At 41.0% G+C, this 72,089-nt stretch overlaps 2 protein-coding genes across 5 annotated transcripts in view; one reads left to right on the forward strand and one right to left on the reverse strand.

Annotated features, from left to right (window-relative positions):
- Positions 1-5,895, forward strand: part of BAG6 (BAG cochaperone 6) — a gene marked incomplete in the record, with an annotated part of 23,802 nt that extends 17,907 nt beyond the window's left edge. The window contains 11 exon segments of the mRNA XM_072431672.1: positions 380-665; positions 905-1,074; positions 1,512-1,565; positions 1,656-1,758; positions 3,590-3,714; positions 3,967-4,113; positions 4,302-4,358; positions 4,650-4,799; positions 4,887-4,994; positions 5,073-5,219; positions 5,380-5,895. Of these exon segments, the coding sequence (XP_072287773.1) occupies positions 380-665; positions 905-1,074; positions 1,512-1,565; positions 1,656-1,758; positions 3,590-3,714; positions 3,967-4,113; positions 4,302-4,358; positions 4,650-4,799; positions 4,887-4,994; positions 5,073-5,219; positions 5,380-5,475 (1,443 nt within the window).
- A 2,167-nt stretch (positions 5,896-8,062) lies between these two features.
- Positions 8,063-49,299, reverse strand: PRRC2A (proline rich coiled-coil 2A). Of its 4 annotated transcripts, none has more exons than XM_072431948.1 (32): positions 49,130-49,299; positions 35,605-35,742; positions 30,803-30,980; positions 30,300-30,399; positions 30,006-30,078; positions 28,524-28,667; positions 28,000-28,181; positions 26,909-26,988; positions 26,155-26,294; positions 25,985-26,069; positions 25,674-25,902; positions 25,303-25,585; positions 24,701-24,924; positions 23,810-24,110; positions 22,764-22,965; positions 18,570-20,513; positions 18,271-18,482; positions 17,198-17,292; positions 17,000-17,111; positions 15,681-15,757; positions 15,410-15,571; positions 14,199-14,321; positions 13,990-14,064; positions 13,432-13,558; positions 12,826-12,866; positions 12,644-12,711; positions 11,572-11,800; positions 11,050-11,145; positions 10,471-10,632; positions 10,102-10,190; positions 9,230-9,293; positions 8,063-8,373 (listed from the first exon to the last, which is right to left on the reverse strand). In XM_072431948.1, exons 2-32 carry the CDS (start codon positions 35,714-35,716, stop codon positions 8,266-8,268), a joined length of 6,117 nt encoding a protein of 2,038 aa, XP_072288049.1. In that variant the 5' UTR covers positions 35,717-35,742; positions 49,130-49,299; the 3' UTR covers positions 8,063-8,265. The 4 variants fall into 4 exon arrangements, with proteins under 4 accessions (XP_072288049.1, XP_072288047.1, XP_072288048.1 ...); XM_072431946.1 differs by having other exon boundaries at positions 11,572-11,803; XM_072431947.1 differs by lacking the exon at positions 49,130-49,299 and adding an exon at positions 44,545-44,676 and having other exon boundaries at positions 11,572-11,803.
- Between the last annotated feature and the right edge of the window lie 22,790 nt (positions 49,300-72,089).

Genomic DNA, 72,089 nt, shown 5'->3' on the forward strand with positions numbered 1-72,089 from the left:
AGAATTACGGTTACTTGTCCCCCGCAGACTCACCAGGTCACTGATCCAGTAATGCTTGTCTTCTAGAATAAATGACACTCCGTATCATTCAGCCCATTTCACCCTAGATTTATAGGATGAATGGGGTAAATCTTGAAAAGGAATGGCCACCCTGGTACAGACACTTTCTTTCAAAAACCACCATATATAATAGTTTTTGGGTTTTGTAATATCTATACATCTTATATGCTGATAGACCAGAGAAAAGGTTTCTTTAGACTATTCAATTAGGAAGTGTTATTTGAGGGCTGAGCCTTCATCTGCCAAAAGTTTTGTTATATTTCTTTAATGGCTTTTTTTCCCCCACATAGTTTTATGTTTTTTCTATTTTTCTTTACAGTCACCACAAAATATTAATGTGTCTGTCACTGCACCTCAGACATCTTCACAGCCTTCTGCATCTGCGCCTTCACCTTCCCCACCAACTGCCTCGGCACAACCACAGGCAGCTGCCGGGGAATCCCTTCCACCGGAGTTCTTCACCAGTGTGGTGCAGGGTGTTTTGTCCTCTATGCTGGGCTCACTCAGTGCAGCAGATCAGAGCGGGACGGAGAGCATTGCAGCCTTTATTGAGCGCCTCAGTGGTTCCCCCAACGTATTCCAACCAGACACAGAGGGGCCTGGAGGTCAGTATTTTAAGGATCATGGAGCAAAATATACTCTAGGGAAAAGTATTTTTAAGCATTTCATCAGTCCCAGATTCGCCTACATGAATAGAACAATGAATGTCTCTACTTAAAGATTGAGTTGTCATTGGATACAGACCCACCCAGATGATTTGAAAAAAAAAAAAAAAAACTCAGTTGCAATGTTTTCTGAATAATGGCGTACTTCTAGCATTAATCCTGCTTTTCTGTTCTTCGAGGGTTCTTTGGAGATCTCCTATCCCTCATCTGTCATCACTTCTCACTGGTTGATATGGTGATGCTTTTACATGGTCAGTCCCAGCCGCTGCAAAACCTGCAACCTCAGCTGCGATCCTTCTTCTTGCAGGAATACCTACATCAGGCTGACCCCACGCCACAGAATATCCAGGTATAATATCCAGGTCTGCGCTCACTCTAGGCAATAATGCATGAAATACACATGTTATGGAAGTATATTCCAAGCAGAATGAGCCTCTCACCAGGGCTGCAGGTTGTTCTAGCCTTATTAGGGAACATATTACAGCTGATGCAGAAATGTTTGCAGCTCTGCTTCTCTTTTATATATTTGTTGGTTACCAAAATTTTGCACCTTGTTTATTCATCAATTTCTTTTTACATGAACTGTAGATTAGGCTTTAAACTTTACAGTTTCCAGTTGCATCAGATAAGTTTTGCAACCCCATACATGTTAATAGAAATGTCAAATGCGCCTTTCGGTGGATGATCTCCGACGCATTTCTGATGTTGCCAAAAGCCCATCAAAACAGACCCTTTAAGCTTTTAAAGATGAAAAAGACAAGTGACATTTAAACCACTTTCTTTCAGATGGCGTCTCGGAATCTTACGAACGGATTGGAAGAATATATCCGTGAGAGCTTTGTAAGTGATGGGTACCCCATGCTTGTTGTTTTCTTGCTCCTCTTGTTAATCTCTTGTTGATTCCTCATCATTTTATCCCTTTCAATCTAGGCCACCGCCCCTGTTCGTGAAGATGTCGACATCACAAGAACAAATCTTGAATTTCTTCAGGAGCAGTTTAATAGGATCACAACACACATCCTCCATTGTGCAGGTAAGTGGCACACAAAATTAGAAATGCAATCCGGAGTATTGCGGGGAAAGGCAGGGCAGATTATGGTTGTACACTGACACTTTAGTGTATTTAAACCTAATCCTTGGATGTAGTTTATCAATTTCCCCCAGGCTCGAACATTTTAGCATGTACAGAAAATCCTTGTTCAAAAAGGAGTTCTGTGTCCTTGTCCCTTACTATGCATTGTACAGCGAACTACACATAGTCTTGTTTCCTCCTTTGGCTTACAGTACCATCTGTATGCTGATGACACTCAAATCTTCTGTCCACCCCTGACCTGTCTCCCTCAGTCCTGGATTTCATGCTGCCTGTCAGCCATTTCATCATGGATGTCGCACAGATTTCTGAAACTCAACCTGGATAAAATAGAACTCATCTCTTCCCTCTCCCTGACTTATTTCTAATGGTTAATAACAGTTATTTGGCCCTCCCCTCATGCACGTTGTCTTGGCGTCACCTTTGATTCTGCGCACTCATTTACCCCCCATATTAAAAACATTTCCAGGTCCTGCGCAACATCCCCAAAATCTGCCCCTACCTGTCCCACAATCTATTATGAATGCTGCAGCCAGACTCATCCATCCTTCCCACCATTCCTCTTCCGCTGCAACTCTTTGTAGTTCTCTATACTGGCTTCTATTTCACCTGAGAATCAAATTCAAGCTCCTGTGCTTTGCCTTCGAATCCCTCCACAGTTCTTGTCCCACTTAACCATTCTGACCTGATAGAAAAAAAAAAACCCTTTGCTCCTCCAATGACCTACTAATGACTTTCCCACTCATAACCCATAAATCACATGCACAGCTCCAAGACTTCTAGAGCTGCCCCGACTCTCTGGAATGGTCTTCCTCAACCTTTTCGGCTTCCTCCTACTTTCTGCTCCTTTAGAAGAGCCCTTCATATCCATCCTTTCAAACTCGCCTACCCATTTTCTGTCTTTAAAACTCACTGCTTCACACCACTCTATATCACCCCCCTATTGTGTAGACTTCCCACCTCCTAGAGTGTAAGTTCTTTGGGGCAGGGTTCTCTCCTCCTCCTGTGTCACTGTCTGTATTTGTCATTTGCAACCCCTATTTATTAAGCATCGCTGTGTAATATGTTTGTGCTATATATATATCCCATTGAATTATACCCTTTAGCCACCTGATTTCTGAAGCACATTAGGATACCTGATGGTGACAACCATATTTGATCTTTTTCCTCTCGATTATGGAAGATAAATCCTCCATCAGTTTGGACAATCTGTCTGTGCATCAAGCAGATTCGCTTACTGATGGAACTTGTTATGGCCACCATGTTAGAAACTGCTAGATAATTGTGAGTGATGTTTGAGCCCCTGCAAATTGTGTACTTTTTATGCATGTTATATTTTGCTACAGTAGCTAAGAATCATTATACTTTGCTACTAGTCCACACACAAGCTGTTTAATATTTACTTTTAAATTTTAAAATTATTATAGGTATAATTTTAAAACATCTTAACCCAAGAATCACAATGTAATATGATGTAGTTTACCAGTCCTTAATATGTGGTGTGTGTGGTGCACACAGCCATTGTACTTATAAAGAAGTGGACTTACCCTGGCTGCTCTTCTGAGAAAAATGCATCTTGTACATGCAGAAAATCTGATGCAGCCACCACATCTCAGGGCTGGTAAGATGCAATACATATTAGGCTTTCAGATAATCTTTAGCGCCCCCTATCTACATTCCTGAAAAGCTCATTGTGGTTAAAGCGGAGTACCAATGATCAGCTCTGAAAGCGGATGTCTATCAAACCAGTAACGTGTGTTGTATTGTCTTGTAGATGCCACGTTTGGGCAGCGTCTTTTGGAGATGTGTAACCAATCTCTGTTTGAGTGGCTTGCCCTTAATTTGTATTGTCTGCGAGGAGACCAGCGTGCTCTCACATCTGTCATCAACGAGAGAATTGTAAGTGGCCTCCTACACATATACGTGTTGGTTTATCGCAATGTTTTTTTTATTCACACTTTTTCATCATTTAGTGGAAAAGACAAAAAAAAATCTGATCAGGGTTTATTGCAGAAAGGAATAGGTCATGTGATGTCCCTTCTCCAATAAGCATGCTTACTTGTCTGATTGCTCGCTTAAGCTGTCTAATTAGCACATCTCTGCTATGGATACTCCTCCTATGATTGCCATTAATTATCTCTTGTCTTTCAGAGGAGACTCTCCACTGATGTTTCCCCTACATTAGTTTCCTGGGTGACGTCCGTCTTGTCCCTGCGATTGCAAGCTCTTCTTGGTCAAATGCCAGTGACTGAAGGAGAAGTGCAGAGACACGTCCGCAGAGTGGGAGACCTTCCTCGAGTGAGTTTGGAGCACTGCTGCTAACATACCACATGTCCGAGGTTAAAGAGAACCTACCTAACCTGCATAGACACAGCCCAGGATTTAAGGGTTATGGCTACAAGAACAGTTCTGGGTAGTTTGCATTTATAGGAACATCTTGTTGATGGTATTCTTGTATGACTTTCATTCTGTTTGGGTTTCTCTAGGTTACAGAGGTGCCCCCACAAGATCAGCCAATGGAGACCTCTCCAGCCGAGGCCCAGGTAAAACCAAAGTCCTCTCAATGTGCCTGAGGCTCACACATAATTCAATCCCGTTTTTGTATTCTGCCATAGAATGATAATAGAAAACCAATATATCAATGGTCTATAATATATAAGTTCAAATAATTTCTGAGATTTAAATTTTTTTCGGATCACATTTTTCTCAACGGAGCGAGAACTGTTGGGGTGTGCAGAGATAACCCTACATTGTTTTTTTTTTTTTTTTCTCCTGCTAATCACTGATGCCATTATATTACACATTGACCCCTTTCCTGTAATTCTGTCTCACAGCCCGGTGCTTCTTCTCCAGTCCCTGCCACCACCGTGGAAGAGGCTCTCTTCCTGCCCACTCAGGCTACAGCACCAGCTCTATGCCCGGATTCAGAGTTCCCCCAACAAGAAGAGGCTGGGTCAGAGCCATGGACAGCAACTGTGCCACCAGTCAGTGCCATGCCTTCCCTATCCAAATATCCACCCATCCTGTGTTTGAACATGACCATCTGTGACCATTTTCCCTCGTTTCTCTAGGAGTGGGTCCCCGTTATTAGACAAGACCTTCAGAGCCAAAGGAAGTTAAAGCAGCAGCCACCGCTGAGTGATGCCTACTTGAGTGGAATGCCTGCGAAGAGACGTAAGGTAGGTATGCTTTGCTTGGTGCAATATACGTGCTTTTTGCTGTATTGTGATTCATCATTGCTTGTCTCTTGCTTACAGACAATGCAAGGAGAAGGACCTCACCTCTCCCTCTCTGAAGCTGTGAATCGGGCAGTGAAGTGCACAGGAGCTAAACCAGAAACCAGTATGGAGGGTCTGAGAAGAGAACTGGACAACAGTGAGGTACAAGGCAGATACAGAGAACAGGTAAGGGGAGGAGTCTCTGGAACAGGAAGGAAACACTCAACGGGGTCATAGCATTAAAATTCTTTGTCAACTACTCCCCCCACCAGCAATAGAGAAGTCTTGCTAATATACAAACATTGTATTGGTTTGATGTAATTAGATTTTTCTTTTTACTCCTTAGCTCTCTCAGGATATCCAGAAGATTATTCAAGACAATGAGTCCTATAATCCTCAAAGATTCCCAAACACACAGAGAGCTTTCAAGGGAGATCCTTAGACCTGGAGGCTGGGAAGACCCCTGCCCTGTGCATTGTAGAAATGTCCGACGTGTACCTCATGTTGTATATGACTTACATGACTTTTACCGGGTATAGAGACTCCTATGTGTTCACCGTGTCCCCCCCCCACCCTACCCCCACCTGTGTATGAAATCCATTGTGCTACAAGACTCTGAGCTTTTATATATGGAACTCCCTATTTGCATTAAGAAACCTCAGAAGGTCCATCAGATGTTGGGGAAATAATGTCAACACGCTGAGAATGGCCTGGAATCAGAATGAACTTTTCTTACTGCTATGGGATGACTTTTACAGTGTGTAATGGCTGCTCTACTATTCTTTTTAAAGCAACGCACAGTCCCTCTGTAACTCACCTCACAAATTCCATACCCTTTAAATAAAGTCTTTTTAAGACAACACTTGATTGTGTGGATACTTGTACCCTGCATACATATGGCTAGTGCTCTGCCCACATCCTGCCAATGTGACAATTAAATCTCTGCACTGCTTTGGCTGAAATCCACCATTCCTGTGACTATAAATTGCTAGAGGGGTGCATTATACTGTCCCGGGATAAACACTAGTATGCAAATTTTGCGTGCCTTCATGCCTGCATATTTATGGTTTATAGTAAACTATGAAAAAGATAGAGGGCAACGCTTGCAAAACAAGTCACAATATAAACTGTAATGCACCATACAGTTGTGTATAGTTATCTAGAGTTATTATAGCGGATGTCGTCCATGATTTTGCAGAGCTCCTGGTGGAAATGCATCATTACTGCTTAATATACTGTAGTTATATAGCGCCGACATATTGCACCGCCCATAGTCATGTCATTACCAGTCTATTAAAGGGGCTCGCAATCTAATGTCCCTACCATAGTCATATGTCCAGTCTAAGGACAATTTGGGGGAGGGGGGGGGTTAGCCAAATAACCAACTGCATGTTTTTTGATTGTGGGGGGGAAGCCTGAGTACCCAGAGTAAACCCACGCAAACATTGGGAGAACCTGCAAACTCCATGCAGATAGTGTTCTGGCTGGGATTCCAACCTGGGACCTAGCCCTGCAAAGGTCAGAGTGCTAACCACTGAACCACCATGCTGCCCAAGCTCTTACTACTAGCTTATTGATTCTGTAGTCTTGAACAAAAAAAAAAACAACGTTATTTATGGTTATAAATACTCCTGTTGGATGAATGAGGGCAGCACATTTTATGAATACTATACTCCTGGTGGTGCCATAAATAAACTACCATGAATTTCCCACCAAAGTGTCGTCATCTGATCTTTATACTCGGTCTGAACGAAGCCCCCTTTATACTATGTGTCTTATTTTAATTATTTTTTTAAAAATCGGGGGTGGCTTACTTAATGGGGATGTCCTAAAATCGGGGAAACACGGTAGGACTGTGAAAGATATATAGCATGCCCAACATTTACCAAATTATGCACACCAAGGAATGTGGTGCCAAGATTCCACCATGGCAAGAGCCCTAGCTCTAATTTTCCCATAGGATTATGTGTATTTAATGTGTTTTTGCCATTTTATTTAATGGTGTAAGATGAACATTTCTATAATTAATATAGCCACAGCTCACAGTACATTGTTCAGTGGTAAGAAAGCCTCTAACATTGCTGGCCATTGGGATGAATATCACTCCTACAGATGGCCTAAAAATTAATTACTCTCAGAGACAAATTGCTCAAGGAACATCTGGAAACCTGATCTGGGGTAACATGCACGGTCTCCATATAGGGTGGGGATCAGGACTAGGAATAACAACTTTGTGAATGCCAATGCATGCTTTGCTAAGGTATCACCTTAACATGGGGTTTAGAATCCCCCCTACACTGGTGCTCATTGCAACATACAGTACACCCTTGGTACCTGAGGTTTAAATAAGATCGTCTGCCAGCATGCCCCCAAAGTTCTTAGCATTCTTCTCATTCGGAACACACCGGTAACACTGGGCACACACTTAGCCAGTGTTCCAAACCTATTTTAAAAGAGCCATTGGGGCTGTAGCCAATTACCCTAACTGCATGTTTGGATGTGGGAAAAATCTCACACTACCTGCAGCCATCATCCCACCCTATAACCTATATGTAGCAGAAACCTGGGACCCAGCACTGCAAAGGCCAGAGTGCTAACCTCTTGAGCCACTGTGCTCCTCCTACTTTAATGCTACGTTATAGTTCTGTACATTGCTAGCATTTCACAAGTTTTTTTCCTGGAGTTCCATTTAAGAAAGACCTCCGACCTCTCCTGGATCTGCTGAGCAATGCTGGCGGCTCCTATATTTTGCTTATGTCATATGATAATGATATGATAATATGTCTCATATGATAATTTGTACAACTAACAAATTATTCTAATCACAGTGTCTGAAACAAACTTGTGCATTGGTAGCCACGTACCACAGACAATATTTATTTCAGATACCTGGATCCCACTGTCCATGAATCTGACCCGGAGCAGAGGGGGTCCAACCACACTAAATGTCTTCTGACCTCTCCATCCTTCCCTATACAGATTTTATGGATTAGGATGCACAGAGATTATTTTAAAGAAAGTAACAGAGCGGGAGAAAATACTCTTTATTTATCAGAAAAAAAGGGACAAAAAAAAAAAATCAAAATATAAATTTGTTGAGGAGGTTCTGGATATGGGAAAAACTGGACAGGGACTTCTACTGTCAGTTGTAAGAGCCTCTCAACAAATCGCTCCCCTTTTTTTGCGGACAAGGGGACAAATAGCGTGATAAGGATAAGTGGTGACAGGAGAATCAAGGTGCGGCCTTTCCCTCTGCGTGGGAATTTTGGGTATCATTATCCCGAGTAGGTGGTCTATCCCAGGATCTGGGGGTCCAACGGGAAGCATCTGGAGGAAAGGCCTGGGGAACAAAGTAATAAATCATCAATTTTCAAGGCGCCATCACATTCTGCACTGCTGGGTGAGGGAAGTAAAATCACCGGGCCATTCAACCCAACAACAATCTTCACATAAGATTAGATGTGCATTCAACATATTTGTCACTTGTAAAAGCCTCCTTTGTGCGGACATCCAAAAGGTCCAATGCAAGGTGCCACTATCTTGTATATATCAGCAGCCTTGCTCCTTTCCTGGCAGGGACATGAGGGGAGGGGTGAAGGAGCTGGGCCAGTGCAGACAGTAAACCGCTGCTCCCTCGTACAGGAAAGAAGGGAGCAGTGCTGGAGCATTACATTTCCCTTCTGAAATAGTCAAATTTGCTAGCAAATTTAAAGAGCCCCTGATGATTTGGCACTGGGCTGGGCAGATATAGGCAAGGTACGGCAGACACCGTGACACACACAACAGGTCTTGCTTCCAAGAGGTGTGATGGCTTGCAAAAACCTTTCCTATTCCGTGTTACCTTCTAAAATCTAGCCTTTGGTGTCAGTTGTGCGGAAAGCTCTGTCACCCCAAACTGGACTATAATTTATCATTTCCTGTTACATATATATGTTGTACTATAAATGGCAATCACACAATATATATATTACCTTGGAAAGACTACCAGAAAAACTGAGCACCTCCATGTCTACGGGTATGGCAGGTCTGACTTCACTCCTGTGTATCCCTGGGACTTCCTGCTGGGGATTTGCACATAATGGAGTGCAAGCTGAAGGCAGGTAACATATCTTAACTAATTATTACTATTTAGGATGAGATATTCACCCCAGGGGGACACATTAGACATTCACAGCACATAGACAACATGAACTGACCTGCTGATAAAAATCCAGGCGCTGATTTCTGCCACCTCCGTAGCTCGAGTGGGATGACTTTGTCCTATGCACAATAAGGAAATGTCAGATAAATGTTTTGGTAGCTGCATGCAAGTTAAAGCTTAAATAACTCCAAACTGAAAACCTTAATAGTAATTACTCTAATACTAACAAACAACCCAGATTAAATAGTCCGGGTTACCTCTGGATCATGTGACTTATGAATAGATTTTCCCATTATTCAGCAGCCAATCATAACACTGTGTGAACACTCCGCAACTTAAAGATTAGTTTCTGCATTGTGAAGGGGACCTGAAAGTATGTCTGTACATTTTACCAAATTTTAATCCCAAACATAACTCTACTCTTTCAGAAAATGTCTCAACTTTATTTTTTCTCCAGTAGGAAGAACCAGCAGCTAAAAGGCTCTGGTAATAAGACGAGGCTTGTAATGTTTTGTGGAGGAGAGTTGCTAGTGATGTAGGATCCCCCCCAGCACCACATCTCCCAGTAGCTCATTCCCTAGATAAAGAATGTGGGAAGGTGATTGGGAGTCAAAGCAGCAGCATTGTTTTAGTGGGGAAAAAAAAGAAGTCAATGTATGCAGAAAGTGACAGAAGGGGAGAGGAGAGATGGGGTTTTGTAGTCCAGCTGGCAAGACTAACGCCTGTTGGGACTGCAGACCAATTTTGATGTGCACTACATTTCTGACCAATCCACAGGTATTATTCCGTATTTGCAGTGTTAGGTTTTAATAAATGAGAAAATGCACATTAAAAGCCTTGCACAGAAAAAGTCCTACATGTTCTACTTCAGGGCGACTCATGCCCCCATCCCAAAGAACTAAGCAGGATCATCAATAATATCCCCACCTTCCTCCTGCTGCGTGGATACCAGCTCCGACTCCTGGAACACTCTGCAGATTATCCGGCTGCTTCACATCCAGCGAATGGCTCTGATACTACAGAGACAAATGGAGAAATGAATACACAGAAGTATTTCTTACATTCATTGTGTGTAACTCCTACAAATGTCCAATGCTAAATTATACATATTGTACTGAACATTCTATTCCTTACCACCTCCTCTCTACTCACTAAGAAAAGGGAGTTATTTCATCACTGCCCTTTCCAGACCCAGAATATGTACAATTCTGCTACTAAGTGTAATGAAAAGTCACTGTCCGCTTCCCATGAAAACCAATAAGATCTATGAGCAAGGGAAGTCAGATATCCTCTCACCTCATTTCTGACATTGTGCGATATTGGGCGGCCAGTAGCAGAGAGCTGGTGGACTGGAGGCAATGTCTGACCTACAGTGACCAGCGGAGGCTGCTGGGCAGCAGATGATAAGGAGCCAAATCCCATGACTGGAAGAGGACCATCCACCATAGATAAAAGAACCTAGAATAATAGAAAGTAAATGTAATTATACAGCACCAATACAATACACACAGCAGTGTACTCTCAATCTCACACACTATTCCATGATATGTATACACAGTACAACTACACTAAACACAGTAGTGTCCTCTCCTCCTCACACACCTTGACATGTATACGTAGCACACGGGCACAGTATATATAATATTGAAAATTCAGCCTCATATACGTCACCATGACTTGAATGTACAGGACAGGTACAGTACAGGCCGTGGTGTCATCCCACACACACACACCACACCAAATTTATACGTAGTACAGGTGCACAGTAATGTCAATTCCGCCTCATATGTGTCACCATGACTGGAATACACACTACACAGCAGTGCCTTCTCCTCACACATTCACCAATATACTTCAGCATAAAACTGAACACACATGTGCCTGTTGTGTAGGAGCTGAAGGTAGGTATCCACTCTGCCCAGCATGAAGAGAAGAAAAATATTCAGATGCAGATGTCATATCTTGTCGGACCTGAAAGAGTGAGACACAAATATTACATCTTTCCTCAGACTTTATCATTTTTAAATTGACAAAAACAGTTTGCAAGGATACCACAGTGTATATATAGTTTTCAAAACCAATAATCTGTCATCATAATTTCATCATCAAAGGGCTAAAATGTTTGTTTTGGCCACTGCAGGAGATTGTTGAGTGATTATTAGAAGGTTAGTTTTATGGGAACATTCTTCTGGGGTATACTCAAATGTAAATGTGAATTTAGAACAGAAATGTAGTTTTGGATGCGGCTTAGGTACAATTACCATTTTTAAGATGCTCCCTAAAACCTAAAGAGTATTCAGTCCTAATTCAGGTCTAAAAAAAAGTAAGTATTACAAAAGTAAGTATCATTGCATATTTCAGACATTGGGGCTTGAAGGTGTGGTAGTCCTGACTCACTTGTAACAGTTGCTGTTGTTGGTCAGTGCTGACCTGGGCTGGACAGTAGGGCCCGCTGTAGAGGAAGGCGGGTGCCTGGTACAGTAGGCTGCCAGGGGACACCTTACCCAGGTCACTGAACTCCAAGTACTGGCCCTTCAGAGCGATGCCAGACAGAAGAGCAGACGTTGGCAGTAGAGCCGGGGACGAGCCCGGGGTAGGAGCGGTATGCAGGTACAGAGGCTGTGATCTGCTATAGAAAGAGACGCATTATCATAAAGGAATAACACAACATAAAGGCTTCAGCTTCAATGAAAGCAGTGTGTACAGCAGCTCCTTACAAAGTATGTGCAAAATATTCAATCAGCTTTGCGGAATCCTCATGCTGAACTCTCTAGCTCCAATATGGAAATGTTCCATGCATAATCTGCTAGCAGGCTTCAGATGGCCAAAGATCTGACACCCAGAAGTGGACAGGATTCAGATAGGGAGGCGAGTATAAATTAAAAAACTGACAAAAAGCAGGTAGGTTTATTTGTTAACGTAAGACATCATCTGTCGCTTCTGAAATAAAGAATCTGCCTGGTCACAACTGATTGTTTTGATGGTTTAGTTCCGCTTTAGGATCTCGGTTAAAACTCCCTATACAGAGAAGAAATATTTGCTTTAAAGGCTTCAACATTGCTCCTCCTGGGCCATAGTCTCAGCATGTTTGTGTTCACATCACATTTTCACAAGTCTATGAGAATACAAAAGCAGATGAACTGCAGATAAAAAAATACTTGTAATGAATTCTGAGATTTCATAATTATTTCAAACTGATATAAAGGCAAAGACATAGCACCAAGCTTGTTGATGTAGGTCCTAAAACACTAAACACTATTTCTTCCTTACATACTGGGGCCAATACTCATATTAATATTTCAGTCACACTGTCCTTTTATTGGAGGGATAAGATCTCCATCAGGGTTTACTGCTGTCTGGGCGCCAGTTGTGGAAATATTCCTTTATTTGTCGGTGGGGCCACACAACAATAAAACCCTAATAGAGATGCTAAGGCAAGAATATTTATTGTTGGTCAGCAAAGAGTCACCTGAAGGGCTGCAGAGAAGGAGTTCCGGGTCTGTAGCCACTGCCTGTGCCTGTGACATGGACATCCACCTAACATGGAATATAAGAAAGAGCTGAGAATACAGATGCACAAGAATCCAACAGAGCTAGCATAGTAAGTGTTCTGATTAGGATATTATAAACAAGGAAAGAAAGTCACCTTACCTGATAGTACTGGTTTGTATACACTCTCTGGTTCAGATCCTCTACAAAGAGACAAAACAAGAACATGATATGTTTATGGACACTATATAGCCAAATATATTTAGAGACACACTACTGCAAATTATCGAGTTCAGGTGTTTCTAGCGAACAATAATGTCAGTCCTTTAACATAAAAATACGTGTTAGGCAATTGTGAACTTCCATTCTCATGTCAGCATATTAGGGAAAGGGTGTTTTGTGCCAGGATGCTTGTGATGCTGAACATAAATCCAACTCTTTAAAGATGTGATTTGATGAATTTGGTGCAGAGAACTCAAGTGGTCTGCACAGAGCCCTGTCCTCAACCCCACTGATCATTTTTAGAATGAATTGAACACGCATTGTGTGCCAGGCCTTGCCATCCATAAGTACCTTACCTCAAACTTCCAAACTCCAAAAACCATTCCCAGAAGAGTGGAGGATCTTAAAGCCACATAGGGGGAACTAACTCCATAATAATGTCCATGATCTTTTATTTTTCAACCAGTTAATATACAGTATAACAAACTCACAACTTGGTATTACACATTACAAAAGGCAGGATTAGCCATTTTTCCACTGTCATACCTGGCAACTGAGATCTGGCCCCCTCAGGGAGAGCAGGGGACTGGCTGATCTGTCGAGGGTCCAATGCAGGAGGTCCGGTAGATGATGAATGCGCAGGTAGTTCCCAGGATCGAGTAGAGGGGCCCGTCTAAGTTACCAAGGAATTCAAAAGAATGAAAGTCAAAAGATAAAAGTTGAGAATAGTCTGTATGGAAATTATTCAGATATAATTAAAAAATAGTAATTTAAGGTGCTTCTACTTTATTCACTATGATACACCCAACAGTGTTCCTGGACCCTGACATTTCCTAGTTTGTAATGTGGTAGACAAATCTCACTGGAGCCACAAATCAAAACAAAGAAACCATTTCACGTAAGTAGCTGCATGGGATTTTTGGAAGTACAGGACAACTGTGTACAGGGATACTCTAACAGGTACAGTTTAATCTGGCATTTTATGTTGTCTACTATTCATTAGTGTAATACATTTTTGTCCATTACAGGTGTAAATGTAAAAGATGCCAGAATATTGGAGGAAGTAAAAAAAAAAAAATCTATGCATATTCCTGATAGACTTACCATGTCAGAATACCGGCTTTCATGTCCTTGCATGCCTCTGCTATGTTTGATGACTTCATGAGAAACAGACTGGTCCTTTTGATTGTACCAGGAAAAATAAGATCAGATAAAAGGGGATGGAGTCAGACCAGGACCATAGGAGGGGCAAAAAGACCAATTCACAGGAAATTGGGGTCAGTAAAGAACAATATAAATATTCTAGTCCTTACCTTAGAATTTGGCGACTGTGGTGCTGAGGGGAGAGAAGTTGGTGTGCTGGTTCCTCGATGACATTCTGATGCAGGTCTCTGAGCACGTCCCATTCCGATTGGATCAGGAGGGATTCCAGATAACTAGAAACTCCAGGGAATTTTAAAGAAATAAAAAGGTAATTGGTACAAAGCATGGTAAAATTAATTAGAGGAGACATACCCACAAACTTGTGAAAATCTGCACCACCATATACCTTAAATCATTAGAAACCAGGAAGGAGGAAGGTCTAAACTGGCCAAACACAGATCTTTAGTTAGAACTCCTATAGTAAATACCGTGAGCCAGTTAATGGTAAGTGAACTAAAACTTTGGGCATGATTTAATAATGTTCTCCAAGTCTGGAGAGGATACACTTTCATCAGTGAAGCTGGGTGATCCAGCGAACCTGGAACGGATTTCTTTAGTCATTTTCTATTTGCTAGCAAATGATTTGAATCCTGGACCAGATTCCATTCCAGGTTTGCTGGATCACCTAGCTTCACTGATGAAAGTGTATCCTCTCCAGCCTCGGAGAGCTTTATTAAATCAGGCCCATTGTTGGGACAAACATTGATCCATTCTCCACCAAAATGTTAGTAAATCAAGACAGGGTAGACTATTTGGTCTGTTTCTACCATTGTTTTTCTATGTTTCCAATGTGCACAGAATGTAGGCACTGCCTCCCTTGTTGCAAAAAGCACTATAATTTAGGTTTAGACCCAACAATGCACCAATAAATTAGAGTGAGAATCACATGACTACCACCGATTACCTCTCAAGCTTCTACGCTGACCTATTGGCTTCAATGTTGGCTGACTGATCATGTGCAAAGAACATCACTGTGTCACTTCAGAATAGAAAGTGATAAAAAAAGGAACACGTTTTTAGAATGGGGAAAATTTAGAACTTGATAGCTTCATAGCGCTGAAGTTTACTGCTGTCTGTACCTTCCTGTTCCAGTGATGTCACCTCCATCCCCTTTTCATTTGCTGTCACACCTATTGTTCCCAGGTAACTTTTTCTTTTCACTATACTACAGTAACAACAAGAAGACACAAAGCACCATAGAGCTGCCACTCCGTAATTAGAAGCATTGGCAAAGTGTCCAGTTATTTACTTCTATTGTACAGGTGTGCTTTACAAATAAGAAGGCAATATAGAATACTACATATAGATTTATATGAGCTACCTGAAGGTGTCCATGCGGAGACGGACCTGCGGACCCTGGGCGTACCGATCTTTTGCCCACTTCAGGCTTCATTCCACCATCAGGAGAGCTGCGTTGACTACAACTACTAGAAGAGAGCTGCGAATCGCTACTCAGATCAACACCACTGTCTGACTGACTCATCTGGGACAGAGGGGGGGAAAAATAGGAAAACATTTATAACGGATTTTTCCAACAAACACTAAGGCAATGTTTTGTACAATCACATCAATGTAACTAATTATATAGATACCTCAGTATGAATATGGTCTTCATAGGAGTCCATCCATGGCTCCAGGGGATAAGAACGAGCAAGCTTCCCTCTGACATCTAGGTGTTTGCAGAAAAAAGAAGAAAAAATAAATACAATTGCAAATCAAAAAGCAAACATGAATAGAATGAAGTACTAAATCAACTGTAAATGTTTAGGTACCACTAGCGAGATGTAAATCCCTACAAAACCATATCAGCCAATGAGATCTTAGTTTTTTACTCACTGTTACTTAGTGTTATACAATGTGTCACTGAAAAAAGGAAATTGGCAAAGCAACTATAGCCTGAATCTGTCAGGGCAATTGAACCAGGCAACTGGCATTTTAATGATCGTTTGCCATAGTATAGGTAGTCTGGAAATGTTAATTGTGTTCAAGCAGTTCCCCGAACAATTCCTTTAGGCAGCAGCAGAACTCGCTTAATATAAAGCCGTGTCCCGCAATAAAGATAGAGATTGCTCCTGGAAAACAAAAAACAGTAGCACAATACCTTACAGGTGACACTAGCCCTCCTGTAGCCTCGTTATTACCAGTCTGAGATAATCAGATAGTGTTGGCAGTGACTGCTAGCCCCACAAGATATGGAGTGGAATTCTGTGATGCAGAGTCCTACTTCCTGTTCTGTGGGTTTGCTGGAGAAGAAGCTGTACCTGAGATCCTGCAGTGCAAGTATCTCCCTGCTTTTGCTTTATCAATTATGTAAAAACAATGTTTTGTTCATTTCTCCTAAAAGGTGAGTAAATATTACTTACTCTATCAGTCATAAGATCACTTGCCATTATGGAGACAATTCTGACATGTAAGAAGCAAAGTTATGTTTCTCTACCAAGATTGCCTTCTACTCACAGGCACAATGTGGACAAAAGGCAGTGCTCTCCTCAGTCCCTTGTGCAACCCCCAATGATTTTCAGTATCCACCCGGCTGTTTTTGAATGCTTACTGGTCACAATACAGGGGCCACCACCTGCCTGCAGCTTCTTCCCACTCAACTTAAAAATATTTCTGGGGAAAATACTGAAAGGCATGGTAAGTTAGTAATGAGCAAAGATCAGGGGCAAGGAAGCCTACAGAGAAAACTAGTCGTTTGTTTGCCTTTTAGGATATCTTCAACATTGTTAAGAACCCCTTTAAGGAGATGTTGGGTTTTCTACAGATGTCATTCAGATGACGAACACAATTTGGGCAAAGACTAACAAAGAAGAAGATCCTAATATCAACCTTCTTCATAAACGTGTGCCCATCTCATTTATAGCATGTTTTCGCAGTGGGTGTAAATCTGTAAAAATCTTTTCTAACTTACTGCTCTGATCTTTGCTCCAGACCCCTGACCCGAAGGTTCTTAACTGGTGGCCACGAGGGATGTGCTGTTTCCACACTGTGGCTGGCACCGAGATCCCATCACGAGCTGCATCCTACAAAATAGCAATGGTGCTCCTTGACTGCTTGTGCCAGAGGCTAATCAACTGCAGAAAAAGCTAAAGCTTTGTTACTGACGTACCTCTAGTGGGATCGCTTGTGGCTTCAAAGAGCACACAACTCGTTTTGGAACAGCAAAATTTTCACTAACTGATTCACAGGCAGCAAGCAGAGAGTCTGAAAAAGGATCACCAATTACCAAACACTGCAAATTGGCAGTTTGTTAAATAAAAAGTTAATTACTAAAGAAATCTAAAGAGTTGGTCTTAAAAGGAAAAATCCACCACCACATCCCATTAGAATAATAGGGTGATACCTATGTGCCCACAAAAAAACAATAACAAAAAAAACGTACTTTTCATATTCTAAAAACAACAAATAGTGGAACCAAGAGGGACACCATTGCTGCAAACTTGTGACTGGGTGCACGGACACACACCAATAGTGTTTCCTGCCACCGGAGCACACACTGGTCTGCTAACCATTGTTAATGTGATGACGTCCATCTGACATTTCATGTCTAAAAGGCTTCCTCTAGACAAAATGTGTCAGATGGGTTATAAAACAAGCTTTGCACAGTGTTATTTAGCACTCAGGATATGTGTTTTTATGTAAAGATTTTATTAAAATGATTACACCATACTATACTGCTGATATTTACACTCTGCTCATGAATGAGTAAATGATACATCCTGAGCAGAGACTTGAGATCCTTAAGGAAACCCACTAACAGGATGGCCAAGCAGACTTATTACCTTTCTGGGAAGGAGGTAAAAGAGGAGTCTGATTTGAAATCACATGGTGAATGGCACATATGATGTGGAGAAATACATATTGACATCTTGAACATTTGGCATGATGGAAGCAATATGAACAATCATGAGATACACTAAAAACCATACATTTTTTGTGCAATGTATGTGTTATCTCCAGAGGTATTTTTTACGTTTAATGCTTGTTTGACCAATGTGTAGTGCCACAATTTTTGATTGTTAATAATTTTGTAATCCAGAATTCTTTTTTATTACTAGCTTGGGCTACTGTTTAATGTTGAAGTTGATGAATAATGCGCTCATGGATAATGTTAGCCTTATCACCCCAAACCTACGTATTGGTTAGAGACCTTCAAGATAGCTTTACACATATTGTGCTTACCTCCTCGCCCCTGACACCGACCACTGGGCAAATCTACATTTTGACTGGCAGACACGGACTTTCCATGCTTCTGGCCTAGCTCACTAAGTGCCTGTTGAATGCCTGCAGGATTGCTGTGAATTACACGGTCTACACGATAGACGACACTTGTATTGGCAGGAGGATGAGGAAGGGTCAGAGACTGAGGAGGACGATCTTCATGGTTCCTGCCACTAGGTTCATAAAGAAAATAAGTATTAAAGTGTAAGAAAAACATGAACTGTGTAATAAGAAAAAGTAGCTTACTGAATATGTCTTACCCTCGGTTTCTTGGGGAGGGCCAGTTTCTCTTTTCTCCACTCTTGTTGCTACCGCTACCACCTCCTCCACCCCGGCCTGGTCTTGGTCCACCAGGATGCATGGGTCTGCGGTTCTGCCTCTCCATGACTGGTCTCTGGCTGGAGAAACTTCTTTTGGAAAGATCCTTTCTTTGTTCACGTCCTCCGGTGGAAGGTGGACTGGCCACTCCATTTTGGACAGGCACATCTGCCCTATCTTTCTTCTCTGTAAAGTCACTACTTTCGGAGGCAGTTTCCCATTCTTCATTGGCCTGGTCAGAGTTAGCATTACATGGATCAGGAGATTTATGTCCACGGCGGACCATCACACGTTCTTCTTCAGCTTGTGATGGGCGTTGATGGTGTTCTTGAGTTGACAGCTGCTGCGGAGGTGGCAGTGGGCCTCCCCCATTTCCTGCACGGGCAGCATTCTCTCTTTCTTGCTTTAGTCTCCGGAAACGTGGTGGTTTGTCCTGCTGCTGAGCCCTTCCATGTCTACGTCTCCTGGGTGGAGGTGGAACTCGTTCATCACTAGGTGCTGGAGGACTCACAGCCACGATTACTTTGTCATTTTTCCTCTCAGTTTTGTGAGGTAGGGGTAATGGCTGTACAGGAGGAATAGGAGGTGTCGATTGCTGCTGCTTTGGGTTCGCACTCCAAGTCATAGACATTGTATTTGCACCTCCTCTACCTCTTCTAGAAGGCACACCCCTTGGTGTAAAAGTGCGCCCCCTACCAGAATCTCTACCTTTTTCTTGGTGCCTTGGGTTGCCAGAAGACAATATCTCGGTTTGATGATGCAAAGATGATCCACCTTTTCCAGGGTCCTTCTCAGAAAGGATTGGCTCTGTCTCACTACCCGTTTCAGAGCCACGCTGCCTCCTCCTTTTAGGAACTTCTTCATACTCCGAACCTTCGCTGCGTGTTTCACTGGTATTCCGCTCCCGTCCTCCAGGTCCGGGTGCTAGCTTATTGTCTGCATCCCCATCATCTCTGTAGAAAGGGCTGTCTCTTCTGTGCCCACCACGAAATTCTCGGCTTCTGCCTCTACCACCCCGCCCTCGGCCACTGTAGGCACCCCGAAAGCCCCTACCTCTCGAAAAGTATTCTCCTCTGCCACGGCCTCTAGATGCTGGAACCACTGCAGGGGAGCTTCGAGCTGGAGCCGATATAGTCTCTTTTCTTCTTCTTGAAGGTGACCCTATTACTTGTTCACCGTCCCTGCCAGTGTGGTTTGCTTGTCTAGGTTTCTGTGGCTCAGATATTGCTGGAGGTGGTTGACTGACCTTGGCATCTTGATGCTCTTTGGTCACAACCTCCTCTCGTCTGCCACCCTTCTTAATAGGACCTGCCCGTCGCTGAGCATGCATCTGGTTAGGGACTCCGGTACCAATGGGCTCCTCTTGTCTTCGTTTTCCTCCTTCACCAGGTCTAGGTCCCCAGCGCGTCTCAGTCTTGGACTCCCGGCGAGGAGGTGGTCTATGGTACTCAGGCTTGGTAGTTTGTTTTTCAAACTTTGGTTCCTCTTTGGCCATTTCTTTCCTTTCATCCTTTGGCCGTCCACTACTGACTTCCACTTTGGATGTGTTATCAGGCTGTGATAGTGGAGGCGCAGATTCCCTCCTGAGTATAGCCGGTTCATCATCAGACCTTTGTGGCTGGGATGAAGGAACAGACACTGGAGGCTGCTGGGTGGGAACAGACTCTGGACGTCTCTGAGCAATAGGCTGCGGTGGTGCTTGTGAAGCCCCTGTGTGGTTCTGCTGCTGATGCCAAGGACGATGCTCTTCACCAGGGTAGCGATGCCCAACAAGTGGTTGTTGGGTTGGTGCAACAGCAGTTTCTTGGTAAGAAGTGAAATTACCCAAGTATGAAGGAGGTTGTGTTTGCTGGGGAGCGATGGAACGAACAGTTTGAGCATCATTTCTGTAATAACAGAACAAAAAATGAATGAATAAAAAACACAAAACTTTTATACTTCAAAACCATCATTATAGTATAGTGTTAGCTCAGCTATCTATCAAGAACACAATTCGGTAGCAATCTAGTGGACTTTATCCCATAAAATGTTTTTTAGACACCAATTTTTCTCAGTAGTGTAAGTCAGTATTTGCGCAATCCTATGCAGAATACCATTTCAACAAGCAACAACAAATGGAGTTGATGATCCTTCATGTAGGCAAATAAAAGCTGTATTCTGGGAGATTAGATTGTTTGTGCGAAGAAATTTTATTCTTTCAAATAACTATTAGGAAAATCAGGCCGTTACAGTACAGGAATGCTGCAGCACTCTATGGTGACTGGCAGGTAAACATTGTGTCAGTTTATAGCAAACCACCTTAAAATGTGTCATGCATTAGGTGGCATTAAGTTTAAATTGTATTATCATTATTCCTATTACTAATAATAAACAGGATTCATATAGCCCCAATATATTACGCAGAGCTGTACATTAAATAGAGGTTGCAAATGACAGACGAGTACAGACAGTGACATGGGAGGAGAGGACTCTGCCGCAAAGAGCTTACAATCTAGGAGGTGGGGGAATTAACACACAATAGGATGGGAGATATGTAGTGATGGGAAGTAATGACGGTTTCAAAAGACAGAACAAGATAGGTAGGCAAGTTTGAAAAAATGGGTTTGGAGGGCTCTTTTAAATGAGCAGAATGTAGGAGCAAGCCGAATAGGACGAGGAAGACCATTCCAGAGAGTTGGGGCAGATCTAGAGAAGTCTTGGAGCCGTGCGTGTGATGAGGTTATGAGTGAGGAAGTCAGCTGTAGGTCATCGGAGGAGCGAAGAGAGTAGCTGGGGGAGTATTTTTTTTTTACCAGGTAAGGAAGAGTAAGTGGGACAAGAACTGTGTAGGGATTTGAAGGCACAGGAGCACAGGAGCTTGTATTTGATTCTAAGGTGAAATGGAAGTCAGTGAAGAGAACTACAAAGGGAGCAGAAGAGGAGCGGTGGCAAGGATGGATGAGTTTGGCTGCATATTAGATTGTAGAGGAGACAGCTGGGTTAGTGGAATACCAGAGAGGGGAGGTTGCAGTAGTCCAGACGAGAGATGATAGGAGTAAGTAATAGATCCCTGGTGGCAGGGGACAGGTAGGGCCGGAATTTGGAGATGTTGCGCAGGTGAAAGTGACAGGACCTGGAAATGTTCTGCATTTGGGGGTAAATGTCTGCTGAAACTGAGAAAAAGAAGCATTAAATTGACATGCCTGTTCTACAGTATCAGGCTTTTGAGGGTCTGGTGAGACTTCAGTAGAAGTTGTAGTAAACAGCAAACAAACTTGGGATAAAAAAAATACCTTCTGGGACATTAGGCTGACACAGACTTCCATCAGCCTGTGAATTGAGAGTCTCAACTACTAGACATGGGTCAGATTTTGCCCCTGGTGGTCTGCCATGTTTCCTAATAAAGTTGGAGAGACCTTTTCTTTCTAGTGGAAGACATGCTGTGTAGACACAGCTGTATATAGTTAGAAATATATTAGGCTCTATCTGTGCTGTAAAATAGATGTTCAGAGTAAACAGCTGCCCCAGGGGAGAAAGGATTTGAATGGCTATGCCCACTCTTCTAGATGAGAGTGAGACATGCAGCTAGTTTCCATATTAGGATAGATTTGCTGCATTAAGAAACAGACTAACGTTACTTTAAAATGTCGATCCAAACAAGCCTTTTTCTAATTATTTCTCACATATGTATTAAGTCACAATGATAGAAGAACACAAGCTCATTTCTTGGATGGTTAGGGTACAGATTTAGTGTAGAAAGACATAAACATCAAAGATTTATTATTGCTGAGCAAATATTCTACACGTAATACAAACTTGGGAGTGAAGTAAACAAACTTCAAGCAACATCAAATCTATTATATTGTACACTATACTGCTTCATATAGATCGATGGTGCTATGTAAATATAAAATAATAGCAATGTTAAACCCAGAAGGCTTTTTAATCCAGGTGGCAACCACTGTACCCAACTCTTCAGTAACCACCCAAAAACAGCTGTTTGGTTAAAGAAAAGTGCTGGGAGGGCTGTTTGGCTAATAGGGGCTGGGGAGAACACTGAATAGAAATAATTAGGTGAACACTTAATTAAAACCAAGATACCTAATCTTTTTCTTACAAAACATTTCAAACTTGACAGCAACAACAGCAGCACTTACCTCATATCCCGCTCCTCCTCTTCAGCGCTTGGTCGTAGAGGAGATGCTATTGGTCGTGCCTCAGGAGCACTATACATCTCGGTGCCCCACATTACTTTGGAGTCTGCTGGAGGAGTCCCTCGTTCTCTCATTAATGAGGCATGCCGCTCATATCCATCTGATCCTGACCCCCCGCTGTCTGATCGCTCACGGGACAACAGTCCTAAATACAGAATTCAAATAACCATAAGGATAAATACCTCTAAGATTGAGGACACATTATATATTGGGGTCAACTGTTATGATGTGTATTTACCAGATACCTACTACTACTAATTCACATACTATATATAGGATTTCTTTTTTTTTTAATTGTATACTAGTATTTACTACCAAATAAAGAAAGCCATGCCACAGGGACTTGCACAATTCACTGCTATTGTCAGCCGATTCAGCATTAAAAAAAAAAAAAAAAATAGCTCTGTAGCATTTTTGTACATTAATGTGTACATTAAAGAAAGCAATTAAGATAATGGTAAACATGTAATTTTAGGCTGCATACACCCATACATTAATTGTCATTTGAAAGGATCTTTCACGATTCCTTTCCAACGACAAAAGACTGCACGATGCACAAACAAGCGCTGTACATTCGGCACCGTTCTGCTCTATGGAGGGGGGAAGGGGAAAACGACAGAGCCCCACCCTGCTGTACTCTCTCCTTTTCACTTTCATTACGATCGTTCCTGGTTTGTCACCCGTGGATCCGCCAGGACAGTCGCTTAGAGGGCAAGCTCTTTACACACGCCACATTCTTGTCCGATATTAGCCCTGAGATGATTATCGGACGAGAATCACCTGACGTGTGTACATAGCCTTGGATTTTCTGTGACAAGGAAATCCACATTTTTTCTAACATGTGAACAAAATAGTAAACAATCAATGTTTAGGATAAAAAAATGCACTGAAATCAAACTTATTGTCTACAAACATGTGGTGTTGCAAGCAAATTGGTGTAAAAGTTGCAAGTCTGCACAAATTTCTGTTCATGCCCTGCCACTGCTTACCTGTCGGGTGAACCCCTGCCGTGGGAGGGTAATAATCCATGGGTCGCCCTTGTATAATACGTGGATCAATGAAAGGAGGAACCATCACCCATCGAGGGTCATAGCTGACATGTGGCGGTGGCAGAGGAGCAGGTGGCTGTGGCGCGGCCACAGGAGTGGTCCTTCCCATTGACCCACCTCCATAGAGTGTCTTCTGGGGAGGCTGAGCTGAAGCTGCTGACAAAGGTTGCGATGGAGGAGGTCCAGCAGGAGAGGGAGGCGTGGGTTCTCTGTTCTGCTGCCATTGCTTCATGAGCTGCTCCTAACAGAATAAAACAGAATACATATAATTAAATAGCAAAATTATGCTAAGGCTGCTATTTATCACTTTTTTCAGTAGGGTGGAGAAAACTGCAGAAGGAATGAAGTCCAGGAAACCTCCAAAACCTTACCTTTGGGGCCAAATTTCTGGCCATTCTAACAGGGAAAGCTCCTGGAGCTTGTCCTCCCAGCAACCCTACTGGCCATTTATTTTAAAAAGTGAACTGAAATGCGCATGTGGAGGGAAGGGGTGTGCAAACTTTTCCACAATTAAGGGATGCCAAAACTTTGCCTGTAAGAATTGTGTTTTTTGCTGTGCATTACTGTGACTCTTAGTGATATGAACACAGCCCCTAGGACAGATCTTCTCAGCCCTTTTAACATTGAGAAACCCTCAATTGGTGTGATGGGCAGTGAAATGTATGCCTCTTACATTGGTGGCCAGTGGGAAGAATGGCATCCCTACAGATAGCCAACAAAACTGACCTGAGAGGGACAAATTGCTCTAATGCTCAAAAACCCCTAACAACCTCCGGAGCAACCCTGGTTGAGAAACACTGCCCTAGAGAGTCAACCTGCAGTGTCCATTACCTGCTGCTGACGCTGGAAGCGAGGTGGCAAACTCTTCTGAAATTTGTTGTATCCTCCCTGGGAAGGTCCCGAAGCCGGCAGGCGGCTCACCGCTGGTGGTGGCTCCAGTTTGGGCTCTGGCCGGGGAGGTGGGCTAGGTTCACCTTTCACTTGTGGAACTTCAGCTTGTGGCGGAGTTACTGTGGGCTGTGGAGGAGGTTCAGGAACTACCACTTGTTCTGCCACTGCAATAGAAAAATCACAAGGAATGTTCAGGCAAATATTGAAAAAACTGCTATGTTTAAAACATGTAAAAATACTTTACTATTTGGTTAACGTAGCAATCTGAGATTCAACTTAACATACTAAGAATAGGTGTGTGCAGTTCAAAATCAAACCAAAAGCACATGAGATGGGGCTGTGGCAAAGCAACCATTAAGTTATCATCACCTTTCTGGCTCCATACCCTTCAACGCTTCATTGGCCAGTGCGATCACAGAAGTTGGCCTGCTTTTAACTGTGTAATGTTCCTGCTTTTAACTGTGTAATGTTCTGTCATGTTATCGTATGTGACTTTTTTTTTTTTTTAACAATATAAACATTGGTCTAAAATTATATTATACCAGGGGCATTCGGTGATGGTGGCTCTGGCACCTCGCTGGGCCCACTCCTGCCTGCCAACTCCAGCTCTTCTGGGGCTACTCGGCGTTTCATATCCAGACGCTTGAGCTTCTCAGCACAGGCTGCTCTCCTCTCTTCCTCCATCCTGCGCTCCTCCTCTTCTCTCCTCCTACGAGCACGCTCCACTGCTTGGGAGATCTCCGAGGATGACTGCTTCCTGCGCTGACGCCAAGCTTCATCGTCATCTTCCACAGGTGCCACCGCTGTGGATGCCAACGGCTTTTCCTTTAAAGTAGGGAAATAATGAAATAATAAAAAATAAAGAAATAATAAAATAAAAAAATAGGCATGGCACCTTAGACATTTATTATACCTTGTGCTCTGGTGGTGGCCCACGATGTGCAGACTGTCCCCTCTGCGGAGGAGAAGCAATGGCAGCAGGTGCTGGTGATGGCTCGGGAGATCGAGACACTTCTGTCCATGCAGCCTTAACTACTGGAGGCTTTTCCTCCATGGGTGAGGCCTTTCTTGAATCAGAGGTCTCAACAACTTTCTGAGGTGGGAGCACTGACTGCTTATCAGTATTAGTGACTGGGGTCTCTCTGTAAACAAAATGGAAGAATCTTAGCATGGAGATCAGTGGACAAAACATATTTAAAGCCTAAAAGGGAAAAAAAAAAGCACCTCTTTTCTTCTGTGTCTGTATCCTTTCCATCCTCATCATCACTGAATTTCAGTTTTTCTGTATAGTCCACCTCTTCATGTGCCCCTGGAAGATAGAACAAATTAAGTACCATTACCTGTGAGAAGAAATCACTTGATGCAGAGTGAGGATGCAATGACCAGATATTCACCTGCCCATCCATCGTCTGTCTCTTGATCCAGCTCATCAAATTCTTTCAGGTCATCTTGCTTCAAGATAGACGGGCGGTTCACGCCTTCAGACAGCCTGGGTGCGGCTTGAGGAGCACGTGGAGGAGCCAGCCGTGGAAATCTACACAGGAAATATATGTTCACTTGTGCACAGACTATGGACAATAAAGTTATTTTTATACTCTCAAAAAGCAGTTACTACTTTTAACTAAACCATTCCTAACCTCTCTAGCTGCATGCATAGTCGAGTAATTCCTATTTTAAATTAACAACGAAAATTCTAAAACTAGGTTACACCATATGAAACTTCTATTCATATTTAAAACTGAGGGTGTAAGAGCAGGGTTCATCAAGTCTTCCATTATAAACTCGCAACTAAACTTGCAATTTTCACCCGTGTAAACTAAATTCTATCAAATTAAAGAAAAAACTTATTGGGTGTAGGATAAGCTTTCCAAATGTAAATCAGCCTTAAGCTTAAAATGCACATAGAGGAGGATTGAGGAAACAACCAGTAGGTACCACTTCATCTGACTGCTAGTCTTACCAGATTTAAAGTAAAACTGTAATATGTCACCATCATGGTTCAAGGTTCCCCTAGCTGCAGAGGAAGCTGTAGTACAAGAATCTCCCTGCTTATGTTTTATCCATTCTGTAATCTGTGCTTCCTTCACTTCCTGTTCCTGTGTCCCCCTCACTGTCACTATAGATATGTGCATAAAAGTTCTGTAGTACCTTGGAGCATCTGGACCGTGAAAGCGGAAGGCTCCTTGTGGACCATATGGAGGCGGAAACGGTAAATACGGGGGGTACATCTAGGGGATAAAATAACAAAGACTTCAAAAACCTGATTATTTTTCAATAGCCAATATATTATACTATAGGAGAGAATTCCAAATACGTTTGAAGATGGACGGGTAAAGGAACTCCGGGACCCAGTGAAATTTGCCTTTTAGTGAATTCCCAGCGCCCCTTCCCTTGAACAAAAATCCCATATAGGTAATGTGACTTCTTCCTATGTGACAGAAGTCATCACACAATGGAGGTGGCAACACTACTGCTCCCATTACAGCACTACTGTATTTCACACTGCTGACGCGGTGAAGGAAGGAACAACCAGGCACAACTGGAATAGGATGTATTTATTGCTTATTCAAAAACACTAGGACCAAAATTTTAGGTGGACTTGTGTCACAAAGGACAAAAAATTCTAAAAGCCAGTGTTCTCCTCAACCCCCTTTATGCCGGGTGCACTACCCGGCTGTTTTCGGGTGGTTACTGACGAGTTGGGTCACAATTCAGGGGCTTCCACACGCCTACAATTTCTTCGCACCAAGCTTAAAAAAATGTCTGGGTTGAGGACTGCTAAAAGCACTCCACATGTTCAGTGTAGCATCAGATAGGTGTCATAGGAGATAGAACATGTCAGTGAGTAACATAGGTTAAGTTCCCACTTAAAGGGGCATCAGGGGTCTATTAGACTTGGGAGAGCAGGGCAAGGCATCTTGGTTGGAGGTCTTTAAAGAAAAAGCTATCACTTTATCTAAGCTGCCTATAGGAACAAGCCTACCGTGCCTTTGGTAATACCATCCCTGGAGTTCGGCACTACAGGACTGGATATGAGACAGTGAGACATCATTATGATATATTCAAGCAAATGAAATGTGTGTGAGGTCACCACAAGAGTATTTAATTACAAATATCTGCGGCTACCATTTTTTATCCAAAGTGAAATGACTGTTAGAAGCAGTGTAAGTGGGAAATTAAATATTTGTAATTGTGGTACAGATGACAAGAAAGGAACAGATAGGTATTCTCATACTCACGAATGGTGCGATCATCCCCCGATATGGAGGGAACTGTTGGGGAGCAGGGGGAGGCAGCCCTGGACGGGGGGCTGGCTCACTGTTGGGGACGTGTGCCACCTCAGTAGGCTCACGACCATCGCCATCCAAGGAGCCTGGAGCCAGCCCCCCCCTCCCGCCCCCGTCCCTCCAGGATGTGGCATCTGCAAAGTAGAATTATTATTAATAAACAGTATTTATATAGCGCCAACATATTGCACAGCGCTGTACATTAAATAGGGGTTGCAAATGACAGACAGTGACACAGGAGGAGGAGAGGACCCTTCCCTGAAGAGCTTACAATCTAGGAGGAGGAAGCAATATCAATTACAAGATGGCTTTTAACATACAAAAACACAACCAGATCTAAACAAGGGAATACTAAAGGGACTACTATTGGATTTCTAGGCAATTAGGGGACTTTACCAAAGACTAGACTGCTTAGACAGTATAAGTTATTCTAGAGAACAACTTGATAGAAGCCCCATGCACAACAGAAGCCTTACTCTGGGGGCGGAGGCTTGGTCCTGGCCCATACGACACAGCGGAGGTGCTCTGGTCTTGCCCACTTTTGTCCTGGTCCCCAGCCGCCTGCAGGGTTGGAAATTCCTCGCGAGAGAATGGCGACAGTTGGCTTGATGCCTTTCCACCTACATTTACAGGAAAAATACCTTTGTCGCTTTGTATACTTGTGTTGCCATATTAATGCAAAATTTTGAAAAAATTGGTTTTTCCAGGAGGCCAAACTAGACCCATTCAATGACAACCTTTTAATGAAACCCATTATCTGAACTGGACATTAACTAAGTATAAGACCCTCCTCAATCCGACCTTTAATTAGCCAAAGGTTTCCAATTTTTAAATGTCCTGACCAGCCAACATTTAAATTAAAACTATACTAAGTGGAGGTGACTTAACCAATCCCCATGCTTCACGGTGGTGCCTGGGGTCCTTCTTACCATCATAATGCCTATGCGATTCAACCTTTCAATAGCCATATATGCAGGAACAACCGAAAAAAATCAGTAAAATTATCTACAGAATCTTCAGCTACCCACAAAGCGCCCCTTAGCGTCCATTAACTTTAACTTTAATTCAGAGCTTTGTTCAACCTCCTCCTGCTGTTAGCTAGCCACAAAATTGATCAAACAGCAAGGTTAAGCCACAGGTCCAACTTCTGCAACCTGTGTTTGTTTCTCTTCTTGCAAAAATGGTTTCCTGGCTGTCATGCTGATTTAATGGTCTCAATACTTAGTCAATGACCTGGAGCACAGAAATCTGACTTTACTCTTTCTAATTTGTGTCTATGTCCCAGTACAGTAAAATAATAAATCCACACAGGTCAGTAATGAGCCTCTACTCTCCAAATATCACATTTTCGTCAAGTTGACTCATCTTAGTCTGAAAAATGAATATCCTTATGTCTTTAAAGTCTCTCAGGCACCATATAGTTAAAGTCTTACTGGGCATTCATCAGGTTTTGGAAGACTAAGAGCCTGAGGTCAGCAGATGAATACTAAATGCTCACAAAATGCCTTCTTGACGTTGCAGAATTCTTGCAGAATTGCTATCTTCAGATTAGCAATTACAAATAGCATTTATTAAATGCCCACGTGTGCTTTACCCTGCTCAGTAAGAAAATAATTTATGAAGTAAGCTATATGGCTCAGATAGAGCATCCAGGACCATATGCAAACCATGGTAAATCCCCTACCACACAAGGAGGAAACATGTAAAATGTGACAGCTTTCATCACTACCGAAAACCTTTTAAAGAAAAGAAAAATCAAATTTGTGTCAGAATTTGCAATTTCCAGTTAAAATTTTCGAGATTGAAGTACAATATCTCAAGATTGGAAGAAGCATAGTGTTTGGCAGGAGAGCTTCAGTCTGAGCTGGTCGCCAAACACTGAAGAAGTGCTACTGGGCGCAGAGGTGACCAAGATGACAATTGATTACATTGACCCAGCAGTATGCCATGTTACATACCATCTCCTTGTGCTACATGTGTGGTACTGGCTTGTGCCCAAGTCTTTACCACGACGGCGGCTGTTTGGGGGGGCTAAAAACAAAAGAAAGAAAAAAAAAATCATAAGTACAAGGAAATGCAGACTGCCATCTCCAAACTCAGTAGACTACATATGGCTGGGTTCTCTGAAATATATCACAGGTTACAAAAAGTATAAAGCCCAGGTAATCTCATTTACTAAACTAATAGTTCAGATTACAAAAGGTCACAAGCTATCCCCAAGAAATATTTGTTAGTAAAGAACTGAATACTACCTCTTGTGGAACTGGGGGACGCTTCGACTGGTTTGATGCAGACGTCTGTGAAGCCAGCTGTGGCTGCGACTCCGGCTGCGCTGCTGGAGAGACATCGGTACTAAAATGGGAGAAAAATGTATTAATAAAATTAAGGCACAAATACGCAGGATTATTCAGGACAGAAATATGGTTTATGTCACTTCAAAAATGCAATCTCTAGGTCTATCATCCTGATCCTTGGTTGTCAAAGTACACGACTTGAAGTTGTGAGCATATTAAATGTCATGTTTATTCATTGACTTATCAAACCCCCGATAACTTGTATTATCAAAACTTAGAAATAAAAGCCCCCAAACTTCTCTCTGAGCAGGCTCCTTTCAAAATGTTACATTTTATTCCATAGTAAAAATTCTCATACAAACACTAGCATATGCAACAGACCTCTTTAGCACAAACTAAAATGACATAAGGCTACTGCTTCGGAAACATAGCTAGGCATGGAGATCATTGTGGCCCCTCACCTCTTTGGCTCTGTTGTATCCTGCTTGCTTGCCCATCCTGATCCGTCTCTGGGAACTAGTGATACATTTGGGTCATTCCCTTTATTTTCTGCTTTCAGACTCGGAAGGTTTGCTGGGGGGGGCATACGCCTTGCAATGGCAACTTTACCGAGACTCTGCAGGCCATGGCGGGGGGTGACTAGGTAAAAAAAATAAGAGTTTAATTAGGAAAAATGGACAAAAGATATCTGTAATTTCTCATCAAGCAATACAAAACATTAAAAACTGAAATCCAAGCTAAACACATCATGAAAATACAAGGGTAGCATGTATTATTTTTAAATCTTGGTATCCTTTGTGTATTGATTTCTGATGTTTGCAGTAATCCAGAATGATGACTCCTGCACATTGCCTCGTGTAACACCTTATCTCTCTATGTAAGGGGTAGCTGGTTTATTATCTGCCCCAATGTAGACTGCAATCATCCTGGAATGGAGTGCTCTCTTGAAAACCAATCACAGCTCTGCTCTCTGCGAATATCCTCCAATGTGAGGACAACAATGGTTCCAATCAAAGTTAAACTGCAGACTTTGAGCTTTAATTCAGTGGGTTGAACAAAAAGATTGCATAAAAATGTGAGGAACGAAAGCCTTTTTTTTTTTTAACACAATCACTTCATTTCAGGGGCTCAAAAGTAATTGGACAAATTAAAAAGCTAAAAATAAAATGTTCATTTATAATACTTGGTTGAAAACCCTTTGCTGGCAATGACAGCCTGTAGTCTGGAACCCATGGACATCACCAGATGCCGGGTTTCCTCCTTTTTAATGCTCTGCCAGGCCTTTACAGCAGCAGCTTTCAGTTGCTGTTTGTTTGTCTGCCTTTCTGTCCAAAGTTTAGTCTTCAACAAGTGAAATGCATGCACAATTGGGTTCTGATCTGGTGACTGACTTGGCCATTCAAGAATATTCAACTTCTTTGCTTTAATAAACTCCTGGGTTGCTTTGGCTGTATGTTTTGGATCATTGTCCATCTGTATTATGAAACGCCTCCCAATAAATGTAACTGCATTTAGCTGGATTTGAGCAGACAGTATGTCTCTGAACACCTCAATCAGCTGCTTCTGTCCTGTGTCACATCATGGATAAACACTAGTGTCCCAGTGCCATGGCAGCCATGCACGCCCAAGCCTTCACACTGCCTCCGCCATGTTTTACAGATCAGGTGGTATGCTTTGGATCATGAGCTGTTCCACGCCTTCTCCATACTTTTTTGCCATCATTCTGGTAAAAGTTAATCTTGGTTTCATCTGTCCAAGGAATGTTTTTCCAGGACTGTGCTGGCTTTTTTTAGATGTTTTTAAGCAAAGTCCAATCTAGCCTTTCTATTCAACTATGTAATCTGCTTTTAAATATTTTTTTACAGTAAAATACACACAATAACATATAATACAAGTATAAATACATATTTTAGAGCACCAAGCATCATAGCTCGGTGCCCTGATTTACATTTTGCCCACTATTAGCCCTGACCTTGATCTGACCTTTTGATGACTTATAAATCACTTCCTGAATGTATCATTTCATCACTTTGTCTTTGACCTTGATGGTTCCTGACTGCTTACTGGAGACTTGACCACATGGCATCCAAAAGGCATCTCGCCGGTGCAAGGGCTGTTTTGGAGGAATTTGAAAGCAGCGATAGCGATTTGGAGTCCCTTGTGGAATCGAGCAATAGTGATTCACTAGGAAATTTGTCAATAGACAGCGGAAGTGATCTGAGCAACGATTCTGGACCAGAGGTCAGTGTTGTGCGCACATGGTGCTCCATTGACCTTCATGCGGACCAGGCAGCACCGCCAAGGTTTCCATTTACCGGCGCACCTGGGATGAAAATTAAGGCGACCCCCTGGCATACCTGAAGTTGTTTTTGACCGATGAAGTTATCCAAAAAATTGTTGCGAAGACAAACAGGTAAGCCGCTCTGTGTTCGCTAACTTTTTGAAATTTGATTTATACAAACATGTATGCTGCTCTGTGTTTGCTAACTTTTTCACATTTTTAAAAATTTTTGAAATGTTTTGTTTTTGTTTTATGCAAACAGGTACGCTGCTCTGTGTTTGCTTAACATATTACTTGCAACCTTCACCAAACTTTAAAAGAACATATCCTAAGATACCTTTTTAATTTTTTTTTATGCAGGCAGGCTGGACAACAACAAGGTGCGCCACACCTGAGGTTTGCAAGAAGCAGAAACTGGGAACCTGTGACCAAGGATGACATTTGGCTGTTTTTGGGCTTGGTGATCCTGCAGGGATTTGTGGGCACGCCTGTGCAGAAGTGGTACTGGTCCAAGAACAAAATGATTGCCATTCCATTCTTTGGCACAGTCATGCCAGAATACCGCTTTTCCCTCATCATGAAGTACTTGCACTTCACAAACAATAAAGAATTTGATGAGACTACCCATCCTGCACCAAAACTGAAGAAAATTTGGGAAGTTTCTCAAATGATTCTAAAAAATTTCAGAGAGACCTATGTGCCAGAAAGAGATGTCAGCACTGATGAAAATCTAATGGCTTACAAGGGGAGGCTCAGCTGGGTGCAGTACATTGTGTCAAACAGGGCACAATTTGGCGTGAAGACCTATATGCTGTGCAAATCCTCATCTGGTACATATGGATTACGGTACAGTATACTGGAAAGGGGACACAGTTCAACCCCAGATACAGCCATTATGGATTGGCAACATCTTCAGTGCTATCCCTCATTGAGCCATTGCTAGGTCAGGGCTATTGTGTCAGAACTGACAATTTCTACACCTCTCCTGAGCTTTATGAGTTCCTTCTGCAACACAGAACTGATGCCTATGGAACCGTTAGGGCTAACCGGCGCAACCTGCCATCATTGTTTGCAAAATGGAAGCTGAAGACAGGAGAAATTGTTGCCTGGCAGAAAGGAAAGATGATGGCCCTGAGAAGGCGTGACAAGAAAGATGTGTGCCTGATGAGTACTGTCCATGATGCCTCCACCGTTCTGGTACACACAAAACGTGGGAAAGAAGTGATGAAGCCACAGGTGGCGATTGACTACAATAACACCATGGGAGGTGTCGAAAGAGCTAACCAAGCCATGACATTCTACCCAGCGATGAGGAAAATAAGGAAGACTTTCAGGCATCTAGTTGAGCAGTGCCTATGGAATGCCTACATTCTGTACAAAAAAAATAGTCAGAGGCCTGTGAATCATTCGGGCTTAATTTTGCAAGTTTCCAAATCCATAGTCAAGAACCACCAAACACCATCAGTGGCTATGAATAGACCTGGATGTCGTGCCACCCTTGTTTGGACAAATTTCAGTGAGAAATTTTTGATAAATTACATTGTTGTGGTCCATTATTTCATTATTTTTTATAATTATGATTTAAAATTATTTATTATAATATAATTTATGATTATAATATAATAAATAAATCTAATTATTATACCCGAGAGGTAATCCTAAGAATTACAGGCCCACAATATAAACAAAAAATTTCTATGCAAAAAAAAAAAAAATAGGATCACTTTTTGCATTAAAAAACTGACAGAATTAGAACGCTAGGGGGGTTAAGGGATATGAAAAAAAAAAAAATTAATATAGAAAAATTGTACTTAATTTTTTTTTTTTTTTGTGGAAATATGTTTACCAGAGTAACATACAGTGCTGTAAGTATGCAGAATGTATAGAGCAGTGTTTCTCGAACTTTTTAGCATAGTGGAACCCTTTGAGATAACTTTCAGGTCTTCAGGGAACCGGTTTTATAACTACTATATCCACAACACACAGTACAATGACCTGGTGATCAGTGGGAAGAATGCCTCTTACATGGCTGGCCATTGGGGAGAATATCACCCTTACATATAGCCAAAAGATAATGGGTGTTACTTAAGTCAGCTTGAGAGGCACAAATCACTCATTGCTCAAGGAACCCCGAGCAACCTTTGGAAGAACCCTGGCATAGAATTTGGATGTCCAAGCTCCTATGAAAATAGGCAAAAACTGGAGTATTCCTTCTTGTGCGGAGGACCATAGGAATGGGACAATATCCTGTATTTTTCCTACTGCCAATTCCCCACAAACAGAACCTATTTCCCAGAGGTTTGTTGTGTCCCTCAATGAAATTTCAGAATCGGGGTGATGGAGGAAAATACAGCTAATTCATTATGCTGTAACGTGATAAGTTCAAAGCATACATGAATCTGTAGAGTTGCTCCTCGCTTAACGACCAGGTTCCATTCCTAGTCCATTCCAGTGACCTAGTCGTTAGGTGAATTAGTTGTTAAGTGAGGAGCATAGGAATGACCAGGTCTGCAGCACCTGTCAGTAACAAGTTCACTGCCATAGACCGGCGATTGCGGAGGAGAAAAAAAATGAAGGCCTGAAAAGGAGAGCCCACGTGGCTGTACAGTTTTTATACCATTGTCGGAAGAGCCGGTTGTAAGAGCAGGCTGTCGGTAAACAGGTAAGCTGTTAAACAAGGGCTACCTGTAGTGTGAAAGATTGAATTGCCTACAATGTGTAGCAGCTCAGGTTAATGTAAAAACACATAATGCTTAGGTAGCGACTTAGGCTTTATTTAAATAATGTTCACCACTTTAACTCTCCGCTGACGTGTTCATACATGGATTAGGGAATTACACCTTTTAGAAAGGGTTTTGACGGAGACCCAGTTGGGCACTATTTCTGTGGCACACAATCATTGCATTTTCTTACAGGGAGGCCTGGCAAACTTGGCACTTCTTTAGATGATAAAAACATTTCCCACCCTCATTATTCTCTTACCTGCTGGTTTCTGCACCTCTAAGGACTTGCCCTTGTATGTATCAAACAGGTTGAGGGACGAGTACTTCTTGCCATCCTTCCCTTTTGCAGTCTGCCCCGGCCGCTCTGACATTGCGGGGGAAGCTCATTGAGTAAGGACTAGAAGACACAAAAAAAAAACAAAAAAAAAAACAGGAGCAATGAGAACAAAAATTATTGCATTTTCAAAGCGATTATAGATCATAAACAATGACTTGTTCAGGGTCAACTGCAGCCATTTCTAGTTTCTAGCTATTGTGTTTGTACATTAACTGCTTGAATGTGGCAGCTTTGGCCATTCAGCTGCAGTTGCTATAGCTGCTAACACTGTAGTCATTGTAATGTCTTCCAGGGTCTCAAGTACTTGTCACCATGACTACAGATCCATCTGAATAGAAAATCTAGCGTTTAATAAGACCTACCCTCTCCAAAATGGTTGCTGGGACCATGGCCAGTATGGGGCATAAACATTAATAAAAATAATTCTCACCGTTAGGAGGCATACGAAGAAGTAAATAGAATTCAAATACAATCAGTGTAGTATTCATGCTAGAATATTTTTTAATCTGGGTGGGAAGAAGCTGTAGATGGGTGTCAGTCCCTGTATTGCAACCCAAATTTTTTTCAGTACCCTCCCAAATACAGCGGGGTGGTTACTGAAAGGAGCTGGGTGGTGCGCCCAGCTTAAAGGGCCCGGGGAGAACACTACTGTGGCCCGGAGCTGCCTCTTCTAAGCTCAATAAGGGTTGTGCTCAGGTATAACCTCCACGGTGTTCCCCCCCAGTCCCTTTTAGCTGGGCGCACTACCCGGCACTTTTCGTTGACAACCTGGCTGTTTTTGTGTAGTTACTGAAGAGTTAGGTAAAAATACAAGGAATGAACAGCTAAAAGGGGCCGGGAGAACTCTGCAAATGTATTTAACATCATCCAGCAAAATGTTGCCCAGTACTGTACTACTGGACTCTGTTGGACTTTCTTCCAAACGTGCTTGATAAATCCGAACCTTCAACAGCAGGAGGGGTTATCTGCATCAGTTTATTCTATATTAGGTCAATATTTGAGATAATCCATGGAGTTACAGTGCCACATCCATATGAAACAATATACGGTATTTATTAAACCAATAGAGTTTACCAGCACCAAATTCCAATAATTCCATCTAATACACATCAGTTATTCATAAAAACATAATTTATTGTACATTAAAACTCAAAAAAAAGTTGTGTAGACAAAATACTGGGAGTACACAATTTAACAATTCCAATGTACATATACTAATTGTTCCATTATCAGTTAGTTACACGTTTCGCAATATATATTGCTTCCTCAGGAGGCACGGGGCATCAAAAAACCGATTGTTAAATCTCTTTCAATCTTTGGTCAACCAGGAAATTAAATCCATGTGTGTAAACATTTTTTTGGATCTTTGACAAGTTCCTACACTACACGGCTGAACTCACATTCTATAGTTCTTAACTCTTTTGAAGGAGTTTTACTTCACCATTCTTTAAGATCAATTTTAGGTTTATGTAAAATTAACAGCTTCACTTTCCCATTGTAAGTATAAAATCCATCCTCTATTGTCTGTCCTCTCTCTCCATACCAAATGGGGTCTGCCGACTGTTTATATTATAACATAAAAGAACGCAGAACAATGGAATAATTGTAGGATGGCAATCTGTGGATGCCATTTTGGAAAGAAAGAAAATGCAGTGTTGAATCCAGACATTTTAGGTTGGGTGGGAAAAAAATTGTAGGTGGGTGGCAGCCCTGTCGTGACCCAACTCTTCAGTAACCTCCCAAAAACAGCTGGGGGGTTACTGGAAAGTGCCGGGTGGTGCACCCAGCTGAAAGGGGCTGGGGAGAACACCGAAGCGTAATGGTTAACCTGGAATTTTCTTCTATGCTTGGAAAGCAAAAATGGTCTCTTACTGGACCCAGAAAAAATTTCGATTCTCCTCATTCTTTGGTGGACTTGACATATTGGATCTACCACATGAAAAGTTCTTTACTGGTCTGAATGGATAACAATGTCCGATTATCTGTGGAATTTGGACTTTAACTATGGCAAATGGAAGGATTTATTTGAAATACAAGGGAGTGAGTAAATGCTTCGCGGATTGTGAATGATTCTGCTTTAATAAACTTCAGACCTCCAAATGTTTGTAAGTCAGGGCATCCACCTGGATGTGAAAGGTAAGCTCCAATGTTGTAGATTTACAACACAAAATGAACCAATAGTAAAAGTACTTTGCAATCTATGATAAGCCCCCGAATCACTATTATTTTATCTGGATAATTGGCAGTGCACTAGAAGAGTGGAACCGGACAGAAACTGAACAGCCATTGGCAAAATCAATGAATCTTTTAAAGCAAACTTAAAATGGAAAATGGGCTATGAAGGAGAAATCATAATGTGCTGTTCTGTACCTTTGCGTCCAGTAAAAGGGAGAAAACACTTATGTCAGACTGAAGCAATGTCTTTTTTTTGAAGCCTTTGGCAGTAGACACCTTGTGCAATTTGGTTTTCTGGATGCACTAAGCCCCTCCCATTCTAAATGGGACTAAAGACTAAATGGGAATGCAGAGCCTCCTGGGATATGTAAGTTATAAAGGAGCTATTTCAGTCATATATTTTTAACAACTACAGCAGGCTGCGTCACTCAATCTCGTCCCTGCACGGTGTAAATTGATGAACGCCATCCTGGCTTGAAAGAAGAGGATGGCAGTGCCCTGAGAGAATGGGAACAGGTGAGGAGCAACAGACAGTTCTTGTCTCACTTACCTTTCTGACCTCATAGAAAAATATCCCCTTAGCCGCTCTCTTCTCTCCTCCAATGACCTACAACTGACTTCCTCACTCATAACCTCATCACACACACGGCTCCAAAACTTTTCTAGAGCTGCCCCAACTCTCTGGAATGGTCTTCCTCGTCCTAATCGGCTTGCCCCTACTTTCTGCTCATTTAAAAGGACACTCAAAACCCATCTTTTCATACTGGCCAACCCATCTTCTTCTGTCTCATAAACCCTTACTACTTCCCACCACTACATATCTCCCATCCTACTGTGTGATACTTCCTCCACCCCCTAGATTGTAAGCTCTTCAGAGCAGAGTCTTCTCCTCCTCCTGTGTCACTGTCTGTATCTGTCTGTCATTTGCAACCCCTATTTAACGTACAGCGTAATATGTTGGTGCTATATAAATACTGTTATTTATTATTACTGTACTGTAAATTATTATTAGTAATAGACTTTAATTAAGGATTGGTCACACGTGAGCAGCTCCTAAGCTAGCTATGCAAAAAGATTGGTAATGTCATCGGCCATAATAGGTAGGGAGATTTCTGGCCATCTTGGAGCAAGGCATTGGAGTGCATTGAAGGGCCTGGGCTCCTCGGCACTATAAATTTTATAAACAGTTTATTCCATTTTTGCTACTACACCCCACGAAGTTACCATGGAACCATTTACGTCCAGTCATTGAGAAGTAATTCCGTTAATAATATAGAGGGGAGTAGCCAAACTACAGCAAGTTTTCAGATCACTAAGAAACCAAACTAGCTAGCTGTAGCCCAGAATTAGGGCTGTATAATGACATAATGGTTGATATTGTGCAGGTTCCCCTAATGCCACCAAAACTGCTTTGCCTCATAAGGGCATGGACTCCATGAGATCTATAAGGTGTCCTGTGGTATCTGGTACCAAGATGTTACAGCGGATTTAAAGGCACAATGCCAGCCTAACTTCTTCTCATAGTGCTCCCTGCTGTCATCACATGCTCAGGTAAACAATGCACACTTACCTGGCCAATAAAGAAAAAAAAGTCATTAGTCAGACCAGATGACCCTTTTCCATTACTGTATAGTGCGGTTTAGATGGTCACAGGCCTATTGTAGTCACTTTGAGTGGTGAACAGGGATCAGGGTGGGCTGACTGGTCCGTGGCTGCGCAGATTCATCCATAACAACTTTTCTGGGTGATCGTACCAGGCAGGTTAGATTGCCACCCACATGAGCATCAATTCACCTTGTGGCCAGTTCCTTACACTTTCTCCTTTTTCAGATTGCAACAAATCAAATTCAAGATCGGACTGTTCACCTGCTGTCCAGTATTTTTCACTCCTTGACGAAAAGAATTGCAGCACTAGGTCCCAGGTTCAAATCCTGGCCAGGACACTATCTGCATGGAGTTTGCAGGTTCTCCTCATGTTTGCGTGGGTTTCCTCCCACATTTCAAAAACACGCAGTTAGGTTTATTGTCATTCCCAGACTGAATAAATGACATATGACTATGATAGGGACATTAGATTGTGAGCTCGTTTGAGGGACAGTTAGTGACATGACTATGGACTTTGTATAGCGCTGCATAAAGGATATTAATAACTAGATAAAGAAAAACACTTTACATGCCAGTGGCTTTAATGTTTGCTGTTATAAAGCAATTCTATCTACAGGCACGCTGCAATGCTAGATGTATAGCACTTCAAAACACAGCAGTAATTTGCATATCTGCTGATGTGCAAAATATTATTAATGCCGAGCTGCGATTAAAATTCACACTTTACGTGAAGTTAATAGGAACAAGGCAGCATTGCCAATATTGAGTATTCCAGAACTGTTCATCATTTGGAGGGACTGTCCCTCCTTCAGGTTTCATGTCCTTATGTTCCCTCTTCACTTGTTCCCCCTTTTGGGTGAATACATGCACCTCTATTAAAAAGTAATTCAATTATGAAATCTATTTAAAAAGATGACAAATTTGTGGAATAGGTGGCAGAGGGGTACCATTTGTCTTGTACTTTGAGCTAAGAATTGTCCCTCTAATGGTTGGAAGATTAAATTGGGTGAAAGCCCCACCTGGCTCACCAAAATTAAAATGCTCTGATAGCGAATTCCTTTCTCTCTGACCTAAATCATAGGCACCAAAGGCCCAGCCTAAATTAGGTTTGGCTAGTGGGGAATCCAAAGTTAACCATAAACCATCATACATGGTCCAAGAAGACAAAACCTGACACCAACTAGTCAAGGTTTTCTCAACCTATTTACCTTAGGAGAACCCTTGACATAACTTTCAGATCTTCATGGAACCTGGCAGGGAGGATTTAATTGCAGAAAAGGACAGACAGCGCCTTCTGCAATAAAACATATCTTCCTGATGGCCAAAGATCGGAACGAGGAGGAAGATGGCGGCATCTGTGACAACACGGGAACAGCTGACTATGAACTGACTTCAGTTCCACTAATGATGGTGATGGTTTTATCGATATAAATAGTCAATATTAGAGCCAGCATTAATGTCTTCCTGAGTGCAATATAGGAGTGTACACAAGCTATTGATCTGAACATAAAGCCAACAAATAATCTCCATTCTGGCAAATCAGGGCTTCCAAGGTCACCTGTAATACATGACTTATGTGCTAGTAGTATGAACCGCATCCATGCACCGTCATGCCCCTTTGAACCGCCTGTGTTACGATGTAAATAAAGCACTTAGTGAATGTCATACCGCTGACAAGTCCTGGTTTTGTATTTTTCTATTGCATGACTTCCTGAGGCTAATGTACTGTATGCAAAGGCTGGCATTATTTTATACAATATACAATGCATGTCCAATCCTTTTAGCAGTCCAAGGCTGGAGAGGATTCATTTTCATCAGCGAACCTGGGTGATCCAGCAAACCTGGAATGGATCTGGTCCAGGAATGAAAACATTTGGTAACAAATAGCACATAACTTAAGGAATCCATTCCAGGTTCAGGGTTTTCCCCAGGCACTTTTAGCTGGGGCCACCACCCGGCACTTTTCAGCACCCGCCCGGCTGTTTTTGGGTTGTTACCAAAGAGTTTGGTCACAATACAGGGGCTGCCACCCACCTAAAATTTCTTCCCACCCAGCTTAAAAAAATTTCTGGGTTGAGCACTGAGGTTTGCTGGATCACCAAGCTTTACTGGTGAAAGTGTATCCTCCCCAGCCTTGAAGAGCTTTAATAAATCAGGGACAATTGTCGCTGCATTTGTGGAACAACTACCGCACAGACAGAAACCAGGCCACAAAAATGTGTAAACCTGAACAAAATGGTTCTCAATTGTTCCCATTTAGTTAAATGCAGCTGGAAGCCTGGTGGAGGCTGCGGTGCAATGCTTCCGTCAGTCTCAGGTGTAAAATCGCTCCAAACATAACCTGGTGCTTACACACAACCTATTTCCAGGAAATTCAGGACACCTTCTTTATGTTATGTTTTGAAACCCTTTTTCATCAACACGCTAATTATTTAACACGCAATGATGCCAGCACTAGGATACCATGTTTCTTGGTGCAATGTGTGCACATCAGGGCTGGTAGAAGCGGTTGGTTACCTGCCTTAGCACCCCTCTCAAGAGACCTGAAATGAGCAACGGGCTAGCTCCTAAAGGGTGGATGTCAGTCTGCAGATAAGGGCAGTAATCTTCCCGGACCTTTTCAGCTGGGCGCACCGCCCGGCACTTTTCAGCAACCACCGGCTGTTTTTGGGTGGTTACTGATGAGTTGGGTGACAATACAGTGGCTGCCACCCGCCTACAATTTCTTCCTGCCCAAAAAAAATTCTGGGTTGAGCACTGAAGGGTGTTCATTGGCATGAGGCCCAATATATGAAATTTCTAAAATCTAATAAAAAAAAAAAATACATAAATTCGGAATGCCTTTATATTTCTCCACCTGAAAGCCCTGCTGGGGGGTAAACCATTCCAAGCTCATTTGTTTCCGTCAGAGGGAAGAGAGAACACACCAGCTGTGCTTACACGATGAATCCTCCTCGTACACCTCACCTCATCTGCCCTTTTATATCGCCGAAGATTCGGGATAAAATTTTTCATCTTCGCTGTCTACACATATACCAGTGCTGCTCTGACAAGCTTCAAACGATTTGTAGAGATCTGGGGCACCGGATTGTTTGATTTCAGCAAATATTGCTCCATGCTGGGAGGAGAATTAAATGGCACCTCAATGCCCCCAATGGCTCAGGTTAGTATATTTTCTGGCTGCTACAATAATGGTTAAATGAATGTGTTCAGGTGAACGACACCTGGAACGCTTCTCCATATTTTCCCGGGGTATTCATGGACAAAGAACTGGCCCATCAGAACTGCATGGATTTTGGGGCGTGCAAACAGAGCACCTGTCTAGGAATACCACGGCGATCCACACCAGCAAAATGGTAACAAGCAACCAGATCTTGTCCCCAATCCAATGCCATATCTGCAGCAGACCCTTAGGACTGCTATAAACCAGCAGAGGTAATCCTTACCGGCTTGTCTGAAAATCTCATGCAATATGGTGGCTTTCACCAATTGACATGGTAACCACAGGCAGTGTTCTCCCCAGCCTCTTTTAACTGGGCGCACCACCCGGCACTTTTCAGTAAGCACCTGGTTTTGGCTAGTTACTGAACAGTTGGGTCACAATACAGGGGCTGCCACCCGCCTACAAAAAAATTTCTGGGTTCAACTCTGCACAGGCCCTGCTTCTGTTACCGGCCACAAAGGAATGGGAAGCAGCAGTGGGTTTTGCTCCAACAAAGAATAAATAGAAGCACATTTGCTCTTTATGGCTAGCCATCGGTCTCGGAAAGATTTACCTGTAGTCCTAACATCGGTTTCAGTAACCATACCAAACTCCCCAATATTCTGAACATAGAAAAGGCATTGACACGTTCCAACATCAATGAGTGAAGCAAAAAGCAAACCAATTAATGCCACCTTCCACCAAGTCTGCCACACGAATATAATAACTCTGCTGTACAACACCTTGATTTGTTTGACCATATACATCATGAAGCCATTTATTTTCCATGTTTACAGACCATCAAAGAATTAATATACAACAAATGGCTCCAGGCTGACAGTCAGTCCCAAATCCAGTTACTATGCAATGCAAAAGCAGTATTTGCCCCCAATTTTTCAAGCTGGGTTGGAAGAAGCTGTAGGCGGGTGATGGTCCCTGTATTGTGACCCAACTGTGCACCCGTCTAAAAGGGGCAGGGGAGAACACTGCAAAAGCCTCTAAGTAGTTGGTAGTGGTGCCAAGCTAGAAAATAGTGGTCAGGACTGAGTGTGGCAAGGAGCTGATTGAAGAGTTATGGGCCTGGGACACAACAGTGATATTGTTGATCTACTTCAATACCTACTTCTCATCCCGCTGTGGTGCAAACAGGCCCAGCGTACATTAAGCAACAACTCTGCTCTGAGCAATGCACAGCGCAGTTCTGTTGTCACAACATCACCGAGAACTGGTGGCTTTACAGGCATAACCAACAGGTAGGAGACTTTGCAGGGGGACTGGACAGTGCAAGCACCATTGGGTTTTTAATCAAGTGCGGCAACATATTTTATTTAAATGGGAGGCCATTGATCTATGGCAAAACAGAAGCACTAACATAGCAGAAGAGCCATGATCCTTTGTAACACGTGGCCAGAGAACTGCATGACTACTGATTACTAGGGCATTCAGCAAACGCTGGTGAATGAATGTCAATTCTTCTTACCCCCTGCAGGGGGAGCAAGCATTCCCGAGCAGTTTTTGGTGACTGGCACCTTGCACTAGTCACAGCACTACTAGTTACTAAAGAGCCAGCATTGGTTGGCAATAAGCAGCAGCAAGCTCTCTGCCGTAGATAAGAGTGCTTGTAGTGACTCAGTAATGGCACCACAACCTCACTGCCCGCCAGAACACAGCCTAAGGGCAGGTTCAGAACTGCCTCTGAATCGAGCGATCCTGTGCGAGTCCTTGTGGCTGGCACCTGCCCGAACCTTCACACTGCAGCACTGGTTCTTAAAGAACCCGTATGTGCACAAGTGACACCAGTGAGCGGTACCGCCCCTATTTATTGCCAATAGAGTTGTCACCGTGAGACGCTACAAGGTAACAGGAAGCGGTAAACTCACCGCCAGTCTGATCACTGCCTAAATCACTTGTTGCAGTGTTGCTCCTGATGACCGTCACAAAAAACGTTCTGTTGTCTCCGTATCAACATTCCGATTAATAAACGCTCTGCAGAACTCAAAACAGTGACGGTAAAGCTTTCACTCCCTGAAATAACACTTGGTAATGTGTTACCATAATCACGGGCTTATCTCCAAACCCAAGTGCTGTAAATTATTAATCAGCAGCGGAGATGGGAGTTCAATGTGTGGAACAGCAGAATATCAATAACCTGTTCCTCATCTGTAATGCAGGAGAGGAGATCTCCGGCTGTATACAATATGCCGTGCTGCAATTCATGAGATACAACAGTGATTCTAGCGTGGGGGGAGCACTGGAATAACTTTCAGGTCTTGGAGACCCCCGGTTATAATTATTATATCCACAGATCACAGTATATTAGTGTGGTGGTCAGTAGGAAGAATTCCTCTTACATTGCTGGCCAGTAGGAAGAATGTCACCCTTACACATAGCCAAAAAAGTCATTAGTGTCAATGGTAACCAATCTGAGAGGTGCAAATTGCTCAGGGAACCCCTAGCAACCTCTGGAGGAGCCCTGGTTGATCTACACATTGCCACAACAGCCAATCAAAAACAAGATCCATTTTCATGCAATGGGACCAAGGCACCAACAATGTAAATATTTGAGGAATGCCAATCAAGATAAAGGATCCGTAGCCAATCAATAATGGTTTACGCTGCTGCAAGGCTGAGAAAACAAAAATAGAATTGTTGTTACCGGATCATGAAGAACAGTTTTATGAAGCTTTGTAAATACAAATTGGCAGACAGGCTGGAAAATAATATCAAAGAGAATTCTTAACACGGGACATGGAAAAAGCAGATTATAAAAGCATCAATCATTAAAATACAACATAGTATTGAAGAGCAACATTGTCATATAGCACTGGAATGGAGAACAACTTCTGTGGGGTCAAAAATAAAGTTATAAATCCAGATTAATAAATGATCTGATAATGAAAGCATTTTGTATACCAGGGATGTACCTATTCATACCAATGTATTATAAGCAATGGATTACTGATAGGGCTGGGAGTTAAAAATGGCCAGTGCCCCCTCACCCCCCACCTATACAGAGGAACAGAGCAAATACCTTCCTGCAGCTATACAAGGGGCACTGGACAGGGCAAATGCCCCCCCCCCCTCCTGCACCTTTACAAGGAGCACTGGACAGGGCAAATGCCCCCTGCACATAAACAAAGGGCAAATTCCCCCCTGCACCTATACAGAGGGCAATGGTCAGGTCCACCAATCACTAACCCATACAATTACAACCATAAATCTAATCTTGCAAAAACTGCATCACAAGGTCAACCAGCAGCAAAATATCATAATATTAATAAAGAATATTAATAATGTTACAATAAAAAATAATTAAATGTTACTGCAATAAAAGCTGACTAACCAGGACTGAAACATTAGAAAATTGATGAGGAAAGTAATCAATCAAATATTTACCAGCAGTCTGACCAGAAAAGTCTGATCTAATAATCATCACAAAGATATTTCTGTTTCTATAAAGCACTAAGTGGTGATGGTGAATGTCATGATATATGTAATAATGTTTTGTTGATATTATTATGTTTGATAAATAAAGGATGGGAATGATAAATACAGCATTCACCTTAAAGCCTTATACCAGAACCAATACATCATCAATATTCTTTACCCCCCAAAAGTCGCTGCAAAGTCAATGTTCCATACAACATCCCCAGTCACATGTATTGATAGAACTGATATCATATATATGTATTTATTCCATGCTTATAGAATCACACCAGCCATCCAATACCCGATATAGAACCGATAGATGATCAATAACTAACAATCAAAAAATAATGCTTTTTTTTTTAAAAGTCAGAACAACTGAACTATAAATACACAGAGCACAGATGCATTGTAATGACTGATAACAATCATATATATGTGTGTGTATTATACATGTGCCCTATAGCAGACATCCAATATCTGATACAGAACCGATAGGCGATCAATATCTAATCAGAGACATTTTTCTTTTTTTTTGCAAAAGTCTGAGCAACTGCACTGAGAATCCAGCAAGCACAGCATCGTCCTCACTACCTGTCATATACATTGACTGACAGCAATCATCATATATAGAATGTATTATATACGTGCCCATAGCAGCCATCCGATACCGGATATAGAACCGATCAATATTCAGAGATTAGAGTCAGAGCAACTGCACTGTAAATACACAGAGCATGCACCTACAGCATCCTCCTGTCTAATGCATTGACCTATAGCAACCATGATTATCATATATAGAATATAATATAAACATGCCTATAAAGTCATACAGCCATCCTATACCTGAAAACTATCAATATGCCTTGGAAAAAGTTTTCTTTTTTCACACTGTAAATACAACAAACACAGCATCCTCCTACGTGTCTAATGCATTGACCTATAGCAATCATCACATATAGAGTGATATATGTTCCTATAGAGTCACACAGCCATCCAATAGCAGAAATAGAACTGATAAGTGATCAATAATTAATCAGCAAAAGTCATATTACTGTAAGAGCAACTGCACTGTAAATACACTGAGCATGCACCTACAGCATCCTCCTGTCTAATGCAATGACCTATAGTAATCATCATATATAGAATGTATTATATATGTTCCTATAGACTCACACAGCCATCCCATACCTGATATAGAACCAATAAAGGATCAATAATCATTACAAAAAAAAAATGTATTTTGTCTTCTACAAAAGTCAGAGCAACTGCAATGTAACTACACCGAGTATAGCATCGTCCTCACTACCTTGTATATATATTGATCTACAGCAATCATTAAATATATAATGTATTATATATGTGTCTATAGCAGCCATTGGATACCTCATATAGAACCGATAGGCGATCAATAACAATCAGAGATCTATATGTTTTCTTTGCACTATAAATACAGCAATCACAGCATCGTCCTCACTACCTGCATTGTCAGCAATCATATATATATATATAATGTATTATATATATGCCTCATACAGCTATACAATACTGGATAAAGAACCAATAGATGATCAATAATTGTTATATTAAAATGTTTTTTCTTCTTCTGCAAGAATCAGAGCAACTGCAATGCAACTACAGGGAGCACAGCATCCTCCTACCAGTCATATATATTGATGTACAGCAATCATCACACACACATATATATATATATATAATGTATTATATATGTGGCTATAACAGCCATCCAATACCTGATACAGAACCGATAGGGGATCAATAACAATCAGAGAATAAAATGTTCTTTGCACTATAAATACAACAATCATAGCATCATCCTCACTACCTGTCATATACATTGACAGCAATCATCATATATATAAAATGTATTATAAACGTTCCTATACAGCCATCCAATACCTGATAAAGAACCAATAAGTGATCAATAACAATAATATATATATATTTTTTTTGCAAAAGTCAGATCAGCTGCATAATAAATACACGGAGCACAGCTTGGTCCTACCTGACATATATATTGATCTATAGCAATCATGACATATAGAATGTATTGTATACGCACCTATAGCCCCATACAGCCATCCAATACCTGATATAGAACCGATAGGCGATCAATAATAATCATTAGAGAAAGAAATCATCCTCAGCATGGTCCTCACTACCTGTCATATACATTGATAGCAATCATGACATATAGAATGTATTGTATACGCACCTATAGCCCCATACAGCCATCCAATACCTGATATAGAACGGATAGGCGATCAATAATAATCATTAGAGAAAGAAATCATCCTCAGCATGGTCCTCACTACCTGTCATATACATTGATAGCAATCATGACATATAGAATGTATTATATACACTCCTATAGCGTCACACAGCCATCCAATACCTGATATAGAACTGATAGGCGATCAATAACTTATCATTAATGGATTTTTGTTTTCTTTGCAGAAATCACATGACTGTAAATAGGCCAATTATGCACCTACAGCTCCGCCCCCTGTATATTCTGACCAATAGCTAATCAATAACCAATAATCGATTATCATAGCACAGAGAGGTAATGAAATGGCGCTATACCGCCGGCACACATTAGAGGGCGCCGATCAATAACTGATAATGTATAGAAGCGATAATAGGAAATATATTGAGAGGCGCCAATGTCACCCCACCAATCCCCTGCCGGCTGCCCCGGCGGGGACCAATCATTGATGAGGCCGGGATGGTATGGGGGCAGTAGTTACCAGGCAGTAGTAGGGTACCACTGGTATTAGTGATGGAGAGGGGGAGGGGATTACAAATAATAAACACTAAATGATAATGTGGCCCCCAGGTGGCTCCCGGGGCCCCTGAGAACGCTGTCGGGTGGGGTAGGGGGTATATATGATGCAGCTTATTAGGATTTAGGTGACTGATCAGAAAACAAAATGGCGTCACTACGTCTTGCAGGGACTCCATCGCTAGCGCATCTTTCAGCGGAGAACGGCTATAGAGCCCGCACCCCATACCCACCTGGGCTCGACGCGCCTGGTGAGGGGGTTCCGATGAGCGGGTTTTCGGGATGGGGAAAGGCTGCCGGGAGGAGGATGGCGGCGGATTGTCTTTCCCCCCCTTCTGCCTTGGAGTTCGATGGGGGAGGGGGATAAATGACAAGATGGAGTAAGGAGGCCCGCACAACGTACACTGAAGACGTCACAGCATTCCAGGCCTACTGGCTGAGAAGGCGGGGACATGAGGATCCAGAGAATGATTGGCCAAGGAGGAGAAAGGGGCGGCACTTTAGGTTAGCCTCGAACTAATCGTAGAAAGGATGCAGTAGGAATAACCAATCGGCATATTTGTTGTCATTAAATGTGTACGAGTCAAAAGGAGGCTTGGTTGTAGGCCAGGCCTTTCCGTATCCGTGCGGCCATATTGGTACACCCTAGCCTCCTCTAGTTGGTTGCCTGGGAACGCCATATTGGTACACCAAATAGCTGCACTACAGTTATTATGTTTATGTTTAGGCAAAGCCTGAGGATGTTTACATTTCAATAATAAAAAGCTTACAAATGTAAAATCAATTACATAAACCAACTAAATTCATTCCAATTGCACAAAAAAGTGTGCACTTTTTTTAATGTTTAGAAAGCTGTCATAACTTGAAATTCCAGGCCACACTGCCAGCCTGCTGAAAAGATGGACCCCAGCTCTCTTCAAAGAAGCAGCAGTCGCTTTTCAGAGGTCCCACATGCTGCTGCTGATTCAAAGCTTTTCAACTGCTGGTAGGTGGCGCCTTGGACCTCTGCAGAGAGACTGCTGCTTCCTTACCAAGATTTAGACTCCTTCATATCAGCTTGCTGGAAGGGACAGACTGTTTTACCCAATTTTATAGGACGTGGCCACAGGCTTTAGATCAGGCATGCCAAACTGGCACCTCATAGACCTCCCCCTCTATTTCTGTGAACACCACACCTATAGCTATTGTATCGGTTCATAATTTTGCAATAAAATACTTGAAAAGATGGTATATCGTGCCTTCCTTTGGGATTGGATGCTGTAAATTTCAATTTGTACCATAATAATGAAGTAATAGTTAAGTGCCATCATATCTCTGGAATTAGGCAGGCTTGGCCCTTAATGTACATAATGTGGCCCCTTTGAAGAGTTACGTACACACTTCCAATTTTTATCGTTGATAAACGAACGATCCTGCACGATATCTGCGAACGATCGTATAGCACCGATCCTGTACATACAGATAACGACACAATCGTTCAAAGATATTGTACACGCGATAGATGCGATCGTTTGAACGATACAGGAAGTGACGTGCACCACAGGAAGTGAGCGAATGTTCGTTCACCGCGCATGCTCAGACCATGGACGATCACTGAACGACCGTACACACGATAGATGGTCAACGATCCTCGTCCAATCCGATCCGCTGCTCCGGTCGTTCATTTCCAACGACTATCCTCGTTTGTCGGCGTCGTTGGTTACTTTTTTTACGAATGATTTTTGGCCAATCGGTCGTTCGTCTTTTGTTCGTCGTTCATTTCCAACGATAAAAATTGGAAGTGTGTACGCAGCTTTAGTCCACTCATGTCAAACCCACTGGTATAGGCTGCCATATAATAGATAAAGAAAAGCTCTTCAAGACTTGAGAAGATAGACTTATATGGAAGAACCTGGGTGATCCAACAAACCTGGATTGGATTTCCTAAAATTATTTGCCATTATTATTTAAATGTTTTCAATCCTTAACCAGATCAATTTCAGGTTTGCTGAATCACCCAGGTTCTCCCCTGACAGTCTATCTTCTCTGGATTTGGAGAGCTTTGATAAATCAGTTAACCACCTAGCCGTTATGCCCGTACGAAGGTCGGGCAAAAAAAAATGGCTAGGATGGTTAACCCCGTAGAGCGAAGGTCGGGCTTAACTGCAAGGAGGTTAAAAAAAAAAAGGGTGCAGCACCGCCCCCTAATGGGAGCGCAAAGCTTTCTGGGATACCTATGTCACCCATCCCGGGAGGTTCTTGGGTGATCCTTCTGTGCTTTATGTGCAAAAGGAGCCTTTTCACGAGGAGAGAAAATTTTGCTGATCTCACGCATGCGCAGTGAGTTTGGCAAGTTTTTTTTCCAACCTATGTCATCAGATCTCGCACCTGGGTCGCGTGACATAGGAAATAGAACCAGGAAGAAGAGAAGAAGATGGCGGCGCCTGGAGCATTGGCTCGGGGATAGATATATCGGGACGACGCGGGACCCGATGGAAGACACCTCCGGATGGATTGACTGCGCTGCGGGATTGAAGGTAAGTTTTTTTTGTTTTAGGCATTTTTGAGTTTTCTTACTCTTTAACATTGTTGTGGAACACTTCAGTGTGAATATGAGAATTCAGAATTAGATCAGAGTTCTATTGTTCTAAGTGTCACCATTGGAAAGATTGGACCTCACTTCCTGTAAGGTCAGAGGGACAAGAACTAAAGGAGACTGGAAAGATTCTAAAAACTTGATTTTTGCTTTCATATTTTTGCTATTTTCATAAGGACCATTTCTTACCTCACATGTGCAGTATGAAAATGTGTAAAATGTATTAATTCTAAGCACAATTCAAACACATTGGGCCTGATTTATTAAAGCTCTCCAAGACTGGAGAGGATACGTATTCATTAGTGAAGCTGGGTGATCCAGCAAACCTGGAATAGATTGCTTTAAAGTCATTTGCTAGCAAATGTATTTAATCCTGGACTGAATACATTCCAGGTTTGATGGATCACCCAGCTTCACTAATGAATACGTATCCTCTCCAGTCTTGGAGAGCTTTAATAAATCAGGGCCAATGATTTCTGACCGCCAGGTATGTCAGGCAGCTCAGACAGTTTGCATGTTCCTTCTGCAAAAAAAAAAGAGCTACCTGCACACAATCCTTTTTTTTTTTTAATATTTAGTTCCACTTATAAGTGATTTTTTTTTTTATGCTCACATTCACCGATTAGTGCTGGATCAGGTCCCACCAGGACTGCAACTATTGCAAACAGTCCAATGCTTAGACAGCACTTAGGTATGGTCCTGAAATAGATAATTCTATAATTTTTATCCATTAGGTCTGATTTATTAAAGCTCTCCAATGCTAGAGAAGATAGACTATGGGAGAACCTGGGTAATACAGCAAACCTGGGATGGATTTGGTCCAGGATTGAAAATATCTGCAAACTAAGAGCAAATTACTTTTAAGAATTCCATTCCAGGTTTGTTGGATAACCCAGGTTCTCCCATGATCTTGGGAGCTTTAATAAATCAGGCCCATTGTGTATGATATACATAGACAGGAGGGAAGCCATTTTTACACTGTGATAGATGACAGACTATGTAGTTTGTGCTGTAAGTGGTTTATCTCAGCAGCTGTTCAGTATTTGTGCACAAGAAATATACACATATGTGTCAATATTCTCCCTAGAATTGTTTTTAAGCTGGGTTGGAAGAAGCTGTAGGTGGGTGTCAGTCTCTGTATTGCAATCTTTCAATAATCACCTAAAAACAGCCGGGTGGTTACTGAAAAGTGCTGGGTGGTGCGCCCAGCTAAAAGGGTCTGGGGAGAACACTGTGTGTGTATATAGAGTTACATTATTTATTAGTTAAATAAAGACACCCGCCAATTAAAAAAAAAAACATGAAAAATACCCTGAACTTTAGCTTGATGACTTTTAACTTCATTTTACAAAATGAGTCAATATGTCACTTTTCTGTTTTGTGGTGTCAATGTAAATTGTGGCTTTATTGAATCATCACACCCTACACGTTGCAATGCGTCTTGTCCTTAGTCAGAGTCTCTTTACTTTAGCTAGACAGGAAGTTTGTGTGGGAAAGTACGGTATAAAGTAACCACCACACTGCTAAAAAGATCAATAGGAATTTTGACATTTTACTAAACTGTTTTTTTAAGCTGTTAATTGAAAAATTATATGTAAGCTGTTTTACATGCCAAAGCTTGTGTCATTTGTTTTTCCAGTTGTCATATCTAGGCACATCTTCCAGGCAGTACAGACAGGTTCTTTATTTCTATTAGAGTAGCCAAAAGAGCAGCAGCAATATGCCGAGGTGCCATCACTCTTCGTATTGTGCTCCTCTTGTCAGTACGTTCCCTGTAAGCACAGGTGATGGGTCTTCCTCTCCAAAATAAGGGTCACATTTTATTTCCTGGGTTTAAAGACCACAACTAATGGTGACTATAGCCATGAAATTAAATGATGCTTCTCGAAACAAGGCTACTTTGCGAAACCCAACCATAGTTTTGCTGAGCAATAAAGATAAAGCCTTAAATTATTCAAACATTTCTGGGTAGGTTAAGGCGGAACTGTCAGGATTAAAATAAAAATGTTGAGGAGGAATCTGCATCCACTTTAGTTCCGCAGAGCCCCGCATCCTTCCGCAGCTCTGGCAGTAAAGACAGAATAGAAGCGGCCTAATATAAAAGAGTTATTTAAATCAGCGGTCGTCAAACTGGTGATCTGCGAGAAACTTTTGGTGGTTCACAGCTCTGGCCGGTGCGCACCGGGGGGGCACACCGGCCAGAACCATGGACCATGTCTCCTGTATGGACACAACCCACCCAATTTCCTATCGCAAGCTCAGACCCCTGGCTTCATGACATCACTATAGGGGAAGTTTTCTCCTCTTTGAGTGACACATGCATGCATGGTGCAGATTCCAAGGATCTGGTGGTCCATGAGGTCCGAAAGGCTGGTGGCCACTGATCTAAATCTAGTCTATGGTTAGACTTTTGCAGGGACCAAAATTGGGACTTAGGCCCTGATTTATTAAAGCTCTCCAAGGCTGGAAAGGATACACTTTTATCAGTGAAGGTGGGTGATCCAGCAAACCTGGAATGGATCTGGTCCAGGATTCAAAACATATGCATAGCAAACATAGCAAATTACGTTGAAGAAATCAATTCCAGGTTTGCGGGATCACCCAGCTTCACTGATGAAAGTGTATCCTCCCCAGTCTTAGAGAGCTTTAATCCCCCCCTAGTGGTAAACCAGAGTGTGACTCTGGATTTTACCTGCAAATAGCGGTAATCCCGAGTCCCACTCGGGGTAGAATTTAACTAAAAAAACCACACTTACTTTGCTCTGTTGTCATCCCCCATCATCCTGCTGGTCCCCACAGGTCCTGGGGACACGTCCTTCCTTCTCGATCTCCAGCCAGCGAATGCAGCGACGATCTCTGGGGTTTCCTGGTGACGTTGGTGCGGGCGGGAGGATTGGCGGGAAATTCAAATAATTTTGTATTGGATTCAATACAAAATAGCTGTATTGAGTCTAATCCAAAGAAATATTCATATAATATAATTTGATTATATATAAATATATATATATATATATATATGTATATATATATATTTTTTTTTTAAAAAACAGATTTATGTGTTTTGTTATTTAAAGTTCATTATTGAATTTGTTAAACTTAATAAATATCCGTGAGTTGAATTACAATGAAAAATACATTTCCATGCAAAAAATTGTACCGCTTTTTGTATGGAAATTTGGACAGAATTAGACCGCTAGGGAGGTTAATAAATCAGACCCCTAGGATTGCTGACATCTCTGTGACTGTGATAGAACATCTGCATGGATATACATTGTGCAGTGTGGTGAAGAATGTCAATCCAACTATTAAAATGAGCTGTATGTAAAAAAAAGACAATGCATGTTAAAATCTGTTAACCCAAACACACAGTGCACCCACATGGCACCCAACCCCACAATGCCACATAACACATGTGAACACCTTAAGGCGAAACTAAACTCTATACTTATTTGCCTTTTTCTAACAAGAGTTAATTTAAAAAGCTAATTTACCATTAAAATGTATTTTTTAAAAATCTTTTTTTGGCCCTTCCCTTGGAAGTGACATGAAATCTAGATTAGTGCATACAGGGATAGGTTTACCAATGCAGCAAACCCACAATCTGCCCTGCTTGTCACTGGCATCTGCAATGTTTTAGTAATGTAGCCCTTACCTAAAAAAAATAAAATGTTGTGTTTATTGTTCCAACCTGTGGACAGATTCCAAAAACATGCAGTTAGGTTAATTGGCTTCCCTCCCAAATTGTCCTTAGACTGTAATAATAACATATGACTATGGTAGGGACATTAGATTGTGAGCTCCTTTGAGGGACCGCTAGTCACATGACTGCGTAATATGTCAGAATTTATATATACATAAATTGTGACACCAAGGCAAGATTGGAGGTGGAAGGGAGATATATTTGCCCAAGATTCCTCTCCTATGAGATACATTTGCCCAAGATTCCTGTGTGAAGTAGCACGTGGAAGACTCGCACCTGGGAGATAATTAATGAAGAAGCACTGAGGGTGGGGCTATAACATAGAGCCAGGAGCTCAGTCAGGAGCTCTGCTTGGAGAGACACAGACAGGGGTCTGTGTGAGAGTTGAGCTCTGTTTGGAGACACAGACAGGGGTCTGTGTGAGTTCAGCTCTGTTTGGAGACACAGCCAGGTGGACTGAGTGAGAAAGCTCTGTTTGGAAACACAGACAGTTGTACTGTGTGACTGAGCTCTGCTGGGGACACAGAAAGTCAGTCTGGGTGAGTGAGCTCAAAAGTGAGCTGACAGGGAAAAGCCCTCCAGCTGATAGACGGGGACGTCTGATGTATAGTAAGTGCCGGACAGGCAAGGTTTTCTTTTGCTGTTTTTGTTATTTTACCTGCAACCTTCAATAAACCTGGCTGCAAGCCAGCTTAAGGCTGAAACCTTGGTGTGTGATCTGAGTTGGATGAACCAGACAAGTGTCCTTTGACCCCAGCAAAGGCGATCCTGAGCGTAACCCCTCACAATATATATATATATTATAATATATATATATAATGTAATGTAATGTAAATGTAAAGTATAATAAAAATAAATTAGTTTAATTGCAAATTTATGAAATTATTTTCCCGCAATATTTAGCTTTAAGGAATTTAATTTTCCCTCTGCAGCTTGATAGGGGTTTAGAGATTACCTAATGCTACCCTGATAAATGTAGTAAGATGAAAACAGCAAACTGTAGGCATTGGTGTGGCTATGATATTTTGTTTGACACAATCAAAGGATCTATCAGGAGTTGATAGTCAAACTATTTCAGAGTTATACATAAATCATACATAAATCCCCTTTGTCAGGGCTTAGAATATTGGGGAAAGGGCAACAGGATGGTTGGTTAATCTTAGATTTAAATTTTTTATAGGTTGTAGTTTGACGCTTGCAGAGTTGTAGTGCCTGACAACTGCCTGACCTCTACCGGTCTTTTCACCCTGGTATGCACGATAAGAGGATGTGAAGCATTGAGTAACATCAGGCAGATAAAAGGAACAAATATAGATCTCTGGTAAGTAAGCCTGCACGGGTCACATGCATGGTCCTCTTCAGATCATTTCTAGCGGTGGTGATCCTTAATGAGGAAGGCGGTGAAGTAACACACAATAGGAAGGAGATATGGAATGGTGGGAAGTAGCGAGGGTTTAGGAGACAGAAGAAGACGGGTAGGTGAGATTAAAATTGGGTTTTGGGAGCTCTTTTAAATGAGCAGAAAGTAGGAGGAGGAAGACCATTCCAGAGAGTCGGGGCAGCTCTAGAGAAGTCTTGGAGCCGTGTGTGTGATGAGGTTATGAGTGAGGAAGTCATTAGTAGGTCATTGGAGGAGCGAAGAGAGCGGTTACGTTTACTTTAAATCTGCTAAACAATAGGCAAATATGAATAATAGGTATAGGTAGGCTAGAATGATTAACATACCTTTTAGATCACACACCAGAAGCCACAAATGGGACAAGCTTATTTATAATTGGTTGTATGTAGAGAGGCTGGAGTGCAGACTGGAGTACTACCACTTTCTTTCCGAGCTATAGTTCTGGTATGCAAGAAGCCAATACAAAGTTACTTAAACTTAAACACAAAATGGATACAAAACCACTGGGAGAAGGCCAGGCCATAGAACTTTAGTAAGAAGGGAAATTAAGACAAAATGCCGTGGAAAGTTGACCAAAGGGATCCTTTTTTTGCAGGACAATGCACCTGCGCACCTGTCCAACGTTGTGGCGGCCAAATTGAACTCCCTGGTCTCCAATTGGTCCACCACCCCCCCTACTCACCTGACCTGGCCCCTTCGGACTATTCTCTATTCCCGACTTTGAAGAAACACCTGAAGGGACAACGTTTTGAGGACATTTCTGACGTCAAAGTTGCTGCTGAGAGCTGGTTTGTGGCCCAACCAAAGGACTTTTATTTGAACTGTCTAGAAAAGCTGCAACTACGCCATACCAAGTGCATCAGTCTCAGGGGGGAATATGTTGAATAAATGTGTTATTTCATAACTCAGGCTCTCTTCTTTCTGGACAAAGCCAGGAACTTCTCCCCTTCGTAGCTCAGGGATAAGAGCGTGAGCCCTACAAAGGGATGAGACACAAAGTCACACTAAGCACAGCTCCAGAACAAGAGAACCCCTCCAGGAATATTGGACTTTAATGATGGATGTACTTTACATTTAGTTAGTAACAATTAGTATTAGGTAAATGAAGAATAGTAGAGGGTCACAGAAGCATGGGGTCACAGGTGCATTGAGGCTCACAAAACCGCTGCCTCATTGGGGCATTGGGGATCCCTGGAGCACAAGGTCACACTGGAGCAAAGGAACACTACAGCTACATATCCACATATTAAACTGCCATTAGTCATACCCTTTCACACCTCATTATCATACTTATGCACACCTCTCCTGCACATTCTGCCAACTGTCATACCTTTTGCACTCTTTTTATGCCCATACTGCCCATTTTCATACCTTTGCAAACCTCTCCTGCACATACTGCCCACTGTCATACCTTTTATACTCTTCTCATGCCCATACTGCCCATTGTCATACCCTTTGCAAACCTTTCTTGCACATATTGCTCACTGCCATACCCTCTGCACACCTCTCCTGCACATACTACCCACTGACATACCTTATGTACTCTTTTCATGCCCATACTGCTCATTTTCATAACGTTGCAAACTTCTCCTGCACATACTGCCCACTGTCATACCCTCTGCACACCTCTTCTGTACATATTGCCCACTGCCAAACCTTCTGTACTCTTTTCATGTCCATACTGCCCATTGTCATACCTCTGCACACCTCTCCTGCACATACTGCCCATTCCAGCACATACCTACCTTTTGCACTCTTTTTACGCCCATACTGCCTATTTTCATGCCTTTGCAAACCTCTCCTGCACATACTGCCCCATGTCATACATTTTCTACTCTTCTCCTGCACATACTGCCCACTGTCATACCCTCTGCACACCTCTTCTGTACATACTGCCCACTGCCATACCTTTTTGTAGTCTTTCATGCCCATACTGCCCACTGTCATACCCTCTGCACACCTGCACCAAAATTTTGTAGATTTGAGATGTTTTGTATGGCCCACTGTGTAAGTGTATGGGCATTTTAGGCTTCAATAGGAAGGATGTGGTGAGTTTCACATATTTTAAAGATATAACATTGTAGATGGGGGATCCTCTCAGCGGCCCAACTAACCACCAGCTCTTCTCGCCTCCGTTGACTTAACGCATACAGCACATACGTCTTGGCTTGTCAGTGACCTGGATTCCAGGGGAGAGCCGTGAAGACTGAAAATAATAGAAGGCCGTGAGGATTTCTTACATTTAGTTTGTGAGCCCTATTTTACATCAAAACAAGGTTTGCCAAAATGTTTATTTTTTATTTGGCCAGCTTATAATTATTGCAATATAGAACTCTTCATTTTTTTTATTAAAGTAGTACTAATATAAATCTTTTTATTATTAATATTATTAATAAACAGTATTTAAATAGCACCAACATATTACGCAGCTTTGAATTTTTAGTATTTTTTTTTTTTTAATATAATTTTTTTTTTTAAAATATATTATTGGTTTTATTACATTTGATGCTTATTTATATGCATTTAATATTATTTGAAAATAATTTTTGAGAATTGGTAATACATAACTAGAATTATATTTTTATGTCCCTATTTTGAGGACCCCTTGGAATTTATTTTAAATTTGTACTAAAGAAAATTTTTATATTTTTGTATAATTGATTTGCTGTCATAATGAGTGGAATGCTTTGTTCTAAAACACTTTAACATATCAATTTTCCGATACTTGATCCTAGCTTTTATCTAAGCAACCCTGTATCTTGCTTTTCATACAGCTTTTTATTCCTGGTATTGGAATCTGGTTTATTTTTTGCTTATCAATATTATCCATCCATGTATTGCTTACTTTGTACAGCCCAACAGGAAATGATAGCACTATATAAATAAATAATTTATTAAAAAAAACAGGAATATAATACCATATAAAGAGATTAAAAAAACTATAATATTAAAACATTGTTTACTGATACCTGAATTATTATTGAAAAGGTAGCAAAATATTAAAAGACAACTTTAAATAAATATGTTAGTGTTGGTAAACCAATGGCTTCTTCTGCATTCTGTCCGAGTTTTTATAATTGTAGAAAATGACAAGGTGTTTTGTAATGATCAGTATTTGCTCATGTTAATATTCTTTTTTCTTTTTTTTTTGTGTTCAGTGTAGATAAGATGCTGCTCTGCTGTGTCCTGCTACTCCAGGTTACCTGTCTCCCAGGTTTGTGACTCCACCTGTGGTTTTCTATTATTTCCTAATATTTCAGCATTGTTGGGATTGCCTAAAGGAAGTATCAGGGTTATTAACTATCTGTAAAAAAAATTGGCTGAATAGGATTAAATAAAATTATATTTAAGTAATGAACAGATGTAAATGACCTTGATATGCGATCTACAGTATAATGATAACATATTAAATCAATGCACAATTTTATATTTTGTATTTCTTTTTTGGAACACCCAAAATTTACTCAACAAAACAATATTATACGATGGTCGAAGATTTCATAAACCAGGACTATAAATAAATCGGTTTGCGGGAGCCTTTATATTACCATATTATTCAGTCTGATATTTAGATAAGTTTGAGCTCACCAGGATTGAAGAATTGTAAAATCTATACAAACTTTAAAGTGTGTAAACTCAACAAAAAATTATTATATGGCAGCTAAACAGTTCCTAAACATAGTGGCTGCATTCTTTTTTCTTCTATTCACCTGGTGATTTTGCCAGTAACACAATTCCTGTCCTAGGGTGGCAATGCTCATTCACTCCATTATATCAATGATAAAACTGTTTTATCGCTTTCATCCTATATGTCATAGAGCAATAGAGCAGATGTTTGGTAACTTGTGAATTGGGACTATATTTAAATCCCATTAATTTGAGGAGCCTTTATATCAAATTGTAATAATCATGCTGATATTTAGATAAGTTTGAGCTTACTGGGAGTGGAGAATTGTAAAAAAAACATGCAAACTCTAAAGTTTCTAAACGCAACAAGTTGAACAGTTTGTAAAGGTGTTGGCTGCATTTGTCTTCTTTTTCATTCTTTTCATCTGGTGATTTTGCCAGTAACACAATTCTTGTCCTAGGGTGTCAATTGCTCATTCACCCCATTGTATCAATGATAAAATTGTTTTACCATTTTAGTCTTTCATGGTATATATTAGAATACCCAATAGGGTTTGGAAACGTGTGAATGAATAATTAATAAATAAAGCCCAAATATTATTTTAAGGGTTGATATCATTTTGTATTAATCATGCTGATATTCAGATATATTTGAGCTGACTGGGAGTGGAGAATTGTAAAAACCATACAAACTTTAAATTGTCTAAACTCAACAATAAATTATTACACTGGGATAGAACGTAAGAGAAGTGGCTGCATTCATTTTCTTTTTTCTTCTTTTCACCTGTTGATTTTGCCAGTAACACAATTCCTGTTCTAGGGTGACTTTCCCATTCACCCTGTTGTATCTAAATCATGGGAGATGTCCTATGTGCTAGAATAGGACTACAGAGACCTCCTGCTGCCTTTTTCTCCATAACATAGATGAATGAAGTTCTGTAGTCCCAAGAGATAAGTAAGAATAATAATAGTAATATAACTGATAACAAGACATCGTATATAGAAAGCAGAGGTCATTATCGCATGTTCCACACTATAGGATAAGTTTATACCTGCTGTTGTCCCTACTCGAGCTAATTACGGTCCATTCATTCTGGTGGGTCACCTATCCTTATTTGGGTCATCGGGTCCTATCGGAATTTCCTTAAGTCATTTTCTTATTACACTGAATGCAATTCTCAGCTTCTATATATTGGATTATTCACAGTCAGCAGTGAGTTATGCTTCAGATGCTCCTTGGAAAAATACAACTTTGTGATCATATTAATTGAAGATATTAATTGGATAAGGACATTTTACTTTATAATGTTTTTTAAAGCTTTTCAATTATTATTTTCCAAATTGTCAGACCCGCTTGTGCTGCTTTGTTATTGTGAATTGGTAGTTACTTTGATTGTCAATCGCAAGTAATTATCAACTGGCAAGACCAAATAAAGCAACACCTTCACTGGTAGATTTATTGGATTAAACGGGACTTTATAAGAGGAAGTCTTTATTAAGTTTCACATACATTTTAATATTTGTACTTTAGTAATCTAAAGCACTGAATGGTTATCTGTATATTGCATGGTGTGTTACAGATTCCAGCTTTCTCAGATATTGCTTCTATCACATGTGATGATCAATGGTTATTAAATATTAAAAACTAAAAAAGCAGAGACATCTTATCACTAAATTAGATAATGTGGTAATGCTTTTGCAGCAATAAGCTTGTTTATAGGGAACTGCTATTTAAATAATTCTGTAAATAGGTATTTCCTGGTTGATATTAAATTTAAACGTTTCTAAATCATTAGCCAAGAACAAATATACAAATTAAAAATCCAGAGTAGAGTTGAGAATGTTTGATTTTTTTGGAATAGTTACCTAAATTAGAAGCCATTGGATCAGAATGACAGCCAAAGGAGTATTTGGAATGTTTAGAGGTAGAGGTTAGCATGGCATTTTACAGATGTTTCCTGGTACATATTTTTTTTTTACATTTTGAGCTATCTGCTATATTGTTATATTTAAGACAGCCCCCCCCCAAAAAAGTAAAAATATACAGACACCATGGGCTCTTGTTAGCAAACATTCCCTTTTGGGAATTCTCTATGTCCATTTGTTTCAATGGCAGTAATTGAACACTTGTTGTCATCTATCTATCTATCTATCTATCTATCTATCTATCTATCTATCTATCCAATTTAAATTAGATGTCACATTTTAATTTTAATGTGGGCAAGAAATGTTATAACTATATTAAATTGGTAAAGTTTGAGAAAGTTTAAATAGGATATATGATTATATATATTTAATCATTCATTTATTTAGGGCTGTATATTTATATATATATGTATGTATTGATGTATATGTATTTTTATGTTTAAAGGTCACAGTAATAAAGATCTTTAGAAGAATATTAAAGTTTTTTCACACTATACTCATTAGAGTTACAATGGAAACTTCTAGTTTGTTTTCTCTTATAAATACTGTACATGTGTGTAGGGAACTTTTAGTTTTTTTTGCTAGATAAATCCATGGGTACAGCCACAGATTTTTATTTCTCTCTCATGACAATGATTTAATTATTATTTAAATACCATAGTGACATTGTGCTAAAAAAAAACATTTTGGAAACCATTCCTTGTGTTTAAGAGATTGACTTGTACACCATGCTAGAAAGAGAACGGACTATATCCTATTCAGCCTTTCTAAAACGTTACCAATGTAATTTAGTTATAACATTTCTGGCCCACAAAGGAATAAAATGTGACATCTGATTTAAATTGTGTAAACTATTGTGTAAGTTATTAATATCTCATAAATGTTTGAAATAAATAAAGCCAATTATTAAGACAGTAATTTACCAAGCTATAAGCCATGTAATACAGTTTATGTGCCATACAGGAGTGTAGATTTTATTGTCTCCTACACATTTATTATCCGTATGTCCAATGTTGAGAGAAAGCTGATTACCCTACCAATAAATTTCTATGAGCTCTATTTAAAAAACAGGGAATCTGTCATCCCCTTTAAGGTACAGTGCTGCGTAATACTGTATGTTGGTGCTATATAAATCCTGTTTATTAATAATAATAATAATAATAATAATAATAATAATTTCCTCAAACATTCACTCATGGGAATCAGCCACTGCCATTGAACTCTATATGTCGGGAGGAAACTTATAAAAACTTCAGGAAAATATGGAAACTCTAAAATAAAGGTTTGAAGCATAAGTAGATCTCCTGGCTGGTAATCTCCATCACTGAATTCCCCTTTCCCTCCTTTTTGTTCTAAAAAATATACTTTTTACTTTTAAAGTCCAAAAACACATACCCAGTAATTCTGTGAAATTCTTGTAAGCTGACAGAAAACCTAACATACTTTCTGCTGGAAAACAAGGAGGGGGTTATAGAGAAGATGGGGCTTGAGATGAGGCAAGGTCTGATTAATTAATCAGAAATGATGCAGTCAGGGCTGACACCATCTAAAGATGTGTTGTCAAGGAAGACGGTGGGAGGGTGTGATATTTCTAGCACATCTATGGGTATCTGTCTATACGTGCAGTGTGTTTAAAGGATATATAAACTGTGCGTGTGTATTTATATATTTATATGTATATATATATATGCTTTTAAATATTGCATTCATACAAATATTTATGCTCCAAATAATCCATCCCTATTTTTAAATCTTCTACACGTTCTTCTTCTATCTTCTATTCTACAACAAGTGCTTCGTATATATATATATATATGTGTCAATACTATAAATACTATAATACCATCACATATTTTTGTTTCTCCTTTTTATACACCCCAAGATTTTATTTGCTTTGCATTTTTCAATTTAATTTAATTTCACTTTCATTTTTTTTTTTTTTTGCGTATGTGACACAAGTTAGAAATTTGCATTATTTTAATGATTTAAAGTGGAACTAAAGCGAAAAAAAATCACACTTACCTTTAATCCAGAAAATCCTTGGATGGCGCTGGATCTTTCCTTGATCTGGTCCCGTCCAGACCATCTGTCTCGGCGTAGAAGAAGCTCCAGGCGCCGCCATCTTCTTGCTAAATCACCTGTGCATAATTTTCACATTTTGTAAATGCTTTATTGCCATTGGTATCAAAAGCCACATTTCTAAAACAAATTTATTGTTCAGATTTGGACACGTCAATGTTCGATCCTTTGAGTAAAGGGCAAAGAGTACCTGTCACATTACTAGACTGGACTCAAGGTCATTGGAAATAAAGTTTTATATACAGCTTTTTTAAATGGGGTTGGGGAAGCCTTGTGATGGACTTTAAATGGAAAATTTAATCTTTCTATTTATTATTTAGATACACATATCACAGCAGGAGACCAGCTTAATGCAATTTCTATTGTCAGGAAGTGCTTAAGATTTAAAAGCTTGCTTCCTTTCTGTATAATTAGTAATTATCTACTGTATGGGGACAGCCATTCTCTTTTCATTTTCAGGCTCTGCTTCCTGCTTTGCAGGGCTGTACAATGGTTGCACATTACTGATCGTCTTCACCCCTTACAAGGCAAATCTTTAGCGAATTCAATAAGAACAATTACCATCCTGTGTGGTTGATATCTTATCTCAACTGCTGCTAGCAAATGAAGCAAAGATATTGCATATTGAATGTTCTGGTCTGGCTAGTTCAGCTTTTATCAATCTTGTTTCCCCTAAGGAACACTTAAAATAATCAAGTGACAGGAACCCCTGCTATGGGAAGAATTCTAGTTGCATTCGTTGCAAGTAGCAAAAATGTTCCCCAACTATTAGTGGTCAGAATGCCCCCTTTACAGGCAGCTAATAAGTTCCTTAGCTTCAGGCAGCTGGCTCCGCCAAAGGGTGATGGCCTGCGAACAGGTCAAACAGCCACAGGTCAAGAAACCCCAGGCAAGCTCTAGAGGAACCCCACAGACCCTACTGGCTAATCACCAAAAAAAAAAAAAACTTTACACTTGGATAATCATCTTTACTTTCAGCCATGTCGGTTGTTTTTTTCCCCCAAAATATTCCTATTGGTCTTTGTCCATTACCATTTGATTACTATTAGTGATTGGATTATAAGAAAAAAGACAAAGTTGCCAATCTCTGTCTGACCCTGAGCCACGTTTAACTAGAACAAGTGCTAGTGGGTCCTACCAAGTATGAAAAGACACCTACAAATGATAATGGTAATAGAACATCACGTATGTTAAGTGTAGAATGTTGCTTGCGTTCAGACAGGTTACAACATCTGATGTAGTCAACATCCACAGGTCCTCATCATCCATGGTTGGGGGACCATTAAGTGATGTGTAAATATTACATTTATTTTGGTTGCTTTTTTATCTCTTTGTTGATGTTTGACATGTTGATTCTGTGAATTCCCCTAATATGAGGTGTAAAATGCAGCTTGAAAAGAAGCTGGACAAGGCAGGAAGACATGAGAAGCTTGTGGCTGGCAGCTCAGTGCAGAAAGTTGTAGACCAGTAACCACATGTGGTTTTCAGCTCCTTCACTACCTCACTTTTCTCTCACTTATTCACACAAACTCTATCAACCTCCTCCTCTATCTTCCTCTGTACCTCTCCTCCCCTTTCTCCAGCTTGCTTAACCATCTTGTTTTTTTCTACACCATCTACTAACCTCTCTCCCCTCCTCTCTCTTCCATTTACCTTCCTCTCTCGCTGTATCCCCTCCTCTCTCCCGTTTCTCCCCAATCCTCCCCATCTAGCTTCTTCTCTCTCCCATCTCCCCTACTTTCTCCACCATCTCCCCTTTTAACTTATTTATGTACCCTCTTCTTTCCCCTTCCATCTCTTCCATCTACCCCCATCTATCACCACTTCTTCATCCTTCCTGCCCCTTCTCCTCTCCTCTCCCCTCCATCTTCTCTCCAGTTTTTCCTCCTCTCTCCCCTTTTCCGTTTCTTTCTCCCCCTTCTTTCTGCCTCCCTCTCCCCTCTTTCAAGGCTCCAATTACCTGGCTTCAGCCTGAACTTTCTATACGCCGCTTAATTCTAACTCCGCCATTCCGTCACTATCAGTTGCTGTCATGGTAGATCTGATAGTCAGCATTCCGTTATAATCTTCTGGCAATCTCACATTTTGTCTAAAAAATTTTGTGGATGGTATTTGTGTTCCTTTAAGTGATTCTGTCCTATTAAATGAAAGATCACATTGTTAACCTCCTGAGCGGTAACCCCGAGAATGGCTTGGGGTAAAAAAAAAACAAACAGCTGGTAACGGTAAAAAAATCGGCTAAAAAAAAAAAAATAAAGACTTAGCTGGTCCCATTGGCGTCCTCAAGTGTCCTGCCATCCTCTGGCCGCATCCTCTTCTTTCAATCTGTCCCCCGACGAGTGCGCCGATGTTCCCCGGGAGTTCCCAGTGAAGCTGGTGCATGCGGGAGTGTGGCGGGAATTTTAAACTATTTTATATTGGATTTAATACAAAATACCTGTTTTAAATCCAATACAATGTAATCATTATAAATATATACCGGTATATATATATATATATATATATATATATTTTATGCTACTGTACAGTTATATTACAGGCTTCAGTATTTTTTATTTTTTTTATGCACCCTTGTTTTAACAGATTTTTGTGTTTTTTTTAAAGTTTATTGTTAAATTTATTATATTTATTAACCTCCCTAGCTGTCTAATTCCGTCTAAATTTCCATGCAAAAAGCGGTACAATTTTTTCCATGGAAATTTATTTTTCATTGTAGGCTATAATTCTCAGGCATACCTCGCCAATATTTAATAAATGTAACAATTGTATTAATAAACTTTAAATAACAAAACACAAAAATTTGTGAAAAAAAAATATTTAAACATGCAATAAAACTGTACAGTGGCATGTGTAATATAAATATATAATATTAATATATATATAAATTATATGAACATTTTTGCATTGGACTCAATACAGCTATTTTGTATTGAACCCAATACAAAATTATTTGAATGTCCCGGCGATCCTCCCGCCCACACCAACGTCACCGGGAAACCCCAGAGATCGTCGCTGCATTCCCCGGTTGGAGATTGAGGAGGAAGAATGTGTTCCCAGGACCTGCAGGGACCAACAAGACGCGGGGGGACAGCGACGGAACAAGGTAAGTGGGGATTTTTTTTAGTTAAAAGTTAGCCCGAGTGTGACTCCGGAATACTGCTTTCCGAGTCACACTCGGGAATACCGCTAGGGGGATTAAATATTGGACATTTTTCTGTGAGTTATGCCTAAGAATTACTGGCCTACAATGTAAAATACATTTTCATGAAAGACAATGTACCACTTTTAGACATATAAATCTGGACAGAAAAGAACCGCCCAGGAAGTTAAAGAACAAAATTGGTGTATGATTGTAAAGGTGCAATTGTTGCTTTATTAAAGCGAAGTGTCCTTAAAATAAAAGGGCCCATAAAAGAATTCCTTGCAAAGAATATATAGTTACCCCGTCCATTGCCAACAATGTTCTCATGCTGAAAAATTATTTGCTGATGTCAGAAACTGACATGTCTTTTCAATGCACTTAAGCTACGTACACACTTCCAATTATTATCGTTTGTAAACGAACGAGGAACGATCCTGCACGATATCTGCGAACGATCGTATGGCACCGATCCTGTACATACAGATAACGACACGATCGTTCAAAGATATTGTACACACGATAGATGGTCAACGATCGTCGTCCGATCCGCCGGTCCGGTCGTTCATTTCCAACGACTATCCTCGTTCGTCGGCGTCGTCGGTTACTTTTTTTACAAACGATTTTTGGCCAATCGGTCGTTCGTCGTTCATTTCCAACGATAAAAATTGGACGTGTGTACGCAGCTTTAGTGGTTCGTTGTGCAAGACTTTTTGTCTCCTCCTCTTCCCCCAAAACAGCACCTTGCATTCCCTCTCTCCCCTCTATTTTATTTTACTCAATCTCCCCTATGTGCACATTGACTACCTACCTCTTTCAGTACTTTATGCATTTTTTCATGCTTTTTCTTTCTTTTCTTCTTCTTTGACCATTCCTGGTCCTATTAAAGTACTGGGACTTCCCAAGAACCATGAACCCAATCCAAAGAAGTACATTAACTGTACTCCTACAAAATAGAAACATCTTAGAATATAACACCAGTAAAATCTGCAACCAAACACTTTTATATATGACTCTTCACTTGAGACGTTCCTCATTGCACACATAAAAGCCACTCTTTTGGCTACCAGTACTTGATTCGGCATTTCCAGGAGCTGAGCAGCCCAGAACCCTCATGAGGTCTCTTTATCAATTGATCAGTGAGTCCCTGTATGGGAACCTTAGGGTTTCTTCATGTTAAGTCACAGCGAGACTAACCCTTTCCTACCCCAAAAAAAAGTTTTTAAAAAGTTTTTAAAAAATTGTCCTTTGATATAATTGATAGTAAATCTGTGCCCAGATCAGTGCAAACTATTTTTATATTCTATGCAAGCAGTACAAGCACATTCATCTCTGCATTACTGCATTGGATAAATAAATTCTCAAAGTTTACAACATCATTTTTTAATTTAATGGGGAGCAGATAGTGTTTTTGTTTTTTCAAAAAGAATAACTTCATACTGTAAGAGCATGAAATATATGATGCCAAATTTGCAGAATTGCAGCCCCTTATTTGGGATCCAGGCCTGGAGCATCCTGGAAGGAATGGTTGGGTCAGGCACTCCTCCGTTTTCTAGGCCAGAAATTTAGGATGGCTAAGAAGCACCTGGCCTCTGATAATAAAAATACACCTGTCTTTGGAGACAGAGGGGGAAGTGGCAGCTTGAGGCCAGGTGGGCCAGCTGCAAAGTCAGTGTGCACCCTGTGAGCTGTGAGTAGATCACCCATAGATAGGTCTGATAGAATAGAGCCAGGAGGCAACATTTTGTGTTTTTCCATTCCATTCTGTAGATGACTTTGGTCCCCTGTGTGTCCCCTTAGAATTTTTGTATATAAAAGTGGGCGAAGCGCCCTGAAATTGAAACATGCGTCTCTCTGCACAGCACCTAAAGAGGTCTGGGATAACTTTTTGCTGTTTGTCAAGAATGTGTAACTCTTTTAATGCCAATAGCCTAGGCACCAGGTGCACTTGAAATCTTTGGTTACACAGGTGTCTCATGATGTTTAACCTCCCTGGTGGTCTGAAAAGTGGTACATTTAGAAATACTTATTATTTTAAATTACCTGCCTGGTCCCACCTCCCAGCCGCAAGCTTGGACCACCGCGCCAGGCCGGCATCTGAGTCCCCTGGCCTCGCGTCTCCAATGTTCGCACGCCGGGGATGCTGATCCTGGCTGGCATCTGTATAGCCTGGCGATGTCCAGCCAGCATCGCCAGGGGATGTCGCGGACATGTAGGGACCAGGCAGGACTTAAAAACTCCCTTGCAATTTTACCCCTGTGGCTCAGGGTTACCGCTTTTGGTACTGAAAATTAACCCTGAGCCACACTTGGGAATACCGCCAGGGAGGTTAAAAAAAAACAGCACTTCTACAAGATTGTTATTCGGAAACATTCTGGTACAAAACGTCAGTAAATAATTTTCGCCAGTCCCTAAGAGATTATCCATTCTGCATTTTTAGAACAATAGAAGTCTGAAAGTTTCCTTTCGCTCTGACGGGTAGGCGGAGCCGAGGATTGCAGGACCAGATCTTATCTGCCTGTAACCGCCAATTGCTAAGATGTTTGTGTTCTACAGAGAATTCATATTGTTAGCTAATTAAGCTGGCAATTATGTTAGTCAAGAACGACTCACAATAACACAGAAACTGAAGCACGTAGACTGGGGAAGTCGGAAACCAGCTTTGGTATAGTCGCTGAAAATGAATCAACTCAGAGGGGATCATACTAATAAAAATATTAAAAAAATAAAATAATATAATACAATATCACATAAAATAATGCAATATGATTTTTTAGAATATAATACAACACAATATGATAAAACAAAATATGATATAATACAATATCACATATTATAATGCAATGTATTATATTATAATACAATATCATATAACATAATATAATATCCTAAAATATATTACAATATGTGCCCTGGATGTTTTACTAGAAGCACAGAATATAACTGGATATTAAGGCTTTAAAGTAAAAATAACAGTGACTGTTGATCCAGGGAACAAAAAAAGGATTTTTTTTTCCTGTTGAAGCAAATTTTTTTTGCCTTCCTCTGGATAGGGTTTTATATCTGGGATATGTTAAAACTTGATGGACTTATGTCTTTTTTTAACCTAACTATGCAACTATATCATAAAATATATAAAGCCAAATACAACTGCTGTATAAACATTACTTTTGTGCTTTGGTAATGTAGTTGTGCATTTTTGTTTCTTGCCCAAAGTTACATTTTAATTATTATATAATATTTTTTTTCCCAAAAAAACATTTAATGCATAATAAAGCATGAGCATAGTAGATTGTCTGCCTTAAAGCATCAATTATTCCAAGGGTTCCCATGGTTTGCAGTTAAGCGTGTCCCCTGATGAAAGGAGAATATAAAATGATATAGCAAAGGTAAAACAAATATAATTAAAAATAAAGCTCAAACCAATAAGGGCCCAATAATAATGCACATGCATTGCTCATGCTTTACACTTAACTTGCATTTCATTAAGGCAGTTTGAATTGTAATGAGGCAGAAAAGATAATGGCATCATTTTTTGTGACACCACAATGCACGGCAGTGCTTTTTGTGTTGTATTGTGCTGCACAGTGTGTCCAAAGGCTGCAACATGACAACTAATGTGTATGAATGCGTGTTGTGTTAGTGTGAGTGTTACTACAACATAACTCTGACAATCTTGTTTTTGGCCCCGTTCTTTTTGATCGGGAACAAGAGCATTTTTTTTGAGGGGAGGGGGTCAAACTGGGCATTTGCCTAGGACCCCTGTCTTCTCCAAAGCCCCAAATGACAAAACTGCAGGAGGTGCAGGGAGTTGGAATGCTGTGCATTTGTGGGCCTCACTTTGCAGTTACCCAGGGTCCCATTTTTCTAAAACTATCCCTACCTGAAAGTACATGTCATATTGCTGCTGGTCTCTTACGATTTTAACTTCATGGCTCTGTTGTGCCCAATCCTACTATTGGAGGCATGGAGTGCATTCTGGTCATCATTGTATGTCTTGGTTCCTAGCTATTGGCAGCAGGAGGTGTATACTATCCCCAGCACACATAACCCTGGCAGAAGCATGCAGGAGGTGACCACGCTACCACAGCACTAGAAGCCTGTGGTTATTGTTGTCACCTTGTCAAAGGAAGGACTGAAATAGAACAGAGATTGGTAGGTGTTTATATTACATTTACTATATAAATAACATTTACAGTGCACAATGGAAATCTATTTAAACAAATGTATATGTTGGGTTTACATGCACTTTAATGATCTGATTTTTCAATGTTTTTAGTCTCCTTCAGTCTCACCATCATTCAGGACCCCAATGTCACGGTGCATGAGAGACAACCAACCATACTCCGCTGTAATTGGGATATTGGTTCTCAGCAAATAGCTGTCTTTGCAAAATTGTATCACTTGCCTGATGAGCAGAACCCAGTAAAGAATACATCGGATGGCCGGATTACTATCATTCACTCTGAAAAGGCAGTCACTATGTCCATCACCAGCACTCTGCTCTGTGAGGCCGGAGTATACGTCTGCGTTGTTGAGCTCATTAGCGGACAGCCCTCTAAGGGCAGAGGGACCGAACTGATAGTAATAGGTAAGATGCACACAAGAGATCTTACTTTTCTGTTCTTTGACGCTTATTTGTCTTTGTTGGGTTTATTTGGTGTTAAAGATAAAGGAACAAATGACAGGTTCACTTTAAATCCAAACTTACCATTTAGTTTATATCAGCTGAATATATCCCAGGGACA

Source organism: Pyxicephalus adspersus, chromosome Z (assembly GCF_032062135.1).
Source record: "Pyxicephalus adspersus chromosome Z, UCB_Pads_2.0, whole genome shotgun sequence".
NCBI classification, from domain to species: Eukaryota; Metazoa; Chordata; class Amphibia; order Anura; family Pyxicephalidae; genus Pyxicephalus; species Pyxicephalus adspersus.

What these genes read in the sequence shown, in the direction of transcription:
- PRRC2A (XM_072431946.1), bottom strand. Translation starts at nt 35,716, where the DNA reads ATGTCAGAGCGGCCGGGGCAGACTGCAAAAGGGAAGGATGGCAAGAAG. An exon ending in AACAACAGCAACTGTTACAA is followed by an intron (nt 11,146 to 11,571) that starts GTGAGTCAGGAC and finishes TCACTCTTTCAG; the next exon opens with GTCCGACAAGATATGACATC. An exon ending in CTCCTACACAACAGGCACAT is followed by an intron (nt 10,633 to 11,049) that starts GTGTGTTCAGTT and finishes CTATTATTCTAG; the next exon opens with GTTCTTTTATCTATGGTGGA.